The sequence below is a fragment of the Halichoerus grypus genome, chromosome 8, assembly GCF_964656455.1.
Source record: "Halichoerus grypus chromosome 8, mHalGry1.hap1.1, whole genome shotgun sequence".
NCBI lineage: Eukaryota > Metazoa > Chordata > Mammalia > Carnivora > Phocidae > Halichoerus > Halichoerus grypus.
In genome coordinates, this window is record NC_135719.1 from 60,211,353 (window position 1) to 60,283,441 (window position 72,089).

At 45.5% G+C, this 72,089-nt stretch overlaps 1 protein-coding gene across 1 annotated transcript; it reads left to right on the forward strand.

Moving 5' to 3' along the window:
* The first annotated feature begins 15,071 nt into the window (after positions 1-15,071).
* ONECUT1 (one cut homeobox 1) lies at positions 15,072-50,286 on the forward strand. Its single transcript, XM_036071628.2, has 2 exons — positions 15,072-16,318; positions 49,959-50,286. Exons 1-2 carry the CDS (start codon positions 15,214-15,216, stop codon positions 50,249-50,251), a joined length of 1,398 nt encoding a protein of 465 aa, XP_035927521.1. The 5' UTR covers positions 15,072-15,213; the 3' UTR covers positions 50,252-50,286.
* Positions 50,287-72,089: the final 21,803 nt, after the last annotated feature.

The window sequence follows — 72,089 nt, forward strand, 5'->3', positions numbered from 1 at the left end:
GGGGAAATATACACATAAGCAAAAAAAAAAAAAAAAAGCCTCCCCGGCAGGCGCGAGAGAGGGGGTGGTGAGGAGGCCGGCGAAGGCGGTAATGCAACCCTAATGCACAGATAGCTGACATCAACTTCCGTCAGGCAGCTCCTGAAGATCGAACCTTTCGATTGTAACTGGGACAATTTGCATAGTGATTCCCTTTCAGAGCTTTCCCGGGTCCATAACAAGCCCAGGCAGCTATTCAAATGCAAGTTGCAACCCCAAATGCGAGGCTGGCCTGACCAAAAAGGGCCATCCGGCTGCTGGGAGAAGCGAGACCCGTGCTCTGGTTCTGATCCTTCTCTGTTCTTCCTTTTTCTTTCTCTTCTCCGGTTCCTGATTTAGCTGGGAGCTGTTTATTTATGGCTGCAAATGTGTGTGTGCGAGGGAGAGGGAGAATTGATCTTTGCCTGGATTTAAAGATGGAGCCGAAGGCGCTGGAGGGAATTTGGGTTTGTGCGTCTGGCTCAGACCCTGCGCGCCAAAGGGGGCCGCTTGGCACCGAGCCCGAGGTCTTTCTTTCTTGCACCCCTCACCTCGCGACCCTGCAGGAATCCGCGGGCCCAGGAGCGGCCTGGCTGACCCACCTGCCCCGGGCCGGGCTGTCGAGAAAGGCTTCATGGAGGGGGCCAACCCGTCCCCGTCTTTAAAATGAGCACAATAAAAGGTATCACCTGCGACATGTGAGGATTATTTTTTTCTTAGTGTTCATTGACGCGGGAGCGGGGTGGGGCTGTTTATAAATTCTGGGGGAGGAGGGAATTAGGGGGCCTGAAATTAGGCTCCCAGTTTCCCGGTTTCTTTCACATTTGAAATTATGCAGATTGACTCTCGTTTCCCTCCCTCCTAGGGGGCAAATCCTCCAACGCGAACCTGATCGCTTGTCACAGAAGCAACTTGCCATGAAATCCGCTAATGCGCCGCGACTCGCCCACCGGGGTAAGCCAGTCTCACAGGCGCGTGCGGGGGGAGGGGGGCTGTGTAGGCCGGGGCAGGGGCTCCAGGGGCCCGGCCATGCCGGTCCACTGCTGAGCTTGTAGCCACACAAACAGGGTGAGAGCCGAGGGCGGAGGGCAGAAGCCGCGTCATGGCCCGGGAGCCAAGCGGGGGCGCCCCCCTCCTGCCTACCCTCCCAGCCACTGCCGCTAACGGGTCCTCCTGGCGAGTTTAAAGTAGCAAATGAGGGTTGGGAGGAGTCCTCCCAAGCAGGGTGTAAATATCCCGGCGTGCCCAGCAGGGTGGCCGGTACGCGAGCGCGTGTCTGCGGTTTGTGCGCGGTTCTCCTGCAAAGCAGCGAACGGCTGCAGAACCGCACCTGCATTGGTGTGCCTTATGGAACTGCAGCCAGCGGAATTCACATACCAGGGGCAAATCCCCCGAATGGTACTTGTCTACACTCCCCAAGACTGCTTCCCGCTTTCTGAATCTCTCAGGTTGCTCGGTTGTCTCTCCAAATCCAGTCCAAACCTGCTAAAGATGATCACAGGCCACTGTTCTTGCAGCACTGACCATTATCTCGGTGGCAGAACCGGCTCCTCTGGTCAGAGAGCAAAAAGCGGCAGCTAAATTTGTCTTTTCTTTCTTTCGCTTTCTTTCTCTCTCTCTTTCTTTCTCTCTTTTTTTTTTTAAGTGATGAGAAAATGTAGGCTTCTTAAACCCACAGAGGCAGCCAAACACACATTTGCCCATGTTCTTTGCTTATATTGGTTCTGCTGCTGGAAGCTGTCTGTCCATGAGCTTTTTCGTTGTAATTGTTTTATGCAGAGCACTCGGGATATTTTTCTCATTTTTTAAGTCTTTGTATCTTAAAAAATATATAGAATGCTTTCCTGATCGTTTCACAATAGGTTTCTTAAAGACCAGATATGTAGGGGGAGTGTTTGGGATTGAATGGTGAAAAAAGCAGACTGGAAGGTACAAATAAACCCAGTGCAAATTGAAAACAAATTGAACAGATGAAATGATTATGAAAGAAGATGAGGGAATTGACTAGTCTGGAAAGAGCAAGTTTAAGGTCTGAAGTGTCCAGATTTAATGACCATAGGTAACAAATCGAAAAGAATTAAATCTATGCCTTTGCTTGTGTATGCACAACTAAAGAACACAGGTCCTCCTGGGTATCTTGGTCAAGTGCACATTTATTTTGAGGCATTTCAAAGGACACTTCAGTTTTGAGATGCTTTCCTACTTTTTCAGCAAACTACAGCCAGTTAGGTGACCTTTAGTTCTGGTGGAAAACAATTTAAAATTTATTTCTGGCTGTAGGAAAAAAAGGGAAAATTTTAATGCCCTGATAGTTAATAAATTACAGGTTTCTAAGGGGTTAATTTGATATAAATAACCTACTCTTCTGTGAGCACAGAGGGAGTAAGGTAGAGGCCTTGACTACAAGAAACCTCTGTCTGGTGGTGATGGGGCTTTTTGTGTCTGAGGGGAGTGTGAGGAGGCTCTGAACCTAGCTTTGGGTTTGTTGCATCCCTCTCCCTCTCTTAAAACAGTAACTCAAGATGTAAGTAAAAGTGTTTTCATTTTTTATTGATCCTGCTAACATCTTTCATTATCCAGCATGTAGCCACAGCAAATTATTGCTCATTTGATACCGAGAATTCTATTGACCATCACTTTCATTGGAGAGAGAATTCTAACTACTCCGCTGCTTTATAGTCAGTCAAAGCTAAGGCTGAGGACGTTCCTCTGCTAAAACTGAAGTAAATTGAGCCCTCTGCCTCCAGGAATTGATGGAGATGTGTTCATTACATTGGGCCACGTGAACATGCATAGAAATCTGCTTTTTACTCTGCCGACCTTGCCCCCATTCATGCAAAAGGTCGGCCCCTTTGGAACAGATCTGCCGACTTGGAGAGCTAGGCATTCGTTTGCCTCTCCTGGATCCCTTCTGGCAACTTCTTTCCATCTCTGACCAGGGTTGGGGCTATGGAAATGATGCATTGGAAGCCTGCTCCTCTGGTCGATCCTGTGCTCAAAACCAGCCCAGTTTGGACACCTACAGAAATCATTAAACCTCCCCATCCCCACCACAAAAAAAAAAAAAAAAAAAAAAAAAAAGCCTCCTAAAATATCCGGATGAGCCGGATGAGTGAGTGACTTTATGGTCTGGATATGATTTCCTAAATTAAACTGACCCACACACACACCAAGACCCCACCTCATCGGAGAGGGCTAAGTAAGGGAGGTGGGAGCTCCGAGATCTCTTTTATGGTTGGCAATGGGCGTCCAGAAGAATGACAGGCCAGGAAAATCCTGTGCTCACACCAGCATTGGTGCAAGTGGAAGCTTGAGCCTAGCGAAGTTCTGACCTTTGACCCTCAAACCCGCAGCTCTGGGGCTCTCAAGGCTGGAGACGGAGGCCAGTCGGAAAAAGAGGTTGGAGAAGGACCGGGAAAGGAAAGGCGAGGCTGAGTTTGTTGGTGGCTGAATCTGCCTTGACACAGGAAGGAGCCGGAGCTACCACACAGCAGAGGCCACGCGACGCCCCAACCCCTCGGTTCGCCTTCCTCCTCCTTAAGGTGGCTCCTCAGACCCTGCCTGGTCAGGACCCACGCGCCCTCCCTCTTCCCTTTGGACGTCTCCGGGAAAGGTGCCGGACTCAAGGGTGCGCTGGCCGGGCGGGACAGGGGTAGAAAGCGACATCGAGCCCGACACCGGGAGAAGGCTGAGCTGGTGGGGCTCGACCACTGCTAGCCCGGGGTCCGCGCCCAGCCGGGCCTGTCAGATTTCCAAGTAACGCGCAATCCACGCCGGCTTCACCTTAAGCCCTCGACCCCAAGAAGAGGCCTGAAGACCTTGGAGAAGCCATGTCCCTGGGACTCCGTAGAAGAGATGGTTAGGTTGGATTTCATTTCCGCAACATCTAGGAGATAAGTCCTCTCGGTTCCAGAACAAAAGGAGAGGCAATTAACAACTTTAACAAACGCATCCGCGGCGTTTGTGCAACCCGTGAGACAGCGCCAGCTCCAAATCGGAAGGCGCATGGGACTCTAAGGGACCTTGCTTGGTAGTTATTTTCCTAATGGTGCTAAGTGCGCGTGAAGCTATTCACACTCTCTCGCAGGCCGCGCTCCATGAACCCTAGCGCGGTTGGGAGCCACTTTGTTCTAGAACAAGGCAGTGGACGAGTGGGAACGTGCTCTGGGCACGCTGGTCTCTGACCCAAGAGCAGCAGCTGAGAGATGAGGGTAGATTCTAACTCGGCTACGGGGAATGAGGGGCTGGGGGAGGGAAGTTTACGCCGAGACTCACATAGTGGATTTTTTTTTTTTTAACGTAAATAACCCCCGCGGCGTTGGTGTAACCAACGCGCGCCCAACAGAGTCGTGTTCCTCGAATGCGCGCACCGCACCGCCCGCCACACTTGGAGAATCCAGCCTACAGAGATTTCCGAAACCCCATTTTCCTGATTGCAGCCCAGACTCCGGAAACCCACGAGCCTTCGGGGGAAGGGAGCCTGATCCCGGCCAAGCAGAGGGTCGGGCACACACACGCAGAGACGCATACACGCACGCAGGACCGGAGGCTGTGCTTCCTGGGATGGAAGATCCAGGGTGGCTGGATGGGGATCTGGGAGGCTGTGACTGAGCGAAGGCTCTGGCGCTACCAGAATGGTGCAACCTCTAAAGCAGAGTGCATCTTTAGAGTTAATTAAGGGAACAAGACCTGGGACCTGGGTTTGAGTTAAACAAGTTAGGGGCAAGGGACACTTGGCGCAACATTTCTTTGGAATGAAGCGGAACTGAGAACTGAGGAAGCTGGATGGGCATTGCTGCAAACTGGAGATAGGAAATATATTATCCTTGTACACACAGCAGCACACATCTCCTCTGAAAGACCAGCTCATCCCTGAACAGGGGGTCTCTGGCACTGGCCCTGAGCCTCACAACTACCCTTTCAGCTTCCTCCAGGTTTTGCCAGGCAAATGAAACGAGCAGAACTCCCTAGTAAATTATTTTGTTCAGCCCTCTGTCTTTTTATGAAAATAAAAGGCAACACTTTGTCATTTTTAATCATATAAGCAGACAATAAACCTAATTTCGATATTGATTTTTTTTCCAGAATCAAGTGATTTTGTGCAGTGTCTGTTTTGTTTCCTTTCCAAGGAATGGCCGCTCGCTGGTAGATTGTGCAGGTATAACGCTGAATCTATGCGAAGCCCGGAGATTATCTGAAACATGCAGTTGATTGTGGACTTTGAAGCCGGATATCTGAGAAGCACCTCTCCTGGATGGCAGGAAGTTTGGTTTTTGTCTAATTATCTAGATAATTGTTTCAACTGGGCTACCCCTAGAGCCCTAGGATAGATTTAAGGCTCTCGGCTGGTGCTTTTAGGAGTTTTAGCCTCCGAGATTCACTTTAATTTTTTTCAAAATAAAGTCAAATAAATAAAAGTAAAAACAACAACCCAAGATTCTTGCTAATGTCAGGGGCCCAGATGGCACTGTGAGGAGCGGTAGCAAGGGGAACACACTCTCCCTGTTTGTGAAATTCCAAGCCTGGGAAAGAGGTACCACCAGAGCCAGCTGGACATGGGCCACGGCAAAGGCTCAGCCGAAAGTGTCAGGGGATACCAGTTACAGTAAAAGGGCCTAGAGAGTGCTCCCTCTGAATTCTGGAGCTCACTTGCCTTTTTCCTTTTTCAAAAACAAGATTATTTGATGTCAGTGCAGAATGGAGTTGGCACCTTTCGTTGGAAAGTCTTGAGGTGCAGAGAGGTGGGCCAGGCCTCCACCTAACTATAGAAGGAGGAGGAGGAAGGAAATGAGGGAAGAAAGCTGCAAAGAAGAAAACAGTAAGAAGTGGAGAGGGAAGAAAAAAGAAAAGGAAGGGAGGAGAAGATTAAAAAGGAGAGGTGGAGAGGAAAGAACAGAAGAAGGAAGAGGGGAAAGAAAGAAATAAACGAAAGGAAATGGAGAAGTGAAAAAGGACAGGAAGGAAGGAAAAACAAAATTTAGAAGATATAACAAAGAAAAAAATACAAAATTACCCCATCCTTCAGAGGGAAACTATAATTGATCTGGAACACATACTCAGCTCCAGGCGGCTCCTACTCCCTCCTGAAATGGAGAACAAATGACAGTCCCAAGCATAAATTAAAAGCCCCCCAACTTCCTACTCCAATCCAAAAGACTAACCTCAGGACCGCGATGTAAGGGGGGGACCCACCCACTACCCTAGCATTTTCCGCTATAAGGAGGCCCTTATAATCTGCGGGGAGGGATCGTCCTCTCCTCTCCACACCCCACCCCCGCCCCCTCCCCCGCCTCCGCTTCCAAAGGCCTCAGACCCAGCCAGTGGGAGGAAACCTGGCGGCCCTATGCCCCTCACAGGGGGATGGAACCTCGGGCCTGCGAATGACCCTCGGGCTTTGACCTTTCCCGCCGTCCTCCAGGGTCAGTATTTAACCTTTCGCTCCCGGGTCCCTGGCCCTCGGCTGGGGAGAAAGGGAAAGTGGGTCGATATTTGGGACCAGCGGGGTGGGGGGTGGGGCGGCGCCTAGGCCGAATTGCTCGTGGATGAGGCCCAAACCAGAGCGCTCGCTCCTCTCCCAACGCTTATGAAACCGAGCCTCCAGGATCGCGCGCTTGCCCGGCGCTGAATGCCAAGGCCCAGTTACAACCCGTGCCTGGTAAAGAACCTGCTGAGGCACGGAGGAGGAGAACGGGCGACATTCCCAGTTTTCCTGCCCTGTTTAGAGCAGTTTCTCTTCATCCAACCTACTCCCCTCTCAGACATGAGCCCCCGTTTGCATTTTGGGGATCCGGAGAGTCTTAGCCAGATGTACTGGAGGCAGTGCGGAATCAGACTTGTGAGCCTCCTCAAGCCCGAAGTGTTTGACTCCTCTGCGGGAGCGGGTGCCAAGAGGACCAGTGAAGAAATCGGGCCAAAGTCTTGGCTGCGGGGCCCCAACGACCGCTTCACTGTCCTCTGGAAAGCAGAGATCAGCCTCGCTCCGGCTCCATTCCACTAACTTCCAAAAGCGCCAGCAACCAGCGCCCCAGAGAGCTCTCCCCGCGGGGGTGGGGGAAGGTGGGCGGCAAACCGGAGGCTACAGAGGCCCGCGGAGCGCCCCCCACCCTCAGCTCCCCGCGGCTTGGGGTTTTCGCGGTCTCCCCAGCTGGAGCCGGGGCCGCCAGGAGCCAGAGCGTTAGGTTCAAATGCATCAAGACTCTGAAGTCATTTATCCGGTTTCATAAATAATTTTCTTATTACACTTAAGCCCGATTCCTGCCCCCTTCCCATTTTTATTGCGGGGTTTCAGCGGCTAAAAAGTTTCTAAGTCGTGTGGGCCGTTGTTTTCCTTTTTCCATCATTAACATCATTAATATACGCTATCAATAACCCTGTCGTTCAGAGCCGAGTTTCACGGTATTGATCCACGCAGCTATTCATCTCTGCCATGCAAGACACGGAATAATTTTCGCATTACAGTAGCTTGGATTTGCTTTTAATTCATATTTAAAGCTGCAACCGGCTCGGTGGAGCGCTCTGCGAAAGACTAGAGGCGCCTAATTAATAATAAGTTAGAAACGAAGGAAGGCACTGGCGAATAAATAATTAATACAGACATCTATGTCTCTTTGAATATTGCTCCTTTAAAAATTTAGACTTACCAGGACCATACTGTAAGTCTGCAATTTATATTGCAGGGATGATTTAAGAAAGCTATTTTTTTTCCTTGAAATACAATACTAAATTATTTACAGTGTTTTGCAACCTAAGTTCCTTCATTAGCTAGCCCCTCCAGTTTGTTCCTTCCAGGTGGAAAACACCGATTTTTTTTTTAAAATAATAATAAGAAGAATCATAAAAATCTCCCAACAAAAACCGGCCGGCTGCGATTAGCAGCGGGTGTCAGCGGTGGGGGCAGATTGGCCTGGAGAGTCATGTATGGACTCTAGTTCTCCAAGGAGTTGGGGGCTGCCATATAGGGGATTTTTGTTAGGGAGGGTAAACAACAAAATCCAAAGTATTGAGCAGCGACTTTGGGTATTTGCTGGTGCCGGTAGGGACAGAGTTTTAGGTAAACTCAGAGTCCTCAAAGAGCCTATGGAAGGGAGGAGGCTGGGATTTGGAGGGTTCCTTGTTCTTCCCCAATGTAAAATGATGATGATGATGATGATAATGATAATGATAATAATAATAATAATAAATCAGGATTTCTAGAGAAAAGCTATTGAAATCCAGGACTGGATTCCAGGTTAGCCAGGAACTACAGTAGGTAAGGAGAAACAACAAAATACAAGTGGGTAGAAATGACTGAAAATCGGACACAGTTTTTGTGTGAGAGAGACTAGGATTTGTTTGCAATATTGTTAGCAATATTGATTTTTTTTGTTACTTGGATTAATGTATGTTAAACAGGAAAATACAGGCATTAGTCAAGTACATTATAATCATCTATTGTTGAGAGCAAAATTTCTCAGGTGAGTGCCAGAGACTCGAGAGGCAGTTGCAGGTACCTCAAGACCACCGAGGCCTAGGTTGGGGCAGCTGGAGCCCCCAAGGGCTGGCAGTGTGGGGAGAAGGAAGCTGCTTTACCTCCAGCTCACTCTTCTCCCCCTTTTAGAATTACAGCCTTATATTTAACCAACCCACTACCCAGGTGCGTCAGGCTTGACCTATCTGCTGGGTGAAATGATGATTAGAGAAAATGAGAGGTGGAGGTATTCTTGGCCACCCGGTTCCCCCAAAATTCCTCACCTCCCCCTCCTATCTTCCCCACAGCCTCCTAGCCCCGCCTCCAGGTGTCTTGGCATGTAACCCTCGGTATAACACTCTCGGGTCTTGACCCAGGGCTAGGGGCTCCCACATCCCAGCGCTGGTATCCTGCGGTCGGGCGGGGCGCACAGCCCGAGTGCCTGCACAAATACATGCACACACACAGGTTAGGCCTGAAAAAAGACAGACGAGGTGGAGAGGGAGACATGGGAGCAGCTGTTGACAAGCACCTGCAGACCTTCCCAACCTGGACCCCTGGACCTTGAGCACCCACCCAGCTCAGAGAAGCACACCTCAGAGAGACGACACATCACACACACACACACACACACACACACACCACACCAATCCATACCGACGCCACCCCTCACAGGCGTCCTCAAGGACGCCTCCTCGCCCCGCTTTCGTGGGTTGGGGGCCAAGGCTGTGTTCTCAGCTCTTCTTCTCAACGCCCTTCCTGGGCCCTGGGTCGCCACATTTATGTGGCAAGACCCTGCGACGCACGCACGCCCCACCGCACAGGTGAAGGTCTTTGCCGAACTCCAGTGAAGCTAAAGGGCATGCACAGGAACCCTAGGGCCTTGGATGGTTCAAGGGGAGAGGAGAAAGTGAGCTTCAGTGTTAGAGGGCGAAGTCCCAAGGAAAAGATTTCTGGGCGCCTGAGACTTCATAATTCTGAGATGGTGAGCGGGCCAAAGGCTCGCCCAGAGCACAAGGGGTCCCATACTCTGAGGATGGGTTCCCGTGCTAGTCACTTGCCAAGACCAGCAAGGCGGACAGGGCCAGATGGGCAAGAAAAGAAAGAGGAGTGGAAAGTATGAAGGGGAAAGGACAGACGAAGGAAGGGAGGAAAAGAGGAGACTCAGCCTGGAGAAAACAAAGGACCCAGCGGGGGCAAAGCAGACCATGGAGAGAAATGCAGGCAAAGGGTGGGGAGCCCGGAACACCGGCATTTCATTTTTAAATCTTCTAGGTGTCTGCGGGTCAAATAAAGACAAGGACAGTAACGATTATTCTGTTAAATCTATGGTACTTGACTGCGCAAACACTAATTGATTAGACACCAAAATGATTTGTTTAAAGAGTTTTCCTTCCCAAGTGCAGCTGTTCTCGGGCCCGGGTGGACGTTATCCTATGAGGCTGCGGAGGAGCCCACCAAGTGGGCTGTGTGCCCGACCGCAGAACCCGCAATCTACACGGGGTAGGGGGTGGCTGGTCCAAGCCTCTCCCTCCTCAGGTTCGAGGCTGGGCCAAGACCCGCGACTTCCGCCCTTCTGTTCTTCAGGGCTGGAGGATGGTGCACCCGGAGACAGTCGTGAGCCGACTTTGCCCTCCACCTGCCCCCTTTGCTCTGAGTTTTACTCACTTCAGGTCGCTTTGACTTGCACCATAAGGGACCCTTCTCCCTTGCCCCTGTCCTCCCTAGCCCCCAGCCCTGGTACCTTCTACCCCCGCGTGGGTGGCCAATCCAGAACGGAGCCCCAGATGGGTTACACTGGAAGAGGAGCCTTAACCATCGCCCCAAAACTGAAGAAATTCGTCGCCCCCCCGCAGCCATTATAGGTCTCCTTTGTAATATACTTCAACCGTATAGAGATAAGACCAAGAAAGAAAATCTACTGAAGGGTTGGTGAGAGAGGGCCAACTCTCCCAGAATAGAGCTGACTGCGTCCAGCGCCGGGTCCTCTGGCCAGAGCATCACCCGGAAGCTTTGGACCCTTCCCGCGGCCCCCCGGCCTCAGGACAGACCATCTCCCTTCAGTGCTCTCCGCCTGAGGCCTTAAAAAGCCCTCGCCAAAGTGGAATGGATTTAAGCCCAAGAGAAGTCGCCTCTATTTTATAAAATGGCCCAGGAGAGGAAGTAATCAGAGATGCTCCAGGAGGGGACTGACGTCGTGAGACAGCTGCCTCTCGAATCTCCCAGAACGCAATCTTCGAATCTTCTAGAACCCAGAGTCAGGAGGGGTTGGCACCCTTTACCAGTACATCTTCTCTTTGGGATTTAGAGGGGGTGGGTAAGAAATGAAACAGAGTACAAAAGTAGAGAGTTATATATATTTTCATACACATACATACTTATGTCATGGGCAAAAACCATAATTTAGGTTGTTAAGCTTCCTTTTTTCCCTTAAAAAGGGGAAAAAAGCTAACCTAACAGGAATACAAACTATATGCTAAATAGAAGATCAAAGATTACCGAAGAGGGGTAGAATAATTGGTTACCCCTTCCTTGGCCCCAAGAGAGTAGGAGAAGCCAATAATTTTTTTAAAAAATTATTTTCAATAGTGAATCACCAGGTCACTTTGAATTTTTTTGGTGTTCTATTCTAAGCTAACAGCAATTTTCTGAATAAAATTTCTGCAGAGGTGTGAAGAAGGACAGGAGAGGCCTGGAGGAAGCACCCAGGATCAAATCCTTCATGGCACAGTTACCAAGTTCCGTACCGTTGCCAGACACCAAAGAAATGGTTCCTCACCACGAGTTTAATTCTAGACTTGCTACAGGCATCAGAAATTCTGGTAAGTTCCATTCTGAGACTCTGGCCAAGAAGTCAGCCTCCCCCTAGAGCCATGGATGGGGGAATCTGCCCCGACACCAGGTTTGCTGTTTGTGTGGTCAACAAATGGGAAGTAAACATTTGATGGCTCAGGGGGGCTAGAAACATTTCTTTGGAATGGTCCTGAAAATAGATATGTTACATCTCTATTACTCACAAAAAGAACTAAGGCAGGAACTCTGAAACTGATGGAAGGTTCTGAGAGAATCTTGTGTGGCCAGCATTTGGAAAAATGGCCTTATTTTCAGTCGCTTTTCTAAGTATGGTGGAGTTGCCTGGCAAGCTGGACCAACTCAGTACAGGAAGGATTGTACCTGCCCAGGCACCACCACCCAACACTTACAAAATAAGCAGTCTAAAATCCTTGTTTCCACACTGAAAATATCGCCAGTAACAAACATCCAGTCCATAGTCTTATTTCCTTTTTTCTTAAATATATACATGAGTGTAATTTTGTGGTGGTGATTGACCCTATTTTTCTTTCTTTAATTTTCCTGCAGCTACTCAAAATCTAACCAACTGATAGTAAGCCCTCCCCTAAAATTTCTTGGCTGGTATAAAAAATTGAACAGCATCCTGTGATTGCATACACTGACCAAACAAGCAGTTTTAAGGGACTCCTCCTTGGTCTCTAATTCTTTCATTCCCCATAATGCAGGCATTGTGCTGGCACTGGAAGGGGGAAAGGAAGAGAGGAAAAAAATGATGAAAAGCTATCCCAGCCCTCCAGCAGTTGGCAATCCATCTAGTGTCCCTCCCACACATATACACACATGTATATTCACCTTTAACTAGGCCATCCTTCCCACTCATCACACATCCTTAGTAATAGGAAAATTTTCCAAAAGGTCAAATAAGAATACAATGTTTCTTTAAAAATCACTGCAGTTCAGTCAACTACAGGTAAACAATGGTAATGAAAGGCATGAAAAGCCAAGAAAGATTAGGGAGATTTGCAAACCAAAGCAAGTCCTGCATACACATTAACTCAACATAGATCTTTCCTTTGGCTTCTCCTTTAGGGACCAGCACTGAACCAGACCCCTCTTCATGGGGCTTGTGGGGGCAGTGTTGAGCTCACCTGAACTCAGCCCTCTTCAGGTAGGCTCCAGGGGCCCAGCCGGGAACCATACATGAAGAAGGGTTTCCAGGATCAAGTCCCTAATAACTGACACAAAGAGAAAACCATGAACAATTTGTGCACTTAGTGGTATTTACTTCTTTCTTTTTAACAAACTGTCTTTTGCGAAGAGAGTTGTCATAAGGGCAAATCAATCCTTTCAGAGGTGATTAAACTGGGGGGTGGGGGGAGAGACACAACAGTTTAGCTCAAAGGTAGCCTGCTACTGAAACCCATTGTTCGGTCTTATATGAGAGCTACATGCTCTGTATTGTAGGAAAAGAGAACAGAAACAATAAGGAACCAAAGATGCAGCTTCCCGCCAAGATATTGTGATCCACTAGGCAGAAAATACATTCTATGCTTTTGTGGCTAGGTGTATGAATAGTTAGTTGTAGATATAAGTTTAAATAGAGTAAATCTGTTTTCTGAGCTCCTTTATGTCAGTGTGTTTCCCTCCCCCAATTTTTTCTTCTCTGGGGGCTTTAAATTCCTAAATATTCACTGTGCAGGTAGACACTAAGTCTACCAAGATGGATTCCCATTTCCTGGGCCTCCATGGGCATTATTTGGACAAGATAGGAGTGCCTCTGCTGATGAAGCCAGCCAGATTGGGCATTATTTGGACAAGATAGGAGTGCCTCTGCTGATGAAGCCAGCCAGATTAACCAAACCCAGGACGTGGCCACTTTCAAGGAAGTCAGGTTTGTTGGACTGTACCCACTGGCCTTGACCTAGTTGGATCATGATGTTGCCCTGGTTGTGCCAGGGAACTGGATAAAGAAATGAGCCTGCTCATGCCTTAGCTGGTAGGAAATTTCCCCCAAGGATTGGCTGGCCCAAGTGTTTGCCTAGGGGACTCAGCCACCAATACTCCCACCACCCCAGCCCTGGCCTCTCCTAGGGTCTAAGAACATTTTCAGCAGAGACACTGTTGGTGGGCTCTGATTCAGTGAGTGCCCCAGGAAAGGAACATACAGTCTAAGTTTGGCCCAGCGAAGGCCACACACACTTTGTTCCACATCTAGACCCAGATACCCAGGCTCTGAGAGGCTGTCCCCCATTGTGACCACTGTTCGCCCGGGGCTGAGGCTCGGCGCTGACCCGGTCGTAACTGCCAAGGGCTGGACAATGGGCACATCTGTCCTTTCTCTGAGGGATGAAAGCACCTAAGCAGACAGGGCTCTGCCTTTTGTTACGGATTTTTTTTTCTTTCTTTGTAAATGAAAGAAAGCCTCGGCATGTGGTGGCCGGGTGTACGTCCCACACTGGGGGCCTCCCCACGCGTCCCCACCAAGCCCAGGACCAGGTTCGATTCCAGATTGGAGCGTGATTGTGGGAAGCGGACAATTATGCCCGAAGCTGAATTGATTTTCAAATCTGGAGGCTTCTCGCGGGGACGCCGGGAAGAGGGCGTCCCTACGGGCCAAGCGGAGACCGGCGCGCCTGGTCCACTCTGCCGGCGTCAGTCCTTCCCGCAAGCAGCGGCCTCTGGGTGCTTTACCAGGAGGGTCATAGAGGAACCGCAGGAACAGCCCAAGCCTCGGCAGCCCTACCAGCACACAGAAGTTAACGTGGGAACCCACCAGGGCACTCCCCACCCCCAACACGCGCGCACACACACACACACACACACACAGTCATTCGCGGAGCAGCACGCCGCCTTATTATCAGCTGAGATGAAGAAGGACCCAGGCGGCGGGGGACAACGAGGTATGGCCGGGGCCAGAATTCTTGGCACGAGCGTTCCCCTCTCCGGCCCGTGGAAGAGGAAGGGTGGGCAGAGGGTCAACAGTCACCAAGCTGACCAAGGCATTTATTTGCTTCTCCTCCCTCCAAAACTGCCAAGCACCTGAGGATGGGGAGAGCGCGGGCTCCCAGAAGCCCTCTGGGGATAAAGCTCGGTAGGCCAGGGTGGAAGGAGTTACGACACAGGCTGAGGCTCCCCGGGCAAGCTACACCAAGAGGCAGCAACTGGAGAGAAAGGTGAGGACTTTCCATCTTGGCGCACCACCCGGGATGGGAGCCCGGCAAGTGCTGCTGGGTGAGCGCCCACCCCAGCCTGAGAGCCGAGGGGGGCGTAAGTCTCCTGGGGTTGCGTTGGCTGCCCCAGGTTGCGCTCCACGCCAGGCCTTCGCACGTGCGCGCCGCTCCAGGGCCACCCGGCGCCGCAGTTAAGGCGCGGGGGCCTCCCTTCATCATTTGTACCGGGACGTCACGGGCCGCGCGCGCTGGGGCTCAGGGGGCGGGGCCGAGCCGCGCGCTTGCGCGCTGAGCCCGGCGGGCGTGAGGGCGGGCCGCGGCGGCGGCGGCGGCGGCGGCAGCGGCGGCGGCTGCGGCGGAACCGCGGCCACAGAGTCTGCAACAGTAACCGAGCCATGGCTGGAGCTGGCCAGCGGCGCGGACAAACAGCAGCCGCGGAAGACGCACGGACTGCGTCAGGGGAGCTGGGGGCCTCAGAATTCTAAGAAGGAGAGGGGCGAGAGGGGGCCAGGGGCGGGCGGGCTGGGGGCGCCACGCTCGCCCAACGGCACGGATCCTTTTTGGAAATTAATATTTAAAAAAAAGCCGAGGACGCAGAGGGGAAGGTGGGGGCAAGAGGGAAGGCGAGACACACAGAGAGGGAGACAGAGCCCCACAGTGAGAGGAAGGAAGGAAGGAAGGCAACAGTCGCCGGCAGCCGATGTGAAGACCGGACTGCGTGCGCCCTTCGCCGCCTCTGCCCGGCCTCATCGATGTTGTGTCCGCCGCCCGCTCGCCCGGATCACGATGAACGCGCAGCTGACCATGGAGGCGATCGGCGAGCTGCACGGGGTGAGCCATGAGCCGGTGCCCGCTCCTGCCGATCTCCTGGGTGGCAGTCCCCACGCGCGAAGCTCCGTGGCGCACCGTGGCAGCCACCTGCCCCCCGCGCACCCGCGTTCCATGGGCATGGCGTCCTTGCTGGACGGCGGTGGAGGCGGCGGCGATTACCACCACCACCACCGGGCCCCCGAGCACAGCCTGGCCGGCCCCCTGCACCCCACCATGACCATGGCCTGCGAGACTCCCCCAGGTATGAGCATGCCCACCACCTACACCACCTTAACCCCTCTGCAGCCGCTGCCGCCCATCTCCACCGTCTCGGACAAGTTCCCTCACCATCACCACCACCACCATCACCACCACCACCCGCACCACCACCAGCGCCTGGCGGGCAATGTGAGCGGTAGCTTCACGCTCATGCGGGACGAGCGCGGGCTGGCCTCCATGAATAACCTCTATGCCCCTTACCACAAGGACGTGGCCGGCATGGGCCAGAGCCTCTCGCCCCTCTCCAGCTCCGGTCTCGGCGGCATCCACAACTCCCAGCAAGGGCTCCCTCACTATGCCCACCCGGGCGCCGCCATGCCCACTGACAAGATGCTCACCCCGAACGGCTTTGAAGCCCACCACCCGGCCATGCTCGGCCGTCACGGGGAGCAGCACCTCACGCCCACCTCGGCAGGCATGGTGCCCATCAACGGCCTTCCTCCGCACCACCCCCACGCCCACCTGAACGCCCAGGGCCACGGGCAGCTCCTGGGCACGGCCCGGGAGCCCAACCCTTCGGTGACCGGCGCACAGGTCAGCAATGGAAGTAATTCAGGGCAGATGGAAGAGATCAATACCAAAGAGGTGGCGCAGCGTATCACCACCGAGCTCAAGCGCTACAGCATCCCACAGGCCATCTTCGCGCAGAGGGTGCTCTGCCGCTCCCAAGGGACCCTCTCGGACCTGCTGCGCAACCCCAAACCCTGGAGCAAACTCAAGTCCGGCCGGGAGACCTTCCGGAGGATGTGGAAGTGGCTGCAGGAGCCGGAGTTCCAGCGGATGTCTGCGCTCCGCTTAGCAGGTGAGCGGGCCAAGGAGCTGGGCGCGTGGGGAGATAAGGGATTGGGGAAGCTAAAGAGACCGAAGGAGGGAAGGAAAAAGAGAGCTGGGCACGCATCATCCCATCCTCCTTTCCCCAAAGGGAGGTGGGTAGTTCCCTGGGCCTGGAAGAGCCAGCGACGGCTCCCGGGAGCAGACCGCCTCCTCCAGGACTCTGCATTGGTCTGTGGTAGGCTCCGGGAGCTGAGCGGTACGGCCTGGGCTAGTGCGGGGACGCATTTGTGCTCGGAGACTGCTGGGGGCGGTCACGGCAGGAGGCGAAGAGAAACCCCCGCACCTGGCCGGACACGGTCTGTGAGTCGCTTCTCAGTTGGGCACTCCGGGTTTGGGAAGAGGGAGACAACGCGTGTGTGGAACTGTGCGCAGATGCTGCCAGCTAGGACCCCTGGCATATACCCGGGCGTTGGGTTGGAGCCTGCCGGAGCCGCACGCCCACGTTTGGCTGAACTTGGTGCGGTGACCCTCCACCCCCCACCCCCACCCCCGCTCTCACTGTATTGGCGTGAGGCAGGGGTGGGAGGGATGGTGAGCACACTCTGAGAGTTCCGGTAAAAGGTTCCGAAGCCGCGGGAAGGTCTGTGTTTGGCGCCGAAGCTGTTTAAGAGTTAGCAAGCACTCTGCCCTGGTAACTGGCTGTGGAAAGGAGAGGAAGGCAGATGGTGCCGAGGTAAGGGTGAAGGCGGGGGGAGCAGCAAGGGCGCTTACAGCTGAGCCCAGGGACCGCCTTTGCTGCGGACTCATTTACGACTTCACATTTCGTTTTATTCCTCTGCATGGTTTCGAATGTATCCCCATGCATGGGGGTGGGAGTGTGGACATGACTCCCAAGTCTGCGAGCAGAGGTCTCCCGGCCCCAAACCCGGAGGCCCGGGTGTTTCCGAGTTGAGCTGGAAGGTCTCCATGGCGCTGCACAGACAGCGCCTAGCCTTCTCAGCCTCTCTAAGCCAAGGTGCAAGAAAGGCTCCAGGAAGCTGGCCGAGGGGACAGCTTAGCCCAGTCTGAATCACACCAGAGATTTCAAGCTGATTTGGCGACCCCCGAGGGCAGAGGACATACGGGGAGGTAGAGCCAAGGGCAGCCGAGGGCGGACCGGTTTGATGAGACCCTGCCGACTTGATTGACTCCTGGGTCCGTGCTACTCCCCCCACCCCAGTCTCAGGCTGGTGCCCTGGCCTGAGTCCTGGCCTAGGAGAAAGGTAAAAGCCGGAATGAGGGTTTGTTAATTAACTGATCGTTCTCCATTAATTCGTCCCTGGAGAATGAGAGACAGTCAATCCGCTCAGAGCCGGGGGCACTGAGCCGTTTCACAGTCTAAAATCAAAACGAGAGGCCAGAGCCCCCTCCCCCACCTCATGCAGGCCAATGAGAAGCTAGAGGGAGGCAGGTGCCGGCGTGCCAGTGAGCCTGCGGCCGGAGCCGGAAGCAACCCCAAAGCACTCTTTGGGTCTGGGCACTGTTGGCCTCCCTCCCGCGTGCCCCAGTTCATGAGCCTCTGCCCCGCCAGGTTTTCCAGCCCAGCCCTGTGCTCCCTGGTTCCAAGCAAAATCCCCACGCAGGCTACTGCCGCTTGTGCCTGGAAGTCAGGAGAGGTGGAGAGAGGGGGACACGAAGGGAAAGGGGGAAGTTGACAAGGTGCCCTCTGGGGCTCCCACGAATCCATTCCCTAGTCCTGTGTGCATCCACCATATCGCCTCCCACCCCCGTAAGCTGACTGAGACTGGAGGGCAGCTCAGGTTCTAGAAGGGGTGGGAGAAACAGATACCCTTCTCCCTGACTGCTCAGCCTCTGCGGCGCCCAAAGTAGTGTCTTTTCACAAGCCCACGTCAGCCTCACGTCCAGCTTCAGAACCTTGTACCCAGGCAGTGCTCATATAGGCCTGTCAGTGGGGTGGGGAGAAATGGAGGAAAGGGTTGGAAATGAAAAGGGACCCCCCCCAAGCTTGTTACCCCCCACCTAGTGAAGGTGCTTGCTCGAGACTTCAATGACCGCCTTTCCCCACTGCCCCCAGTCGCCCTCTGGAAAATCAGGCTGACAGGTTCTGTTCAGAGGTGACCCCCGGAAACCCGGCCTTGCGCTCGCATCAGCGCGAGCGCGCTCTGACCTACACACGTGAGCACCGCCGCAGGGCTGTTGAAGCGGGAGCACTAGTACTGAGACCCTCCGGTGGAGGCATGGGCCCCATGCCAGCCAGTGCTCACCGGACCCAGGACACTCTGGCACCCAGTAGCCTAAGATGAGCCCGGCTCGCCCGAGGCACGTGGCCTTTTTCTTTGGAAAAAATAAAAGGAAAATCGGAGACTCTGACAGGACAAAATTTGGCGCCCAGTCCCAAGTGGAATCGCGTACTAGGACCCGGATGGAGCGTCGAGTATTTAATTTTCCTTTCTTTAACTTAATTGAAGGGGTGGGAAAGGCTGGGATGGGGGCACTTGCGGAGCAATCCCATTACACTGCAGGAACCACGACCTATTTTAAAACCACCAAAAAACAATGAGCCTTCCCTTTAACATTTTCATTCGGGGGTGGGGAGTGAGGCCGTTTCCTGGACTCTCCAAATGATCTCTAGTAGGCCCGATTACAGATTTAAACAAACGCATTGCAGGGCACTTTGGCCAAGGCTGTGAGACATTGCCTGCGCCTCCCCACCACCAGCCTCCGCGCACAGGGGTGCCCCTTGCAGTTTGGCTCGCTGTTATACTAAAGACCCCTCAACCTTGTCCTTACCCCTCGGGCGGTTCCTTCGCTCATTGGTGAAGAGTGGCTTCTCCACGCCCGTCCCTGTACACGAGGTTCCACGAAGCCTGTTGCAGAGAGTCAAAACCTCCACACTTGGCAGCATGTTTGGGGACGCGCCTTCTCCTCACAAAATTACATTGGCTTGGTGGAAGATGGGAGACAGGAGGAAATTCTCACCAAATTAACTACCTTTAAAAAATCAATACGTGTTCCCTCAATATAATAGTTGCTGCTGCCCCATTAAAGTACAGTGCAACTAGGCTCCCGGCCACATCTCATCCGAGGTGGGGTGGGCGGGCTGGACTATACCGGTGGGTGGGCGCCTCCCCTCTGAGTGGGCACCTATTAAGACTTGAAGAGATTAGTTTCCAATTAAAGATTTCAGAAGGCTTTGGCCACAGTAGGGAGCGGTCAGCGTTTGAAGAGGCTGCAACGCGCACCCACCAGAGGGCACAGCACCGCGGACTGAGGAGGCAAGGCCCAGCGGGTTGGGCAGGGGTGGGTGCTGGGCCCCTCTGACCCTGGGGTACCTGAAGGAAGGGTACCTCCAAACAGCAGCTGGGAGACTGCCTGGTGTCTGGCATCTGGGACTGCGCCCCCTTCCTGTCCAGAATTTGCCCCGGGACGACCTGAAGGAGAGCGGGGGGGGGGGGGGGGGGGGGGGGGGGGGGGGAATGTTCGGCCCAGGAGGTGGCCATGAGAAAGTCTCGCAGGGACCAACCTGGGTTGTGTTTGCCGTAAGTGGCCTTGCGGTCTGGTTGATTGATAACTGGCCTCCACGCAAGTCCATTTGCTTTTTGTTAATATTTATCCTGGTGGGTGACATTTCAACTGTCCCTCGCTTCCCTGGGCCAAGTGAGACAAGAAGTAGGAGTGCAGTGTTGGGCTTTGGGAACCTCACTTCCCCAAATCTCAGACTCCTGGGCCAGGAGAAAAACCAGGACTGGGACTCGGGAGCTGGAAGGGTTCCTGGGCCCAAGAGAAGACACCAAGCGGACTGCTTCCCTCTCGCCCCACTTCTCACACAGTGCAGCTACTCCCAGCGGCTGCGGTTTGAACAAAGGGCCTGCGGGGCGCGGCCAACCCCTTCTGCCTCACAGTCCCAGAGCCAGGGGGACTGCCTGGGAGGGAGGTTTGGAGGGGAAGGGAAGGAGTGCCTCCTCCAAAGGCTTAGGGTGGCCTCCTCCCGACTTGCAATGGTGGGGGCAGCCAGTTGTCAGGAGGAGTCCCAAAGAACCCCCACCCTCTGAGGGTGAATGGTGGCCATGTGCCCAGGGAGTGGGCTGGGGACCCCCTCAACACATATACACCAGCACAGCAGGAAACGAAAAGTTCTCACCCCAGTCACCAAAATGCTCTTCATGGGCCTTTCTCTCAGCTCATGCCTGACCCCTTGAGAGTTTGGGGACAATAGTTCCTTCTTACAGTCCCCACTAGGGAGCACAAACCCCAGTGAAGGGAGGAAGGAATGCCTAGTGTTAAGAAGTGTGCATATGGTGAAGATTGGAGCCGACTATTTGACAATGGTAGGAAGACCTGCTTCTGAGGCTTGAGGAGGCCTGGTAGTTATTGCGTGGTGACCCTAGTGTCCGCACACACAGGATGGATGCCTGAGACAAATAACCCCATTCTGATGGCCCCATTCTGATGGTCCCACCAGTGGGTGCAGCCCCAAACGCCAGGCCCCTTAGAAATGCCCAAAGGGTGATTAGGGCAGCCAGAGCAACCCACTGGCCCCAGGGCTGTAGTGGTCACTAGAGACCCAGGCCCTGCCATAGCTATTTTGCAACTGGCACTTGGGACAGACTGTGCCAACAATACCAGTTGTAGCAGCAAAGTAACTCAAAGCCCAGGCTGCATCTTTCTTCATCTTCAAGCTTTGATCCTTAGTGCCCTGCAGGGAGCTGGCATCCTGCCCTCCCAGATGCCCTCCATGGGGCTCACCTTCCCCGGGGAACCTGATGGGCTGTGTGCTGAGATAGCTCCGCACGCCCCCTGCGGGCTGCTGCTGGCCACCAAACAAGCTCTCGGTTCAACACCCTGTGAAGAGGAAAGGGATGCTTGCTGTGGCTTTGTTTTTACAACATCGTTGTACTGGTGATTTGCAAAACAGCAACTATTTTTTGATAGGAAAGGGGTGTGGAGGAGGAATCTATCTTGGTCCCCAACAATGTCTGGGTATTACCCCACTGATGAGACAAAATTGCCATCCCCCCAAAGTACACCCCAACTCTGACCTCTCTCAACAAGATGTGCGTTTGGATTTTCTATCCAAATTATAGTTTTGCTGGCATGTTTTTATTTGAGGAAAGCAGGGTCAGAGTAAAGAAGGTGATCCTGGTGGGTCTTGCGTAGTAGGAGTAGGAGGTTGGGGCTGGAGGATGTAGTAGTGAGAGCGTGGATTAGTGGTTCCTTTGTTTTGTTGTTTCCCCTTCTAGCTAACTGATGGGAGTCAGGAGGCAGCCCTGAGGCTTTGAGCTTGGAGGGCTTTGTTTTCTTTCGTGTGGGGTGGGTGAAAGGGCCTCTGTAGGCTGACGGGCCTGGAGCCTTGGTGCGGTGTCAGGACCCTGGACAGGGCTCCACCAGCGCTAGCCTGATCCCGTTTCTCTTTGCTGCTGGAAAGTGGGTAGAATGCCTTTGAAGAGTTGTAGTAAGGAAGTGAAAACTAACAGCTAATATTCTGAAGTTTATGAGAAATCTTGAGGCCCCGCCAGGAATATATACCAGCACAGTCAAGTAATCAAAAAGATCAAACCTATCCGCGTCGATCAGATGATTGATCTTTTCTTCTCTCCCCGGCAGCTTTCTCTGTGTGTCTGAGTACACGTGCACACCTGCTTATAAAATCGGAATTCGAGTCCCTATGGGTGTGACAGGGGTTGGATCATTAAGCTAAAACGTTCAATTCAATCCCTTTGATCCGTGCTGGGGAAAATCTATAGTCATCTCTAATCTACGAGGTCTTTAAGAAGGTTGTTACATGAGCTGTTTTGATGTCATCATTTCCATGTTCATGGCAAATTCAGCTAATCAAAAAGACATTGCTACCCAAAGTTCTCAGAAGAAATAGTTCTTACAGAGTGTATCCGTAAAATTTATTCTTGATTTCCTTGTAAGAAGGAAAATCCTCAAGTCTGATGGAGTTGGGTAATTTAAAAAGAGGTTCTCTGTGTCTTGCTCCTCAAAATCCATAGTTAGAAGCCTTGCCCTTCAAGTAAGTGCTCAGTGCTCTTTGTAAACTCTGCATATTGGAATAGTTAAACACCAAGTTAATGCTTTAAATCAACCAAGGAGCCTTGATGGATTGGATGAGAAATGACTAGTTTCATTCCAATTAAAACAGCAGAATTTCCACACTCTTGGTAAAATGGAATGGTCCCCAGCCTAGGGTAGCAATAGAAGAAGAGTCTTACTGAAGTCATGGTAGTTAGGATAGATTTCTCATAATTCTGGATAAAAGCATTCAACAAGTATTCATTAAATACTATTTTCCTAATGTCTCTATTTAAATAAGATAAATAAGCACCTTTGGGAGAAGAAAAACACTATTTCTATATGAAAAGTGTCAGCCTCATAGAGTTCAGTAAAAAGAAAAAACTGATTTCTTATGCATGTGAATTTATTGCACAATCATAAATTCCTGTCTTCTATCAATAGATTTGCACACGTTTTTATTTTGTGACAAGTAAATACTAATGAGGTTTAATTTCCTCTTGAAGTGATAGGATTGGATTACATGATTAGACCAATCACAAGACAGTCTGATGATTTGATACAAACATAGGAATTTATGTTTTATCACTGAGTCTTGCTATAGATTCATCTCTTATGTTCCTCCCAAAAGATGTTACATTATCATAAAGTTGGAAAAAAAATTAGCTTCTAGAATTTTTCTTCTCCTTTAGATGAGACAGTTTGGTAAACCAACAGCTGAACAGAACCAGTCCCTGAAATACTACCCATCCAATTTGTCATGGCATTTGTTAAGGAAGGAGCTTATGTCTGTTGTGTATGTTCTGTTAGTCAGGTACTGTACTAGGACATAGATGTTCTAATTTAATATTCTATTTCAGTGGCTCCCACATCTTGCTGCATGTTGGAATCTCTTAGGGATCTTTACAAATATGATTCCTTGCTAAAACCCAGGCCATGACCTCGGCATTGGGATTTTTAAGAGCTCTGAGGTGATTTTAATGAGCAGCACAGTTGGGGAGCCACCAGTTTATGTGGTAGTTACTATTATTTTCCCTGTTTCTATGTTCACTGAGGTTACATAACTTATATCTGGGAAGCACTGATACACTGAACTCAGCTTTCCCTGCTCAAAGCCCGGAACCCTCTTACTCTCCACCCTGTGTGTGCTAGTACAGATCCACCAGGTCAGTGGACCTAGAATGTGGAAATGTCTGATTTTACTATCATAAACCCTCGATCTAGAAAGTGTCTGCATAATAAAGGTCTTGAAACTGGAGAGTGTGTTTCCTCCTCTGCAACTCTCAAGGAAGGTTACTTATGGAAATTATTTCTTTTTTACTCAAGATTTATAAGAGAGACTCTTTATTGCTGTCTTTTGAAGAAGCAGCCAGAGGGAATGAAAGGCAGTATGAGAGCTAGACATGGAACCCAAGCCTCCCTATCCATTCGTTCACTTAAACAATTATTGATGGGCAAGAACCAATCATTAGATGTGTTCTGTGGGTAGGACTGGTCCACTGGGACTCCTGCTTGGAGGAGGGCCCAAAGGCCCAAACCTCCCATACTTTCAGGCATTGATGTTCTGAAATCTACATTTGCACAGCAGTTACATTTCTTTGCTTCAGATCACTGCCTGTCTTGCTATTCCAAGGTTGCCTGTTACTCATGTTTTAGGACTCTGCACAAAAAAATAATAAATTAACTAAAACTCTGTATGTAAGTTGGCAATCATCCAGAGGATAACTTAAAATCTCCCTCAAATACTGGGTGTTTACAGTTATCCATGTGTCTCTCATTTTCCTTTGCATATGCCATAGGGTACACAGAATCGACAGTTTCTGAAATCACCACTTTCGTTTTTGCATCTGGTGATGATCTCATAGTCCCAAAGAGAGGTTATCAAAGGAACACAATAAACTATGAGCTTTTCGCTTTCTTTCCTGTTGTCTTCTAAAAACAGATCAATGGCGGGGGAAATTAAATAAATAAACGAGTGAAGCGCGCCACCTAGTGACCTCCGTGCTCACTGCAGGTGAAGTGCGTGAGAGGAGTGGCTAAACGCGATTCAAGTATTGATGGAGTCACAAAATCGTTCATTAAGGCAATTTAATCTTTGCTATTAAATGTCCTTTCAATTCATTTGGGATAATTAAGATGCAGTTAAAGTGATTAAATTCTAATTACTATGCTAGACAAAGACATATTTGTCACACTAATGCGGTTAACTAAGGACTCAGAAAGAAAGTTAACATTTACTTCAAATGATGCAACTGGAAAAATCAGTTCCTCTTTTCATCATTAATCCAGCGAGCCGGGTGATTATGTAATGGCACTACAAGCTCATTAAGTAGGGGAAGTGCTGATTAAAATGACTGCTAGGAGGAAAACCTGAACCAGGAGCACCTCGGTAGTTCGGTTAGCATTCCTAGCAAAATTTCTTGGTGTTCTTTCCTTCTAAGCCCCCCACCCCAAAGTAACAAGCAGCTCCTGAGTTTTATCCTGACATTTAAGAAGGGGCACCTCAGGGGCGCCTGGGTGGCTCAGTCGTTAAGCATCTGCCTTCGGCTCAGGTCATGATCCCAGGGTCCTGCTTCTCCCTCTCCCTCTGCCTCTCCCCCTACATGTGCTCTCTCTCTGTATCTCTGTGTCTCAAATGAATAAATAAAATCTTTAAAAAAAAAAAAAGAAGAAGGGGCACCTCACAGAAAGCCTTTATTGCCAGCCTACAGACATTGTTAAACCCAGAGATATTTTTATGTGGTAAGTGGATTCTCAGCATAGGGAGGAGTTGGGCAGATGGACTGGGGAGGGAATTCCTGAAGTCAACAGCTCCAGAATGAAAATGTCCACTGAAGGCTTCTGAGGCCACTTCCCTTCACATAAGCACCCTTCCCTAGGTCCACTTTTATGGCCTTTGATGTGAGGGGACAGATTCCTCTGCACGGGATCATGCCCCGTTTGATTGTTATGCACACTCTGAAGACTGCTAAGTCTACCTCAGATGCAAATCGGTCCTTTTCAGTATTTTTCTGCATTCTCATGTAAAGCCATCTGAGATTATATATGGAGTTACTGAGGCAGTTTTACCATAATGTCCACAAACTGTTCCCAGCCTCTTATGATAGCTTAATTATGAGGGCTCATAAGAGGGAGATGAATTGAAACAATTGAATTTGAAGTTTGCCTTCCTTGCAAAAATGGCTTCCTTATCCATGTTTCCTTCATGAGCAAAGAAGCTAAAGTTACTAAATTCATCAGTCACATAAGTCAAGCTACTACTTTTAAAAAATAAATTGGCAATTATTTGGATACTTACAGTTATTATTGATTTAATAGATCATGTTATGCCATCATACACTACTAAAACAAACAAATTAAAGTTAAAAACCCTGGGCTAAAATCAAAAGCCCCAGAGACAAGTTCTCATACTAGTTAACTCAGAGAACTTGTCATTTACCCTTTCTGAGGCCTCAGTCTCCTTAAATATAGGATGAAGGATTTGGTTTAGGGTCCTTCCATGTCCCACCTTCTATGATTGATTGTCTTCTGGGATGCCAGATTGTCCACGGCAAAGTCTCTTGTCTCTATTTAGTGCTCTGTCCCAAAGTCAGGGTTCAACCAGGTGTAAGGTCCAAGGGCTCATCTCCTGGGCAAAGTCTCAGATCAGGTTCTACTGTCACATGGTCAAGAGAAAGCAGCCCGTCCAGTCAGGAGTGCCGCCTTCTGGCACAAATATGCTACAGTTTGAGATTACAATTCCCGTGTCCTAATAATACAAGTTGTTGGTGAGGATTTAGATCAACAGGAATTTGTACACTGCTGGCTGGTTGGGAATGTAAATTTGGACCATTGCTTCCAAAGATAATTTGGCACTGTCTCATAACCCTGAACCTATACCTATCCAGTGGTTTTACTCTTTGGCATATACCCTAGGTAAACTCACAGACGTTCCTGGAGATGTGTACAAGATTGTAGCAGAATTGTTCATAAGAGCAAAGAAGCCAGAAACATTCCAAACATCCATTGACAAGGGACGCATAAATTGTGATATATTCATATAATGCAGTAGTATACTGCAATGAAAATGAATGGGCCACAGCTATATACAAGTCTTAGGAACAATGTTGAGTCTTAGGAACAACGTTGAATTAAAAAAAAAAAAAGCCATGGAAGATCACATCAGAACAATACCACTTTTCCAAAGCTCAAAAGCAAGCTGTGCTGAACAATTTATTGTTTGGAGATACATAAGTATGTGGTACAGCTATTTAAAAAAAACAAATGAATAATAAACTCAGATTCCAGAGTGTGGTTACCTCCGGTAGGGGAAGGTCAGAAGATAAGTAGCTTTACAAGCCAGTGATATTGTAGTTCTTTTGTTGGATCTGCCCTCACAAATGTTTATTTTGTTACTAGGCTTCCTATCTTAAATATCCATATTGTTCCTGGAGGTAAATATTTTTTAATTTTAACATTGGAGAGGAAAAAGATTGTTTTGTTTTTCTGGTTCCCCAACCCAAACAGCTTGGACCAAACAAACCCCACAGCATTTGTACGCAGTTCCTAGCCACGTACTAAACGTTAGCCCTCCTAGAAATTATGTTCTGCCAATTGTGGACAGGACATAAGATGTGAAAGAGGATGTTTATCTCAGCACTATCTACAAGAGCCAAATTATGGAAACAGCCCAAGTGTCCATCAACTGATGAACGGATAAAGATGTGGCATGGAGGCACCTGGGTGACTCAGTTAAGCATTTGACTCTTGATTTCAGCTCAGGTCATGATCTCAGGGTCATGAGATCAAGCCCTGCGTCAGTCTCCACACTGGGCATGGAACCTGCTTGAGATTCTCTCTCTCCCTCTCCCCACCCGCCACCCACTTGCACACTTTCTCTCTCTCTAAAAATAAATATTTTTTAAAAAAGAAGATGTGATATGTACATACAATGGAATATTACTCAGCCATCAAAAAGAATGAAATCTTGCCGTTTGCAATGACATGGATGGAGCCAGAGAATATTATGCTAAGTGAAATAAGTCAGAGAAAGACAAATACCGTATGATTTCACTCCTATGTGGAATTTAAGAAACAAAACAAATGAGCAAAGGGAAAAAGAGAGGCAAACCAAGAAAAAGACTCTTAACTATAGAGAACAAACTGATGGTTACCAGAGGGGAGAGGGTGGGGGTTGGATGAAACAGGTGATGGGGATGAAGGAGGGCACTTGCTGTGATGAGCACAGGGTGATGTATGCGAGTGTCAAATCGCTATATTGTACACCTGAAACATATTACACTGTGTGTTAACTAATTGGAATTTAAATAAAAACTTTAAAAAAAAGCGAGAGAGGAAATTTCATTAGATATGGAAAGAGGGGTTTGTTTTTCATTCATTTGAGCACCAGCTACAGCAGTGGTGTGCTCAATACTGGAGACGGCATATACGCAGATTTGTCCTAAGACTCAGTCTAGTGGGGAAAAGAGACAAAGAGCTATTCGTTTCCTTCTTGATTATTTTGTGTGTGTGTATGTGTGTGTGTGCCAATGAAGAGAAGTTTGGGGTGTGATGAAAGGACAGTTTTGAACATCTGGAAAATGAATAGGACTTGAGGCAGAAATGGAAGAAGGGGTCCCCAGGCAGAGGGAACAGCAGTATGTGTGGAGGCCCTGGTTGAAATACGTTTTGCAGAAGATTTCTAGAATCTGAATTACTATATAGCTGAAAGCTTGTTTCTTCCCTAGCACAGCTAAGTGACATAATACCTTTCCATCAATAACAAAAGTGTTCTCAGGCACCTGGGTGGCTCAGTTGGTTAAGCATCTGCCTTCATCTCAGGTCATGATCCCAGGGTCCTGGGAAGGAGTCCTGCATCAGGCTCCCTGCTCAGCAGGGAGTCTGCTTCTCCCTTTGCCCCTTCCCCCAGCTTGTGCGTGCGTGCTCTCTCTCTCTCTCTCTCTCTCTCTCAAAAATAAATAAATAAAATCGTAAAGACAACAACAACAATAACAAAAGTGTTCTCCAAGGCTTTCAGTGCTGGGGAGGAGTGGGCAGAGGGTTTTATATTCCTCTAAGGGTGCAAATCAGATTGGTGAAGGAGAGGTGGGGAGAAAATATGTTTTGGTTAAAAAGCTTCCCAGATGAGGGGTGCCTGGGTGGCTCAGTCAATTGAGCATCCAACTCTTGGTTTCAACTCAAGTCATGCTCTCATGGAGCATGAGATTGACGAGCCACAAGTCAAGCCCAGCACGGAGACCCCCCCCATCGAGCCCACCATCGAACCCCACCAGCACCCCCATCTAGCCCCCCACGTGGAGCCCCACCTCCAGCTCCTGGCTTCTTGCTCCTCAGGGAGTCTGCTTGAGGATTCTCTCCCTCGGCCCCTCCCCCACCCCACCCCCCACAGGCATACCCACCAGCATGCTCTTTCTCTTTCTTTCTCATGAATAAATCTTTTTTAAAAAGCTTCCCAGGTGATTCTAATATAACTCCAAGTTGAGAATTAGAACATTGATACTGTGAATTTAAGGGCAAATGACCTTTATTGAATGAAATGAAAGAGAAACAGACTTCTAGGGTTCTGATTTGGAATGCTGGGTGCTTGGACATACCTTTAGCCATAGGGTGGCTGTGTTGATGTGAATATAAAGATAGAACATTTCAGAATAGCCTACACTCTCAAGCATATTCTTAAGAGAGGTGGGCTCTCTGGCCTCCACACAAATTTGAGATGTAAAATCAGGTAGATTGCCTCTGCCTCACAGGAACATGTTACTTAATGGGGGAGACATGATGTTAGCATCGTGCTAATGAGGTGAAGATTGTGGGTTCAGTCCATTGGGTCTGGTTTTTATTTCCCAGTGTTGGTGGGCAGTGATGCGTGCTTTCATTCCAACCAGCTGCCAGCCGTTGAGCCCACAAGAGCCTTGAAGAACCAGTGTCAAAGGTTAGCCCAAATCTGTTTCTGCTGGTAGAGAAATAAAAGCAGTCCCCTGTAACAGTAGGTCGGGAGCCCTCTGTCTGTGCGCAAAGCCAACGGGGAGGGGATAGAAGCGCAGACATGTTGGAGGGGAGATAAGTGTTGGCAAGTCTTGGTTTTCGTCACATTCACATCAGTTTTGGGTAGGAATTAACCCTTCCAAAGTCAAATTTTGTTTTTCTCTAATCTGGTTTACACAGTCGTTGCCCCATGAAGCCCCAAAATTTTTTAAAGAATTATTTTTAGTTAATTGATGTTTATTTTTGAGTATGTATTATGTGCACATCGTGTTTTAAAAGTTAACACAGAAAGGTATACAAAGAAAACCAAGTTCTCCTCCTAATCTATTCCTTCAGTACCCAGTTCCCCTTCCCTAGAGGCAACCCTTGTTACCAGTTTCTTGGGTATCTTTTAGAGATAGTCTATGACTTTTCAAGTGTGTGAGCATGCATGTGCATGCCTGTGCGTGTGTGTGTGTGTGTGTGTGTGTGTGTGTATTCCTCTTTTAAAATAACCAAGAGCCTCTTCCAAATAATAACTTCTAGGGAGAAGATTGAATGCTTCTTGCTTCCTTTATTCTGCTCTTTGACTGACAGTTGCCTTCCTAGAAATGTATTTACATACCCAGCGGCGTGCTGCCCAGTGCAATTATCTGAGCGATACAATTAAGGAGTAGCACAGGACGACCACCTTTCTGGGTATGTTGAAAGTGGTCTCAAGTGCTTCAGTGGAGGTCCCTTTAATCCAGCTCTTTTATGAAAGACAACTTAATGTAGGAAAGTTGTTCAAAATTTAACCTTATATAAATATATGCTATCTACCACCCAGCCTCCCTACTTTAAAATAATACAATACCCAAATACAACTACTGTATCATTTTAGAACACTACCTTCAACACAAAGGTAGAATTTCTTTTTCGGTGAGTTAATTATTGTATTCTGTATATATATATAATTTTAGATCCTGTGTTTGTCATGACATAGCTTTAGTAAATATGTTTTTTACTATTTGTTGCCTACCTACCATGTCCAAGCACCTTGTGTCTTATTTTTATAATATACTTTTTAATTCCAGTTTTCTCAAAAAAAAATTTTCTCAAAAAAAAAAAAAAACTCCTTTATAAAGTATTAATGTTTGGGCACCTGGGTGGCTCAGTCGGTTAAGCATCTGCCTTCAACTCAGGTTGTGATCCCAGAGTCCTGGGATCTAGCCCTGAGTTGGGCTCCCTGCTCAGCGGGAAGCCTGCTTCTGCCTGCCACTCCCCCTGCTTGTGCTCTCTCTCTCTCTGTCAAATAAATAAAATCTTTTAAAAAAATAAAGTATTAATGTTAATCAAGGAAAAGGATAACAAGAATCACCCATAACACCCCCACTCTGAGATAACCCCCCCTTTTGGTGAATATCCTTCTAATCTTTCCTCAATGGGGTAATACACACTATTTTATAACTTTTAAAATTAAAAATCCCGGGGCGCCTGGGTGGGTCAGTCGTTAAGCGTCTGCCTTTGGCTCAGGTCATGATCCCAGGGTCCTGGGATCGAGCCCCGCATTGGGCTCCCTGCTCTGCGGGAAGCCTGCTTCTCCCTCTCCCACTCCCCCTGCTTGTGTTCCCTCTCTCACTGTCTCTCTCTCTGTCAAATAAATAAATAAAATCTTTTAAAAATATATTTTTTTTCTAGTTATTAAAGTAATACGTGCTAGATGTAGAAGCTTTGGAAAATATGAAACATTATAAACAATACAACAAAATCAAATTATCCATTCCGTAATCCAGAGATGATACCTGTGATTTGTTGGCTTGTTTCCTTCTAGCTTTTTAAAAGTACAAAGATGGGGCACCTGGGTGGTACAGTTGGTTAAGCGCCTGACTCTTGGTTTCAGCTCAGGTCCTGATCTCAGGATCTTGAGATCAAGCCCTCAAATGGGGTTCCGCACTCAGGGTGGAGCCTGCTTGAGTTTCTCTCACCCTCTTCCTCTGCCACACCCCACCCCAGGCTGCTCACACACACACTCTATATATAAAATAAATAAGTCTTTAAAAACAAAACAAAAAACAGGGGGGCGCCTGGGTCGCTCAGTCAGTTAAGCGTCTGCCTTCCACTCAGGTCGTGATCTCAGGGTCCTGGGAAAGAGCCCAGCGTTGGGCTCCCTGCTCAGGGGGGAGTCTGCTTCTCCCTCTCCCTCCGCCCCTCCCCCTGCTTGTGCATTCGTGCGTGTGCGCTCTCTCTCTCTCAAATAAATAAAATCTTTTGAATAAATAGAAGTATAAAGATAAAGATACATTTAAATTTTTTATTTTTCACAAAATTGAGCTCATAGAGAATTTACAGTTGACAGTGTCATTAACTATTATCCAAAAGCTTGATTTTTTAAATTTTTATTTGGAAATTATTTCAAGTTTTTAAAAAAATAGTACAAAGTACATCCATATACCCTTTTCCCAATTGTTAACAGGACCAGCCAACCAACTGTTAGCTTTTACCCCATTTGCTTTATCATATGTGCACACATGGTCAAGTGCTCATGCTCGCTCTCTGTCCCTGTCTCTCTCTTTCTCTCTCACATACATACACACACACACACACAGAGAAATTTTTTTCATGGACCATTTGAGGGTAAGTTACATCCATTTGGTCCCTTTCCCCTAAATCCTTAAGAGTGTATTTCCACAAGAGAGCCTTCCCTTATGCAACTACAGTTCACTTTTGTCAGTTTACCCGGTAATGTCCTACATAGCATTATTCTCCTCCAAGACAGGATCCAATCTTGAGGTGAGTTGTCATATCTCTTTTTTCTTTAATCTGAAACAATTCCACAGCCTTTCTTTACCTTTTATAACACTGACATGTTTGACGCATACGATCCCCACTTTTATTTTATTTTATTTTATTTATTTGCGGCAGGCAGAGGGAGAAGCAGACTCCCCACTGCACAGGGAGCCCAATGCGGGACTCGATCCCAGGACCCTGAGATCATGACCTGAGCCGAAGGCAGATGCTTAACGACTGAGCCACCCAGGCATCTCTGATCCCCACTTTTTAAAAACGATATTTCTCATTTTGTGTTTGACTGATGTTTCCTTGTGAAGGGATTGAGGTGATGCTTTCTTACCCAGAAAGCTGCATGGGTGAGGTGTGTCCTTCTCAGAGGATCACATTAGAGGCCCACAAAGTCTGTCTGTCCCTCACTTAACTGGTGAGTTCATTTCGATCACCCAGTCAAGCTGTTGCCGAGTTTCTCCACTGTATAATCACTGTTGTGGGTTGTTTTTTTTTCTTTCTTACAACTAATAAGCAATCTATGGGTAGATACTTTAAGGTGATGCAAATATCCTACTTCTTTTAAAAATTCCCCATAGATTTAGCATCTACTGATTCTTGCCTGATCTAGTCTTTTATCACAATGGTTTCAGAATGAGTCTCCATCTCCAGCAGTCCTGCCAGGTTTAGCAGACAGCTCTCAGCTTTCTTCATTGGTAAGAGCTCCCTTCCCTTTCATTGATACATCCATTTATTATTGGTGTAAACTCAGACATTCCTTTTTTTCCCTGATGCTTTATAATTCATTACTGTACTCACCTATTTCAGTGCTCAAATTATCCCACATTTGACCAGTGGGAGCCCCTTTAATCTGGCTCCTGCGTTCTTGTGACATTCGTCCTTTTTTTTTTTTTTTAAACTTTCTGGTGTTATAATAAGATGTACCAAGCTCATCTGTTACCTACCCTGTCCCAACCCTAGAATCTGCCACTTCCTAATGTATTATGCTGGGGAATGATATTAGAGACCAAGAAGTCCTGGGCGCTAGGGGTAGCTGCTAGGGTGACTTTGTTTTGGGATCCCTCAGAAAAATCCAGGAAATATATGTATGCTTATTTATACACACACATGCAAATATACACATATATTCATACATACATAATATACATATACACATAAACACGCTTATGTACATATTTTTTAAATCATGAGTTCACACCAATACCTTCACATCCAATTGCAATATATACCCACAGGATTTTTTCTTGCCTTCTCCTATTCCATATTTGTTCAGGCATATCTTGGAGATATTGTGGGTTCAGTTTCAGACCACTGCAATAAGACACATATTGCAATAAAGTGAGTCAAATGAATTATTTGGTTTCCCAGTGCATATAAAAGTTATGTTTATACTATACTATTAAGTGTAGAATATCATTATGTCTATAAAAGGTGCATACCTTAATTAAAAATACTTTATTGCTGGGCACCCGGGTGGCTCAGTAGGTTAAATGTCTGCCTTCAGCTCAGGTCATGGTCCCACATCAGGCTCCCTGCTCAGTGGGGAGCCTGCTTCTCCCTCTGCCCCTCCCCCCCATTCATGCGTGCTTTCTCTCTCTCAAAAATAAATAAAATCTTGAAAAAATACTTAATTGCTAAAAAATGTGAACCATCATCTGAGCTTTAGCAAGTCATAATCACTGATCACAGATCACCATAACAAATGTAATAATGAAAAAGTTTGAAATATTTTAAGAATTACCAAAGTATGACACAGAAACACAGAGTGAGTAAATGCTGTTGGAAAAATGGCATTAATAAACTTGCTCCATGAGGATTGCCATAAACCTTCAACTTGTAAAAAAAAAAAATAATAATAATGCAATATCCACAAAGCACAATGAAACAAAGTAGGTCTGTCTGCCCCTTCCTCTAAAGTAAGAACCCTGGCATCTATAACATCTCTCTCTCTTTCTTTCTCTCTCCGCCACCCATGCTTACTCATTTACTCAATTCTATAATACACCTAAAATAATTTCAAAATTGCTTCACCCATACCCATAAAATAAACAAACCTGTTATAAAAATGTTTAAGTAGTGTTCATTTGCAATTCTTACCCCATACCTATGCCCCAGCATCACTGGGGAACTTGTTAGAAGTCCTACTGATTCAGAAACTCTGAGGTAGAGCCCAGGAATCTGTGTTTTTTTTTAAAGATTTTATTTATTTATTTGGCAGAGAGACACAGTGAGAGAGGGAACACAAGCAGGGGGAGTGGGAGAGGGAGAAGCAGGCTTCCCGCTGAGCAGGGAGCCCGATGTGGGGCTCGATCCCAGGACACTGGGATCATGACCTGAGCCGAAGGCAGACACTTAACCTACTGAGTCACCCAGGCACCCAGGAATCTGTGTTTTTACAAGCTCTGGGAATGAGAAGCATAGCTCGAAATATGTAGCATGGGTTTATGATAGGTGTATGTGTGTGTACACAGAACCAGGTGTTACTATGTAAAGTAGTGCTTTAAATGTATTCTAAATGTAGGGGCGCCTGGGTGGCTCAATTGGTTGGGCGACTCCCTTTGGCTCAGGTCATGATCCTGGACTCCCAGGGTTGAGTCCCACATCGGGCTCCCTGCTCAGCGGGGAGTCTGCTTCTCCCTCTGACCCTCCTCCCTCTCATGCTCTCTATCATTCTTTCTCTCTCTCAATTAAAAAAAAAAAATCTTTAAATGTAACAGCCATAAAACAGGTCCAGTGTAGACTAATAGGGATTTTTCTGTCACAGCGTGGGTGCGGAGGTGTAACGTAAGAGAAAATAAACACCCCAGTTCTATTTCTCTTCCTGGTGCCAGGAGGATAATCAGAAGGCAGAGGGCGAATGTGAAGTACCGTCACTTGCCAGAGGGGGCCCCCTCCATGTTAGACATTTGAGAGTACACTCAAGATGGAGGAGGTCTCCTCAGTGCTGAAAAGCTCACAGCTGGTAATCTGTTCCTTTCTGTTCTCACCTAACCTTGATTTGTGCCCCTTGATTTGACTGCATCCCTGTAGTTGACTGAGGTGTGCATGGACCAGTCACCACCCAGACTTAGCAAGGACAAACACAGTATCTTTCTGCCCTCCGATACCCAGTGCCCCCACGTAGGTACTTCATCTGGGTGAGGCTGACTGCCCTGTTCCCAGCTTATTTCATTGCCCCAGCCCAAATTCAGCCCCTCTGCATCTTCTGCTCTTCCACTCTGTTACTTCACCCTCCGCCCCACCTGGCCCTGAACTACCTTACGACTCAGTCATCGGAGAGGTGACAGCACCAGTTTCCTTCACCAGGGGCTCAGCCCCCCTTTCACTGACTTCTCAATGACAATTTAGAAATATCCCCCACAACACCATTAAACTGCTTCAAAAAAGTTATCCAGTGAAAGGATTAAAAAGATCTCATGGCATTTCATTCTCTGTACACATTTTCAAAATTTAAGGACTTGTGTCTTGGTTGTCTCCATTTTCTGTGGGGCCACATCCAAATTATTTTTTCCAACAAGGATGCTGAATATGCCAAAGAAATAATCCATGGTCTACTGTTATGGAACTCATGGTCTAGTGAGAGAGATGAGTAGGTAAATAACTATCTGGGGAAATGGTGGGGAGGTGGTCTGAGCATAGGAGACAAGAGTTCTCTTTGGATGGGAGAGGGGATGGAGGAGGCTTAGCAGAAAATGAGATACTTGAGCTGGGCTTTGAGTACATAGGGAAACTTTCGTATAGAAAAGAAAGACAAGGGAGGACATTCTGGGTGAGGGAACAACTTGAGCAAAAGAAATAGAGATAAGAAAATTTATGGTGGATCTAGGACTGACTTCTGAGCAGTGTGGCTCAGTAGGGGTGGTGGGCAGGCAGTCGTAGGTAGTGAGATGGGAAAGGTGGTTGCAGTCAGTGTCAAGGTCCTGGAATAGCCACCAACAGCTTTCCTTTCAGGCTCTTGGGAGCCCCTTGTGAGACTAATTATACATGCCATTGGGAAAATAGCATTTACAATTTGATTCTCTGGACAACTTTCCAGAAATACAAACAAGGAAAACCACTAATTTGAAATTTGAAATTAATTATGGAAAATTTCTGATAACTTAGTGAAAAGTCAAAATTGTAGGTTATTTTTGAAGGAATTCCACTTTATAATTTTCAATTGCCATGAATATTATAAAGTCTTATACATGGATAGTAATTAAAGAAATAGGATCAATAAACTAAGACTTGCAATGCACAGTAGGCCTATATGAGATAATAACACATCATAAGCATGTAATTCATCAGGTCTACCATTTGTTTTGATTTTTTGAGGAATCAACATCAAAAGTAGGGCATTAGTATCACGTTTCCAATTACTGGGATCCAAAATATTGAGGGGCTCTTTAAGATGAGGGATACTGATATGATAAAACTCCAATGGATCAGGCATTAAGAGAAGTGTAGGATAATATTCCATTGTATATATGGACCACATCTTCTTTATCCATTCATCTGTTGAAAGGCATCTCGGCTCCTTCCATGGTTTGGCTATTGCAGACATTGCTGCTATGAACATTGGGGTGCATATGGCCCTTCTTTTCACTACATCTGTATCTTTAGGGTAAATAACTAGTAGTGCAGTTGCTGGGTCGTAGGGTAGCTAAGTGAAATAAGTCAAGCAGAGAAAGACAATTATCATATGGTGTCACTCATGTGGAACATAAGCAATAGCACGGAGGACCATAGGGGAAGGGAGGGAAATCTGAAGGGGGAGAAATCAGAGAAGGAGACAAACCATGAGAGACTATGGACCCCAGGAAACAGACTGGGGGTTTCAGAGGGGAGGGGGGTGGGGGGAATGGGGTAACAGGGTAATGGGTATTAAGGAAGGCACATGTTATGATGAGCACTGGGTGTTATATATAACTAATGAATCATTGAACTCAACATCAAAAACTAATGATGTACTGTACAGTGGCTAACTGAACATAATAAAAAATATAAATAAATAAATATATGTGTGTGTGTGTGTGTGTGTGTGTGTATAAAATAAAAAAAAAAGAGAAGTGTAGGAATTTGAAAATCAGAATTTCTGAGCCAGGATCCCAGAAAAGAGCCACATTACCTTTTGTTACTAACTGAACAAGCCAGTGCGAGGCAGTGATTCCTTTGAAGCTACAATGCAGGGAAAGAGCTTCATGGAAGGGAGGGTCAGATAGTGGGTGTTTCTTCCTGTGAGTGTGGAAAGGCTTGAGCTTGTGCTCAAGAAAATGTGTGCGCATGGGTGTGAATGGCCAGCAGGAGGACAATGCAAGTATCACAGGGATATGAAAATGTAGTCATTCACTGAGGATTCCCAGCTCACCGTTCTAGCTCAGGTTCGGCCTGTATGAGAAGGAACACAGAGCAAATGGGAGAAGACAAAGTTTGTGGGGAGAAGAACTAAGAGAGTCTAGGGTCCCAGAGAGTGAAAGCTAGTATGGTTCTCTGGTGTCCTCTTGGTTTGTGCCCGAGGAGTACCTAGGCCACCCTCCTCATCTCCTGCAGTAGCATCAGCAGGCCCTGCCCAGGCTATCATCCCAGCTCCACCATTTACTGGCAGCGTGACCTTAGGCCAGTCCCTGGGCCCCGGAACCTCAGGCTGCCCACCTGTAAACTAGAGATAATGGTAGTACCTACCTCCCACACTTGTTGAGAGGCTCTGTAAGGTGACACACGTGTGGAGCATAGCACAGGGGAAGCAGCCACACGTTTTGACTAATCCTGTTCCACCCCCCCAAGTGCAGGCAGCCTCTGCCCTCTGGATCATAAAGTCCAATAGCCTAACCTCCTGGACTACAGACTATTGAGCTTTAGCTAGAGAAGAGAGGTTGAGGGAAATATTTTATATGCTGACTCCAGAAGGAGTCCAGGCAGCAGATGCATGGGAAGGCAGATCTCTGTTCTGGATGGCTCTGTCAAAGGAGCCAACAGGACAGGGTGGTGAGGGGTTTGGGTGACTTTTCCAACCAGAATAGGATGGAGGACACTCCCAGCTTTAGCTGCTCCCCATCTTTCTTTTTCCATTTGATCAGCTCAGTTTCATGTAGCTTCCTCTCCAAGCACACATCCCCGTGGAGATAGCTGTCCCCTGCTCCTCGGCATCCCTACTGGAACTAGATTCCCTCCCCCAGGCCAGTGGGAGTGTGCTCTCCCCACCCTGCCCAATCTCCCTCCAGTTCAATTTCCATGCACCCACTCTCCTGGGTGGGCTCACTGTAATCCTTTCAGGCACGGCAAGACGGGGCTGGCTGACAACGGGCCTGCTACTCGCTGCCCAACTGCTCCTGCCCTGCTCATCGTGGCTGTGGGTTCCCTGGGCTCCCTTTCACCCGCTGCTCCTGCCCATTTAACCGTTTCAGAGGCTGACATCTGCCTGCAGGGCGCACTGGGCTGGAGGTCCCCCACCCCATCAGCTGTGTGCCCATAGGCAAGTCACCCAACCACTCTGACATTGTTTCTTCATCTACAGAAAAAGAAGGAATACCCATTTCTACCTCACTTGAGTTTTGTGGGGATCACATAGGAAGGTTCAATGGTGATGTTTTAAGCACTGTAAAGCAAGATACAGGGGTGAATTATAGGGGTCATTTCTGGCTGGGAATGTCTGGTGGCAGGTTTCTAGTAGGCCTTCCACGTACATGCCCAGAAGAGTTTCCACTGGTGCCCTGGCTACCCACAAACTCACAGACATGAGCGAAGCTAGCTTGTGGCCAGCAGGTTGCATTGGCTCCACCTCCCCCTGCCGGGCACCACAGTTTCCAGACAATTTGTGTGTGTCCCCGTGCAAAGGCTGCCTTTGACCATATCAGTTAGAACTCACTGGAGTTGCTGTTTAAATGGTACATTGTGCATTCTGCTGTGCCCTCTAAAGCTGACATTCAAGAGCTGCCTCATTCCAAAAACAACTGGGGGCCTGGCTTATAAAAAATATGTGTGGTATAGCAAAATAATGCAAGGCAAAGCATGCCAGCACTGAGACTCCTGGAGTCTCAGCTATAATCCTGAAACTGTTGCAGCCCATTCACTAGCTGTCTGATCTCCACAGTGCAGGTGTTGGCCTGTAAAATGGGCTCAGGAACTTGCAACGTTCACGTCCAGAGTTCTGCTTTTTACATCTCTTACAACCACTATCTTGTTTTACTGAAATCTGTTTTATTTGTATTCTTGTTCCTCCACGTAGAGTTTGCTTTGAAAAGCAGCTTCAAAGCACCTGGGTGGCTCAGTCAGTTAAGCATCTGCCTTTGGCTCAGGTCATGATCTCACCCCACATCGGGCTCTCAGCTCAGCAGGGAGCCTGCTTCTCCCTCTCCCCCTGCCCCTCCTCCCTGCTTGCTCACTCTCTCTCTCTCAAATAAATGAATAAATAAAATCTTAAAAAAAAAAGAAAAGCAGCTTCAGCTGTCAAGAGAGAGTCTTTGGAGGCTCAGTAGACATGAAGAGCCGACCCCTGCTTTCCCTTGCCACAGTTTGGAAGAGGGTCCTTCTCAGGGGCAGACGGAGTGATAACAGAGGACTCATCCTGTGTGCACGCCCAGCTACTTCTTCCATAACAATTTTATTAAGCTATAATTTACATACTATACAATTCACCCATTTAAAGGGTATCATTCAGTGGTTTTAGTAGACTCACAGAGCTGTGCAACTATCACCATAACCAATTTTAGAACCTTTTCATCACCTCCCCGCAAAAGAAACCCTACACCCATGAGGAGTCACTGGCATTTCCTCCCACTACCCACTCAGCTATAGGTAACCACCAGCCTATTTTCTGTCCCTGTGGATTTGCCTATTCTGACCCAGCTGCCTTTTTATCCGTTCTTCCCTACCCCTGAAGCCCCAAGCTCCCCTGAGCAGAGCATGCAGGGATATCTCCGGCAAGCCAATCAGGAATCTGGGTAGAATTTTAGGGTGCACCTTTATGTTACCAGTGTGCCCCACCTAACCTTGGAGGTACTGGAGCAGCAGAGGAACTGAGAGCCTTAGCAGCTGCCTGGACTTTCCTCTCCAAATCCAGGCTGGGCCTCCCCTGAATGATGTGGGACATCACCAGCTTACCTACTCAAGAAGTTTTCAGCACCAGAATTGGCTTGCCTTTTTTTTTTTTTTAGGATTTTATTTATTTATTTGACAGAGAGAGAGAGAGAACGAGCTGGGGGAGGGCAGCAGAGGGAGAGGGAGAAGCAGGCTTCCCGCCGAGCAGGGAGCCCAACGCGGGGCTCGATCCCACAACCCTGGGATCATGACCCAAGCCGAAGCAGACATTAACTGACTGAGCCACCCAGGCGTCCCACCAAGATTGGCCTTTAGGGCAAAGACATGGGGTCTCTAGTAAGCCCCTATTAAAATGCCACAGTTTCATGGTGCCCTGGAAATCTCAGCTTTCCCCTTTACTTCTTTCTGAACCACGTCCCGTGGAATCATGCTGAGACAACAGACACTCGGGCAGTTGTTTGGAGGGAGAAAATACTTGGCCATAGCACAGGGACTCACAGGGCACAAGCCACGTATGAAGGGGGAAGCTGTAGGCATACAGTCCTCCCTCAATCCATTACATTCAGACCACCAAATGAATCTGATTTGAATCACCCCGGTCTGGTTCTTCCCTGGGTCCCTCAGTCATTTTACCCTGCCTCTCTGGGGTTCTCCATCCAGACATCAAGGCCAAAACTGCCCTCCTCACAGCATATGTCCCTAAATTTCTCTCAGCCCTATTAAAATTGGTCCTCACAGAGCGGTTGCCGGATTCAGTAATGCCTTTAAAGTGACAGACACAAGCTTTGCCCTTCATTTGGCCCCATTCTCATCTTATTCTGTCAGCATGATTGCCTAGAAGTGAGCCCCCATCCCTGATTTTTCACTTGTCTACCTATGCATCCACCCCTCCCCCCAAAAAAAACACATATTCTCCATAGTCCTTCTTAGTATAACTAAGGTAAGCTAGAATTTTCTAATGGACCTTTACAAATTATGTCTAAGAATAACACAATTTATGGAGTCTAATTTTCCTATCCTACCTGATAATTTTGTTTACTGTACACACAGGTGTTTTTTTCCGTTCCTATCTCATTGGAAGGTGCTCTGCCCCAAAGATCTTCTCTCTCTAATTCCCCCCTGACCATCTCTGCCTGCCAGGAGTGAGGTGGAGGTAGTAGTGGTATATGGACAGTCTGACAAAAGAGGGGGCGTGTCCTGGAAGGATTGCCCAGCTGTCCCCTAGAGTAAACAGTTCAACCCTCACACTTGTTCAGGTGCCCATGAATGATGTAGAAACCAATAGTCCTGAACAGGGTCTACACTGCCCGCTGCTTTCCCCTGGAGTGACGTGGAAAGCTGTTTACACACATCAAGTCAAAGAGCTGCACCTTGAAGGGACTATAAGTTATTTATCCAATCCCTTCATTATAATACATGTACAGTTAAGGAACCTGGGCCCGGCTTGGTTAAGGGATTTAACCCAGTCATTCAACTCATTAATGACAGAGTCAGAGCCACAGCCCAAAACTTCTGATGACCAGTGCGATGCTTTTTACAAAGTCTTCCTCACTCATAGACTGGGAATACAGAGTACACTGTTGTGACTACCTGGACCCACGGTGTACGCTCGGTAAGTACAGTGAAACACACACAGCTCTACCACCCGCAAGAAGACAGTCTTACCCTCATCCACATTTCCATCTCATGTGAAGCAGCCAACTCTAGGACAAATGATCCAGAAAGTCAGGAAGCAAGTTGCATAAATTGCCCTACAGTTGTCGTGAAAAAGTAGCAACTCAGTAAAAATATAAACTACAATCGTTTAATGGCTCAGAATCCTAGGTGGGCAAATGCTTAACTCTTCTCAGTGTCTGCAGTACTGGTTGTTCTAACTGCTTTAATCTCCAGAGCTCATAAACTTTAGAAGCCGAAACAGCTAGGAGGAATGTGAGTTTATGTGTCTCACCTTCATTCGGATGAACATGGATCAGGATTATTTGCAGCACTGGCTGATATTCCTGCAGAGCCGTTACTTGCTCCTTCTGAGAAGCCATGAGGTGGGAGAAAAGGAAAGTCAACATCGTGGCTATATATTCTCAACAACAGAGTAAGGTTATTTTGGGAATTTTTTGAGAAGATAATAGACTTTGGAAACCAGGAGAGACACTGCAGCCATGTGTTTATCAACTCACAGGGCTTTTGCATCCATAGGGGCCTTGAAACATAGTCTGCTCATTTAAAGAAGGCAGAAAGAAAGATCAAATGATGTGTCCAAGTTCATGCCACAGGCTAGAATCAGAGCAAAGATTCCAGCCTACTGTGCAAATTCAGTATTTATACTTGTATCATGACTAAAGAAGAAGGGAAGGAGTAAAAAATTAATTTGCAAACATCTAGAATACTCCCTTAAGGGTTATAGTTTTAATAATCACTTCAACATATATTATCTTTTCTTTTTACTTTTATTTGTTTTAAGATTTTATTTATTTATTTGAGAGAGAGAGAGACAGAGATACAAGAGAGAGAGCACAAGCAGGGAGGAGTGGGAGAAGCAGGCTCCCCACTGAGCAGGGAGCCCGATGCGGGGCTTGATTCCAGGACCCTGAGATCATGACCTGAGCCGAAGGCAGACACTTAACGACTGAGCCACCCAGGCGCCCCAAGAAACACCATTCTAAGGAACACCATTCCTGAGAGAAATTCCCTGAATAGAGTTCCTTAATCAAAGAAGTTTGGGAGACCCCGTAAGTATCAGTGCACGTTAGTATATTAAATTTTGGGAGACCCTATTAGTATCAGTGCACCTTAACATATTAAAGGCTCTGAGAAGTCCTACATTAAAGAAGCTTGTTTAATCATTAATTAACTCAGCATTTCCCAAACTGAACTCAAAACTCATTGTTCATGGAATACCTTTCAATATCCTACAGAATTCATATTTCTTGAAATACAATTGGCTCAGTCTTGCCAGCTGTGGGCAAAGCATGGGTCCCAGGCATGCCTAAAATGAAAGCCTCTGTCTTTTATCCATATCCTCATGTGCTGCCTTTTAAAAATAAATAATAATTCTTTACAATCTTTATTCTTACGGTACACAAAGTCATATCTGCCTTTTGCCATCTCCCATGCCTACTTCTGCCTCCCACTTAGGGGAGTGACCTTGCTCATAGAGAAGATCAAAGTCTCCTGTCAGATGGGCTCACTATGCTCTGCTCTGCATACTGCAAATATATCTGTGGCCCACTTTCATAAAGGTGACTCCTGACAGGTCATCTTCCTCCCAGCCTTACCTTTCAAAACAATAAGAATCCTCTTTCCTATAATCCAGTTCTATGATAAATACTTCTCTATTTGTAATGGAAACTGTACACCTAAACAAAATGTGTAACTTTCACATAAAACACAGACAGTGTTGTTCCCTGAGCAGCAGTACCTCGTGTGATGCCTCCCTCCACTCCCCTATTCCTGCTCTCCACCTTGCACACTGCGTGGACTCTCATGACCTCCAGTGGGTGGTTTCCTACCTTATAATGGGTAATCTCTACCTTGAAATGTATTCCATGGAAATTCCAAAGCACTGCTCTCGTTCATATTCTCTTGACAGTTCTAACCACTGTAGTTCTTGTACAAGCTTCTAGAAGCACGATTTTATTTCTGTGGGTTGTTCCTCCTAGCCTCTTTGCTAAGGTCACCCAGTGACCCTCAACAAGCTTTAGTACACTCTTCATCCTACTGATATCTCTGTGTTCTTATTCAGCAGCTCCAACATCTGCACAGAGCTCTCTCCAGATATACCACATACACGGAGTCACAGCCCCCCTCTGTAGTACCCACGCAGGTAGTGAGCGCCCCTTTATAGCCAGGCACTAGGCCAGGATGCCCTGGAGGTATGGAATGAGTCAGCCAGGCTCCCTGCGCCTGGAGAATCTCACTTCCCAGGCTCTGACATCGTGACATCTGTAATGCTTGAGAGCTCAGGGCAAAGACTTCCAAACTGCATTTCCCCAACATTAGTATTGCATGAGACATTAATAGACAGTCCCTACTAAACAGAGTTCTAGGGCTAAATAAATTTGGGAAACATAATTACATGTGCTAACACATATTGTGAATTTCGAGGAAGAAGCTATATATGGTAGGTTTTTCCCAAATGTACTTGACCCGCAAACCATCTTTTCCTGGAACCCATTGGAGACAGTATCATTCCTCTGACACCATTTGGGAAATGCTGGTTTGGAAGTAGCTTCAGCCCACTCAATCCTGCCAAATGCCAAGGACCAGATTGAAGTCATTCAAATATACAAACTGGTTAGGTGGAAAATGGATATTTCTTTGTGATTTCCCTTAGCTCTGCCTTTTGAATGATAAATAAGTTGAGTCTGTACCTGATGCTCAATTGCTTTCATTTCCATAGGTATGTTCTGTGTAATTTACCATCTAGAGCCCTAATGACTTCCCAGTCTACAGTCCTAGCCCACACCCCGCCCCTGCCACTCCAGAGCTCCAGGCCCCATATGTCCTGCTGTCTGCTGGACAACAACCTGTTGGAGATCTTTAACAGAATGTCCAACAAGCACTTCAAATGCAATCTGTCCCACATAGAAGTGATTACTGCTCTCATAAAATTCATTTCTCCATCTGCATTCCCTAATGGCCTCATTACCACCTTCCAATCAGAAACCTGGGACTTGTTCAGAATTCTACCCTCCCAGCCATGTTGTCATTAAGTGCTCCTGGTTCTGTCTTCCGAGAAGCTTGAATTTGGTCTCCATATTCCTCCCCCCACTCTCATTGTCTAATTTGGGGTCCTCACTACAGTGGTTTTCTTAGGTCAGGTTTTCTGGAAAGCAGACTCTAGGTTTCTGAGACTTGCATGTAGGCAGGTTATCAGAGAGAGCTATGGAGAATAATCCCTGTTGGGAGAGTGGAGGAAGAAAAACCAGGATGAAGAAGTTGAACTTTGATAGTTGCAAGAATAGCCTCAAGCAATTCTGTGGGGTGCTATAGAACAGGGTGACCCTTCAAAATTGTCCCAACTTGATGCAAGGGTTTGGGGAGGGGATACATTCCCACTCTCTTCAGCCTCCATCCTCCATAACCCCATCCCCTACTCCCCTCAGCTTCCACCCCACCCCACCTCAAGGCAATTCCCAGAATGGCCCTCAGCTGAGGGCCACCAGCCACCAACTCTTGCAGCAGGTGGAGGAATGAGTGCCTTACTCCTGAGGGGATCAGGATGGTAACAGCATCCTTGTCCCTAATCTTGCTGCTTTCCAATTTATCCCCCACAACCCCACCAGAGGGGTTTTTCTAGACCCAAATTTAATAACACTATACCCTTTCTCAAAATCTTTCAGTAATTCCCCCTTACCAACAAGATAATTCAAATCTGATCTTTGTCTACTAACATTTATGAATCCGTCATGAGCACTGCTCCCCATGCTGGGCATGAGTTTGTCCCACGTCTCTCATTAACAAATTCCTACTCATCCTTTCAGGCCCAGTGTAAGCACCGCCTCCTCTTTGATGCCTTCATTAATATCCTCAAGCCAAAGTAATAATCCTGTATACTCTTTTTGTACATACAGTCATTTGCTTCAGTGATCATTAGACTGACCTCCTTAAGAGCAAAGCCTGTGTCATATTCATTTGTGAAAGTGAAGGAATGACTCCATCAGCCATGTGCATCAGTATTGTATAAAGCTGGTCTACATGGGCTAATTCAAACTAACTAGAGGTGCTTTCAGTCTAGTCAGCTGTTCTTTCAGAGACTTAATCTAGTTGCCCAGTGAGGGCTGTTGGTCCCCAGGGGCAGAGATTCTGTTTGGGGAAATTCAGCTGGTTTGGTGTATGTGCTCAATGCTCTGAGGGACTGGACATTTAGTACATACTTCTCATTATGCTAATGCTACCTCTCATGTTGAAAAGGGGCATAGCCAGTGACCTATGGGCTATGTTATAAAAGGTACCATATGGCCTGACTGGCCTCAAAATCTCTCTTTTTTGACTGAGCTTTCCCTTCATGTCCATTCTGAAATTCTCCCTATGATTGGAGTTGGACCAGTGGTCCCTTGGTTGGGGTGAATGCATGCTAGGGCCTAGGCAAGCTAATTCATCTGTAGAAGAGAATTCCTGTGTCTATTTCTATTTTACTCCTTTCAAAAATTTTATATTTTGTGTATGCTTTATAATGTACATCATGTAGTAATAGAGTAACACATATATAATTAATAAATAAATAATATTAGGGAGTGTACACTCAAAACATTTTTTACTAAGTAGCGCATGGTTAAAGAAATTTGGAGATCCCTAGATTGCACCCCAAAGACTGGAGTCCCCTTCAGCCTTCACTTATTGGCTTTTCAGCTGATCTGAGTGCTGAGCTAATTTGTGCTAAAATCCAGAAGCAATTAAAAATGAAAGATAGGGGCCGGCAGGGGAGCAGGGCTAGGTGAGGAGAGCACAGAGACTATACCTGTCCAGAGCTGATGAACCATCTAGATATTGAGAACCTGGAATACAAAGAGGTAGGAGGTGAGGGGCACCGGGGTGGCTCAGTCGGTTAAGTGTCTGTCGTTGGCTCAGGTCATGATCCCGGGGTCCTGGGATCGAGCCCCGAATTGGGCTCCCTGCTCAGCGGGAAGCCTGCTTCTCCCTCTCCCACTCCCTCTGCTTGTGTTCCTGCTCTCGCTGTGTCTCTCTGTCAAATAAATATTAAAAAGCAGAAAGAGGCAGGAGGTGGAGCAGAGACAGCAATAGGCAGGGCAGCCAACTGGAGGGATGAGGACATATGAAAGAATGACGGGACTTCCGGCAGAGACAGGGACAGGGATATGGTCAACCTGAAGGGTTGGGAGGATGGACCTGTGGAGGCTCTGGGCTTGGAGGGGAGCCTGGGTATGACTGGAATGATCCAGGAGCAGGTACACCCTCATGCTGCACAGCCTCCTAAGTGCGCTGATGGGGACAGTGGCCCTCGGCTGAGACTCAAGTGGCCACCCCGCCGCCCGCCTGGCCACAGTGCTTGCCGTCAGCCTCCTCATCCTCTGGGCCATGGGCAGCACCTTCCTGCTCAGTGTTTCTGGGCCCCTGCTTCTGATTCTGGTGCACACCTCACTGCACCTGCAAAACCTCAAGAACAAGACTGAGAACAAGATTGAGAGTATTGGCCTCAAGTGGACGCCAATGGGGCTGCAACTGGAGGTACTGGGACAAGAGCAAGAGGCTGGATCCTAGGGGTCTGGGATCTGTACCCAAGACCTGGAGAATGCCACCCCCACTCTGGGTCTGACCCAGGGACCCAGAGCCCTTTCCCAGCCCTTAAAATAGAGTGCTCTCTCCAGTTCAAAAAGCAGGACATCTGCAACCCTCCCCCGAGTTCCAAAATTGGGATATCCCCCCTACCCAGCCCCTGTTACATAAGGGACCAGACTCTACCCCAGCCCTGAACTTGGGACTTGGAGACCAGAGCATCCAGGGTCAACCTCAAACTCTGGACCCAGAGATATTCCCCCATCGCCAATCTGGAACAACCCATTTCCCATGCTCATTCCCAAAGCTAAGATCTGGAACCAAGGCATTTTCTTGAACCCTGGTCTAAGGCTTTTCCACACCCCATCCCAGCTTTGAACCCAGGTCAGGGCATTGCCAGATCTTGAACCCAGGATGCAAGTATTCCCAGCCCCCATCAGGCAAAGGATTCAAGCATCCTGACCCTGTTGAACCCTTGGTTCCAGGTGACCCCCATATTTACCAGTCCCACTTGCCTCTCTCCAGCTCTGCTTAGGGATTCTGCCCCTCCTCCCCAAAGTTCCACATTGATGAGGACCAAGGGGTAGGGTGGGGTGGGGTGGGGGTAGCCCTGACCCAGAATGGAACGTCTGTATCAGTGTTACTGCAACAATAAAGGCTGTTGCATTGCTCAAGCCAAGAAAGGAAAGGAAGGAAGGGAGGGAGAAAGTGAGGCAGGGGGAGAGAGAGGAAGAAAGAAAGAGAGAGAGAAAGAGAAGGAAGGAAGGAAGGAAGGGAGGGAGGAAGGGAGGAAGGAAGGAGGGAGGGAAGGAAGAGAAAGGAAGGAAGGAAGGAAGGAAGGAAGGAAGGAAGGAAGGAAGAAAAAGAAAAAGAGAAAGGGAAAGGGAAAGAAAAGAGTAACAGCCTCTACCCCCACCAGGAAGATGCCCCATCTGCCCCTCACTGTGACTGGAGCTCACGTCAGAGTATAGCCGGCCAGAAATGAAGATAGTACTGGCTGGTCCACAGTGCCTATGTGCGGTGCTGAGAGGCAGCAATCTGATTGGAGTCAGGGCATAGAAGCCTTATCTTAAGTTGCATTAGCATAACCAGAGCATCATTTTTTAAAAGATTTCATTTACTTATTTGACAGAGAGAGAGACAGCGAGAGAGGGAACACAAGCAGGGGGCATGGGGGAGGGAGAAGCAGGTTTCCCACTGAGCAGGGAGCCCGATGCGGGGCTTGATCCCAGGACCCTGGGACCATGACCTGAGACGAAGGCAGACGCTTAACCAACTGAACCACCCAGTTGCCCCGAGCATCATTTTTATATAGATTGTATGGTTATCTGGGGATGGCTGTAGGGATTGATTGGTGGTGGAAATTAGGAGTGGGTGAAGGGTGCTGTTAGCAATGCAGCCCTTAGTGCCTCCTTGGCAGGTGGAAGCTGGTGAGCCATATTAGTCTACAAAGAGGAAGTATGGCACCCGAGATGAGGAGAAACACTTATCCAACACCAAACCCTGGGGGCCCAAGGGCCATCCCCAGATACACCAGAATAGTTCTAGCAGCCAAGAAGCATGATACATGATACAGGACCAAAAGACATGAGCAGGGAATGGGCCTTCTGTGTGGGAGCTAAGGTAGGGGAAGAGGGGCACTCCGAAGGGAAAACTTTCATGAAGAGCAAACAGGAGGCACAGAGAGACCCCCAAGGGGAATGTGCCTCACGCAACAGGTTTAGCCCCAATGGCAAGGAAGTAGGCTTCACACCTCCAAGAGTCCTGGTTCCACTGAATAATCAGTGGAAGACTGTTTGATGGGTATGGTAGCATGCTAACTACAGTTTTCTTACATACGAAGTTGTCTGGGAAACAAAAGAGATCAGAAGGATAACAAATGCAATTCCTTTTTATATTGTTTTCAGACTCTCTTAGGCTCTTAGTATTCTACCAGGAGCAGACTGTAAAACCTTTGAGGGGTACAGCCCCTTCTGGGTGATAAGACTTTGCATTCATAAAGCATTTCAGTTAACATAAACTGTTGCATATACTATTTCATAAATCCTTACCACAATCCAGCAAGGTAGGTATTCTTTTTTTTTCTTTTTTCTTTTTTTGTCAGAAAAAGAGAGGGAGCACAAGCAGGGGGAGCAGCAGGCCGAGGGAGAAACGCAGTCTCCCTGCTGAGCAAGGAGCCTATGTGGGACTCAGTCCCAGGACCCTGGGATCATGACCTGAGCCGAAGGCAGATGCTTAACCAACTGAACCACCCAGGTGGACTGTTATTCTTATATCCATTTTGCAGATGGTGATATAAAAATTCAAGCAACAAGTTTGTTTTGCCAGAACCCTATGTTCTGCCGATGAGGTATCTGAGGCCAAGGTGGAGTTCATTGGTTTACCACTCGCCACGGACAAAGAGCAGATGCTTACAAAGCCAGGACCCACACCCAGGACTCACAGAACCCCACCTCCTCCAAATTCTCCATCCTTGTATCACACTTCCCTCCCAGCCCACCATGGTCCTAAAAGTAGAGCTCAGCAGCCACAAAGTGGCCTGTGAGGAATGGCAAACAAATGTTATTGGCTCTGCCTTCCTACTGTCAAATCTCCTGGGCAGTTTGTTCTAACATCCGCTGTGGTTTTTTGTTTGTTTGTTTTTTGTTTTTTGTTTTTTGCAGCATGCAAAAGGAAAGAACAAGAACATGGGAAGGATAGAGGCAACACACCCAAAAAGCCCAGGTTGGTCTTCACAGATGTCCAGCGTCGAACTCTACATGCAATATTCAAGGAAAACAAGCGCCCGTCCAAAGAATTGCAAATCACTATTTCCCAGCAGCTGGGGTTGGAGTTGAGCACCGTCAGCAATTTCTTCATGAACGCGAGGAGGAGGAGTCTGGACAAGTGGCAGGACGAGGGCAGCTCCAATTCAGGCAACTCATCTTCTTCATCAAGCACTTGTACCAAAGCATGAAGGAATAACCACGAACTAAACCTCGGTGGAAAAGCTTTAAATAAAAAAAAATTTTTAAGAGACCAGGACCTCAAGATAGCAGGTTTATACTTAGAAATATTTGAAGAAAAAAAAGCATTATTTATAGTCCAAAGAAACCAAAGACTTCGCTCACCTGCATTCTGACTTTGTTAGGAGACACACACTTCAGCGGGGTAACGACTTGGCAAGAAAAATTATGAGCGGGAAAGCACCACTGGATCTCACACCTTCCATCCATGATCATTCTCGCTGTGCTTGGTTGTTTCGTGGTTTGGAGCATAGTGATTTTGAGCCATTGAGTGGACCTCTCTTAAGATCAGACTTTCTCATCTGTTCCACCATGCCGCGAAGGTATATGGTGTCTCAGTACTGTGTGTGGGTACGTGAGTGCATACACACACACACACACACACACACACATATGCACACACCACCAGTGGTTAGGGACTTAGGCAGGGCTGGTCTTCAGGAAGGGTTGTGCTATAGGGGTACAACCAACATAGTGTGGGGTTGTCTGATTTCATTGGATAGGAGTGTGATTTCGCTCGTCTAGCCTAGCGTTTGAACCTGCCAGGCCCGCAACCTAAATGCAGATTCAAACCCAGCAAAGAAAATTTGAATGACACCTAAACCAGTGCATTCTCTTTGTTTGTTAAGGAATGTTCAGATATTTTTTAAGAAATGAAACAAGAGTTCATCCATTTAAAAAAAAATCACCTAGGTACCAAAGAACACACTTAATATTATAGTGCAGGTATTTTATTGCAATGATTTTAATAACCAAAGCTATTTTTACACAAGATACTATGTAAAGTTATACGTATGAACTGATCTAGCTGTAATACACATGCCACATAGAATCATGACTATTATTTATGACTCTTGACGCATTTGAAATATTAGTTTTTAGAACTGGCAAGAAAGAATGTAGCTTCAGGGAAGCAATTAATATCATAACAGAGAGATCAGTGTAGTGGACACGTACATCCAGATGGCACACTCCCTTTCGGGATCCATAAATGATACTTAAGTAGACATATGGACATGATCTGTTCATAGCTGAGAAAACCTGGGGATTCTTCCAAAGTAGGACCCCATTTGTAAATTAGAAAACTAAGTTTAACAGAGCAAGTAATTAAATTAGAAAATTTGTTCTAAGTAATGCTTTTTTAGTGAAAGACCACTGAATAAAGGATATCATACTTAGGTTAATTTGACTTAAAGTTGCTTTATGCATTTGACACCAAATACCTTTTTAAAAATACTTTGCAAACACACAAAGTGAGCAGACCAACATTATTTTTAAAATGAACTATCCAGTATTTGTAGTCAAATTGACTTTATTGCCAATCTCAGATATTGTATGACTTGAATATCAATAGAAATAGCAGATGCAACTGAGAAATGGTGGAATAGTATAGAAAACACCAGAGTTCTAGTCGAGGACAAGACTTTGGGTTCTATAGGCGTGAAGCTATTTATTTCACTAAGCATAGCCTCCAAAGTGTACTACATTCTTTCTTGCTACCGCATTAAGCTGGAAATTTTATGACATAGAGTCCACTCTCTGAAAGGGACAGATAAAACCCTAGACCTGAGCTTCCAAAGACAAAATTTTCAATTTCTGTTTTTCCAAATCACTTAACCACAGCTGGAGATATCAAGGGGGAAGAAAAAAGCTAACACAGTTGTGCAGTAGTACCCAAGTGAGTCACTTGCTTCCCAGAAAAATTCTCTCTGAATTCCATTGAATTGTAACTCATAAAAGTGAATACCTTTTGTACTATTAGGTAAAGAATTGGGTGCTCTTGGTTAATTACCACACCTAATTAGAAATATAAAATGAAATGTTATACCTACAATAAGTTGTTGATTGAGATTCATTAAAATGCTAAAGAAAAAAAATTTTGAACTATCTTGACACAAAAACCTAACTCCCTAAGGTCTGAGCGTCTTGTCTAGGTCTAGAAGAGACAGACACCTGGAGAGATGAAGCTAAACCAACAAGCCATCTGGGTCTCCTTCATATCTGCTGTAGAATGAGAAAAGCAAGCCAACACATGCTTCTCCTTTAATGAAATAGCGCATTTGCCTTGACACATTTTGTCTTAGTATTTTTTTTTTAATCTCACACCAAATTCCAGCTTAAAATTTTCCCTTCCAAACATGGCACAATTACAATTCAACTATTAAAAGAGACCATTTCAATGGCCACCCCTAGAGATTTGCTTAACATATAATCTTGTCGATGACATAAACCAAAAGGAAAAAAACGGATTAACTTTTTCTCTCTCTCCAGAATGGAGGGGGCCAGGAGTACAGCTATATATTTACAATTTAGGAGGGAGGAAAGCCTTATTTATTTAAAACATGAGAATTTTAAATGCAGGGAAACTCAAGCTGTGTCTACACACAGTCTTACCAAATTCAGCACCCCAGGGAAAACAAAAGTTGAATTCAAACACCATGGTTTTTTGCTTTGTTTTTGCTATATTACTCCTTCAGATTAATCCAATTGCATTTTACATTTTTGGCCAATTATTTTGGTACTGCGTAGACACAGTCTCAAAGAAAATTACTACATTTCTAATATTCCCATCATAATGGTTTTTTGAAAAATAATCCAGTGATCCTGTTTGCTAACACCAAAGATAATTTTCATACCAGCATTGAATTTGCACCCATTACACAATTTCAGGGCCTAGAGATATATTTTCTCATAAACAGATGCACAAATCAGAGCCTGAAAAGCAATTTTTTTACTAGACTGTTCAAGCATACTCACAACCTTTGCTTTTTAGAAGTCATAATGGACAAACTCAGCTTCTCACGAGCAATACACTCATTACATCATATATGACTGATTATTGCTTCTAATGTGGCATGTAGCATTAATTTATGGCTCAGGTTTCTTAACCTACCACATTCAGTGGAGCAGATCACGTGCCAGTTGCTCACCCATTATTTCTCAATCCTTTTGCAAAATTCACCTAAAAAGATATCTCACTCTTTCATTTGTACGTTTGTTTATTCCAACACTGCACTTCACATAACATGTTTTGGGGGGGGGGGGTTAGTAGAATGGAAGTTAGACTGTTTTTGACCATAAATCATTCAGGTCCTCTCGTGACTATAAGCTTCCCTGAAAGGGGGCAAAGAGAGAGAGTGGGAGATGTGAAGTTTGGACACTCCAAAAGCCCAGATTTCAGTGAGTGTTCAGGTACATGAATTCTGGATGTCAGGAACTAAGTATCCAGTTCCTGGATGCAGCTGGCCTAGATCCCCAAACCCAAAGAGAATGTGGAGAAATTCAGACATTCCAACTGAACATGTCACTCACTCTGCCCCCAAAAAAGCATAATTACTTTTCCAGGACAAAAAAGTAAAAGTACTACGCTACTTTTGGACTCATGCCACTTGCATTGCTACCCCAGGTGAATGATCCGTCTTTGCAGGTTAAATGCAAACTTTGCTATACCAAAGAGTCCTAGGACATTTTCACATGAGCTATAAAGGCATTTTCCCTAAGAAAGGTCCTCCCTTCTTTGTACATAAAGGATGAAAACTATGCATTTAGCAAACAAAGAGAAAGCACTTCTCCCTTTCCTATCTAGTTGTTTAGGGTGCATTCAAACACCAGAGGCCATTTTGAGATGCGATTGGCCTTCTGGATTATTCTTGTGGTGTGGTTAGCTTTACAGTACATTTGGTAACTATTTCCTAAATAGTAAGGACAAAGAAGCAGAAGGTAAGAAATAGCTACTTCCATGTGTAAAAAAAAAAAAAAAAAGAAAAAAAGGAAAAAAAAAGAAAAAAAAAAAAAAGTGTAAAAATCTACTATTTATAGTGTGAACCAAAGACGCTACCTCACTCGATTTCCATTGGTGATTTTAATCACATTGATGATACCAAAGAATACCAAAGATATTTTCATGCACGGCCTTGGTCTGCAGAGGGAACTCCACCCTTTTCCCTCCCCCACCTCCCCCCCTCACTCTTCACTCAGTGTGTAAACTTGTCTTCATTCTTAATAATAATGATACGAAATGATAACAACATTAGGAAATACTACTCTTACTACTGCTAGTTCTACTTGTAAATCTCTAGGCAAACATGTTGCAAACTTTGTAAACTCCTAGGACGAGTGCCTTGCTTGAACCAAAGTGTTAAACCACTGTTGACCTCTCACCTTATACTCTTTGAATACCTCAGCCTCTTAGAAAGGCCACTAATGAAAAAAAAAAAAAGGAATAATTATTCACCGTGGTGCTTTTTCCGTGCAACCATGCAATGAAACTTTCTTTGATACCAAAGGATGACTTCTTCCCCCCAATTTCTTGCTGATAAACCAAAGCTCCTCCTCCTCGTTCCCTCTCGAGGTTCTCCCACTTCACCGAGTCCCTTCACCAGGCAGGCCGTGCATCACTTTTACCAATTCCTCCAAATACCTCATAGTAATAAAGTTTTAGGGTTATGTTGTATAGAGAGTCTATGTGATAAGGCAGAACTTACTAGTTTGATAATTGTTAAGGTTACTTTTAAAAAAAACTTTATAATTCTTATTTATTTTGTAGTTTGTATGTTTGGGATGTCCCCCGCCCCCCCCTTCGGTTTGGGGTTTATTTTCTTGTCAGAACTGCTCTGTTGCTCAAGGAAGACTTAATTTCTGGAAATGTTCCCCAGGTGGGTTAAGGGTTGTGTAAAAATGCAAGAATGGAATAAGAAATGATTCTCATTTTGATGGTTACTTATGAAGTTTTTGTGTTTCGTAGTAAATTTGTTTCCACAGGGTAAAAAATATATATATATATAATCTCTTTTTTGTGAAACTGGTTCCTATTTTTCTCTATAATGTGCTGTGATTTTTTTAATTTAATTACATTTTATATGAGCTTATTTAATCACCGCTTTAATTTATGACTGTGTAGTTTTTACATGTATATAGTAGAATTGAAATGGCCAAAGCTTTACGTTACAATCTTTTTGTTCTTGATGCTAAGATAAGCTGAAGGCAAGAGCTTCTCTTAACTGCAGGGTGTATCTTTAGCTTTTTCTTAGCAGGCACTTCAGTGTGTGTTGTGAACACTGCCAGGTTCCCCCCTCAAAAAACTTGTACATGCCAAAATGAGTGTTTCGAGGTAGTCCTTTTTGTCACTTAGAAAGGAGAAAGGCATTTATTTGTGTTCTTCCTTTAATTTATTATTATTATTATTATTATTTTAGAAAAGATTATTTTGCAGGTTAGACCTGAAATTCCAAAGAATTTAAGAGTTGTTTCATGTTTCAAAGCACCGGCATTTGTGAGATACTTTGCTACTTTTTTTTAAACCATTCACACGGGTATGAGAAGTGAAGAGTGTAAAAAAAAAAAAAACTCAAAGAGGCAAGCTAACTTGAATTTGGAAATCCTCTTCAGTTTCACCAAGTTTCTGAACTGCTTCAAGGCAAGGGGCAGGGCAAAGGGGCAGTTCCTCTTGCAGAGCTGAGGGAAGTATAATGGCTTCATGCCCTAACAGAAAGTCAAGGCTGAGAGGCAGCTGAGCCAGCTCCTGCCTGGCTGGCCAACCCATAGAAGAAGCAACACTTGATTGCTCGGCCCCAGTTATCAAGGAAAATGCTTCACAGGTACACTTTCCTCTCCACATCTGTTTCTTGTAATCTGCCACCTACAATTCCTCCCCACTCCCCCTACCCCCACTCCCCCCACCCACCAAAATGGCAAGAGCTCTCCTCAAATGTCAGAGTCTCGAGTGAATGTCCCCAGCCCTATTAGAGTTGGTCTCTTATCACTCTTCGTCTTCCCACTACTTTTCTTGTCCACACCAGAGATGGGCCCTGCCCCAGGCCCCCATAATCGAGGCTGTTCAGATACTTGACCTGCTTTAGGTCAACACACACACACAATTCTCAGCCGACTAGTGGCATCCTCAGAAGCGCCGGTGCCCACTGCTTTGTTTTATGTTGCTGAAATAAGTTGCTTCAACTCCATGGCATAAATCCATAGATGTAAATATTTTTCCTCTCAATACAAGAATTTTATCTTATTTTCTTCTGCAGGGTCTTAGGGGTGGGGAAAGAAAGGGAGGGCTTAGACTTTGGGTCAAATGTTCCATTTTCTTAGAAACATTTTTATACTCCTTATGTATGTTAATAGGGCAATAAATCTCCTCTGAGTTGCAGGATCATTGGTAAGCAGTGACTAATTATTTGTTTTTAATACAAATGCTGAGCAGTGAGTTGCAGAAAGCCCAGGAAAATGGTTGAGGAAGTAGACTTTTACCATCAGCAATGAAACGCTGAACAGAGTTGTATTCACAAGGTCATATTTTCTGTTTCTGTGTTAGTTTTGATTTTTTTTTTTCTTTTTTGTGGTATGTTCTGCATTTATTACATAATCATTGTGGGCTCATTTTAGATTTGCCATCTGAACCAAGTGACAAGTATTTTTTAACAAAATAAAATTTAAAACATTGTCTTCCACTTGCTTCGGTAGTTGTCTTCATATCTCCCTGTGTTTCTTGTCCCTTCAGAAGGCGGCCCATCTGTCACTCACTTAGACCTGTCCCTTCCCCCCTTCTATTTTCAGTATACCTTTGACCTTAGCTATTGTTTGAGTGTGACTCAGTTTCCCTGTTCAAGTTAGCTTGATGGTTTATTATGTAAGGAGGGTGCCTAAGACAATCATCAGGTAAAAAAAAAAAATTAAAAATTAAATTTTAAAAAGATCAGTAGAGTAGAAAATCTTCCAAGAGCAGAGGGAGTTCTTCCTTAGCAATGAAAAAAAAAAAGTAAATACATAATTAAATAATTAATTAATTTAAAAACCTAACCATGAGGGGCTTAGAAGATTTTTGATAAAAGACAAATGTTGCTGTCATTTTCTTTGTCAATTAGAAAGCAGTGGTAGTTTCTACGTTGCATCTACATTTCAGACTAAATGATTATTGTACCCAGTTATGGTTGTTCGCTAATATTTTGTCTCTCTCTCTTTCTCTCTGTCCAATGCTTCTTCTGTATTTTTGTGTGTAGCAACAAAAAGTGTAATGCATTAGGCATTATTCTGGTTTGTTTATGAGTATCTCCTGTACGCATTAAGGTTTCTTTCATTTTTTTTTAAGCTTCGCTACTGTTCTCACTTTATGCCGTGCAATATCATCTGCTGTGTTTGCTAAGCAAAAAAGAAAAAAAGAAAAAAAAGCAAGTGATGATGCCATCATGCTTTTCAGTGTTAAAATGTTTCAGCATTTATGTAGTCACCAAAATGTAGTAAAATAAAATGTTGGATTTTCCAGCACTTTAAATTTAGACAATTCTTGCCTTCTTTTGTTTTTATTCTCTGCAATTCTCAGCAAATAGCTCATGGATTTTCTTTGGAGGAAGGATGAAGCTGAGAGGGTGACATGTTTGAGAACTCAAGCCAGTGTCATGGTTTAAAAAAGGATTCATTACAAGAGAAAAAAAGAAAATGGTATTCTCCATTGGAATAGGAGGCTATTTTTTTTTTAAAGATTTTATTTTTAAGTAATCTCTACACCCAATGTGGGGCCTAAACTTACAACCCCAAGATCAAGAGTCACATGCTCCACTGACTAAGCCAGCCAGGTGCCCCAAGAGGCTGTTTTTAAATGAAAGTGGGACATTCTATTTGTAGATATTAGCCATTTATATTAACCTGATTGACTTTCAGAAGAAATAAAAATTGTTATTAGACAGAATGGCCTTTAAAAGTCCTCACCAGTAAAATACTGTGTGTGTGTGTGTGTGTGTGTGTGTGTGTGTGTGTGTCACTCAGGAGCTAGGGGAGGACTTAGAAATTAGGATCTTCTTTTCTTTAATAGAGTGTAGTAATTGATCAAGAGGCCTGGTTCAGGGAAAAGGGAAACTAGTTTTGGAATTTCTGCTGTGCTGATTACTAGACTTATGACCTTGGGCACATTCTTAAACTTTAATGATTTAACTTTCCTAAATCTCAGTTTCATCATCTGTAAAATGGGGATAAGTATCTACATTACAGGGTTGCTGTGAGGATTAGAAATTAGAAGTAAGTAAAGTTTAGTATAGTGTCTGGCATATGTCAAATCCTTAATAAATCTTAGTTATTCTTATTATTGGTGAACATCTTAAAATGCAGATTTTTCTAGTTAAAAAAAAACAATTTCTAAGTTAGGTTTTCCATTTTCTCAATAATAAGAGCAGGACTGTAGTTTCTTGGCATATTCTCACAATTACTTTATGTTCTCTAAAGGTAGGAGCTATGCAACAAAGATGTAGAATAAAATGTGAATAGGGCTTTGCCAAGTGGTCCAGTGGATTGACCCTGAAGAGATATCCACTTTAATGTCTAAGTACCAGGACACCAGAAAGGAAAAAAAAAAACAAAAAACTACCTGTCTAGAAGAAGTTTTTGAATGGCAAGTGGGCTTTGACCCTGACAAAAAGGAAGAGACTCCTTAGAGGCATCCCAAATACTGTCTCCTGAAGGCTTCAACTATTAAGAGTCTTTGGCAGAGTGGAGCTAGTTTGGGTAGATTTGGAAAGCTCCACAGGGAGAACCTAGAGGGACTAAAAGTACCTGCAGAAGACCTTGTAAATGAAGCCCAGGGGAAGGGAAGCCAGAAGGAAACTGGAAGCCTTCCAGATGGGGTCAGTATTTCTCTTTTATTTCATTAAAGTATTGAAAATAGCATACATACTGAGTGCAGGTGGCAAATAAATATCTAAAAAATGTAATTGGTTTCAATTCCTTCCAAAGTTTTTTGTATTTCCACAACGAGGTCACTGATGTCCCTCTGCTTGAATTTTAGTTAAGTTGCCATGGTCAGGACCACACAGTGTTTATTACATCAGCCAATTCCTTAGAAAACATTAAGCCAGAGTATTTTTGTCTTTGGCTTCTTCTTTAAGATTTTTCATTTTGAGGGGAAGATGGTTAGGTCTCAAAAGCCAACTCTCCAAAACAACAAGAATTTCAGTCATAGGATATGGCATCTTTTCTTAGCCAGTAGTCTAAGAAAACAGCTGTTGAAAACTGACACCCAGGGAATGACATCAGTAAATTGGCCAAACAAGATGTTCCTTGCTCATATCCCCCCATCAACAATTTGATATCCATCCAAGATCACAAATGCCTTCCTGGGAGCCATGTCTGAGATCCAGCACCATATGCCAAGGGACTCAGGAGAAGTCTTGCCAACCCATACAGGATACTAAGCATACAGACCTCAGTTCCAGCTGTGGACCCTGCAATGGACCAGGAACTGACCTCAGCACCTCTTGCCCAGGGTCCAGGAGCCCCTGGAGAACACTATCTTAGACAATTACCCATGAACAAGAAATCTCCCATGTAAGTCCAGGAGTCTAGCAGAGGTTCCAGAACACCACTGGAGCAAAAAAAAAAAAAAAAAAAAAAAAAAAAAAAAAATATATATATATATATATATATATATATATATATATATATGAATTTGGGTAAGAGGAACAGTTTGACTTTACCTACATTACCCTTCCCCCACGAGAGACCTTCTTAGCCCATGATTTCTCCCACAGTGGAAAGTGAAAGCATGTGAGTGAGCACCCAGCTTCTGTAGTGGCAAAGAAGCCCATTTCTTTCTTACCCCATCTAGAGTAGTGAATTGTGTGCTCACAACTGGGGGACAGGAAGTGGCTGGGATAGTGACAAATAGGACTCTCAGAGGGCACTAAAGAGACACAGATCCTAATAACCATGTCATGGACTCCATCAAGAAGCTCACCCATGATCTACTGGGGAATGCGTCACCCACAGACCCCCCAAAACTGGCCACAGGCACCCCCAGCACCTCTCGAGTCTCACCAACCCCCATTCGCACACACACCCTATGGCCAGTTTCCTATGTGTGCCCCTAGTAGAGGTGAGAGAGAGCTTTGGCAGATGGCTAGTGAGCCCTCACAGAAGGCCTGCACCAGCCCAAATCTCTGGTTCAGGGAGAGATCACAAACTTGAGCTTTAGCACCACCCTTGGGAAAGCAAAAGGGAGGCTGTCAGCACTCAGCCTGGTATGCTGATGGATCAAGAGAGGGCATAGACCCTAAGGATTCTGCCATATGAGGAAGCAAGAAGCATGGAGCAGGTATATCCATAGAAGGTCTGAGAAAACCTCAGAATCCCTAGCAGGGCTTAGGGAAGGTTTTTCTCTCCCACAGTTATTCAGTAAAGACTGGAGGGGGTACTGCAACTTCAAATCTGAAGACAGCAATACAAGACTTGAAGGGAGAAGAAAATTCAAGGAAACATGACATCATCAAAGGATCACAATAATCCTCCAGTAACCTACTCCAAAGACATGGAGATCTGCAATTTACCCAAGAAAGAATTTTAAATAGCTGTTTTTAGGAAGCTATAAGAAAACATTACAATTCAGTGTAATCAGGAAAATAATACATGAACAAAATGAGAAGTTTAACAAAGAAATGGAGACCCTAAAAAAAGAACCACACAGAAATTCTGAAGCTGTATATAATGAATGAAATGAAAAATGCAATAGAGACCATCAACAGCAGAATGGATCAGACAGAAGAAAAAATCTGTGTGTTAGAAGACAGGAACTTTTGAAATTATCCAGTGAAAACAAAGAAAAAAGAATGAGGAAAGATTATGTGATCTGTAGGATACCATCAAAAGAAACAATCTGGAAATTATTGGAGTTCCAGAAGGAGAAGAGGGGAAGAAGGGGCAGAAAGCTTATTTAAAGAAAAAAATGGCTGAGAATTTCCCAAATCTGGAAAGAGATTTAGACATCCAAGTTGTTGAAGCTCATAGATCCCCATATGAACTCAGCTTAAAGAGATCTCCAAGACACAATAAAATAAAAACTGCCAAAAATCAAAGACAAAGAGAGAAACTTAAAAGCAGCAAGAGAAAAGAAGTAACATACAAGGGAAACCCCATAAGTCTATCAGCAGATTTCTCAGCAAAGACCTTACAGGTCAGGATAGAAGGAGGTGTTATATTCAAAGTGCTGAAGGACAAAAATCTGCCAGGGCGCCTGGGTGGCTCAGTCGTTAAGCGTCTGCTTTTGGCTCTGGTCATGATCCCAGGGTCCTGAGATCGAGCCCTGCGTCGGGCTCTCTGCTTGGTGGGGAGCCTGCTTCTCCCTCTCCCACTCCCCCTGCTTGTGTTCCCTCTCTCGCTGTGTCTCTCTCTGTCAAATAAATAAACAAAATCTTAAAAAGAAAAAAAAAAGAAAAGAAAAAATCTGCCAACCAATAATACTCTGTCCAGCAAAGTTGTCCTTCAGAAATGAGAGATAAAAACCTTCCCAGACAAACAAAAGCTAAGGGACATCATCACTAGACCTGCCTTATAAGAAATGCTGAAAGGAGTTCTTCAAGCTGGAATGAAAGGGCACTAATTAGTGACATGAAAACATGAAAATATACAGCACATTGGTGAAGGTAAGTATATATTCAAATTCAGAATGTGTTAATACTGCCATACAGTGGTGTGTTAATCACTTAACTCTAGTATAAAGGTTAAAGGGCAAATGTATTAAAAATAAGTATAGCTACAATAATTTATTAATGAATACACAATATAAAAAGAAGTAAATTGTGACATCAAAAACATAAATACACAGTAGGTAAAAGTCAGGTCCCACTTTTGGCTTTGCTATCTCTATGACTCTCAATAAGTCTCTCAACCCAGTGCTTCTCAGACTACTTTATACACAGATCACTTAGAGTTCTTGTTAAAATGCATATTTAGATTCAGTAAGTCTAAGGTGAGACCTGAGATTCCAGGCAATGCTGTGATGCTGGTCCACAGACCATACGTTATACAGCAAGGATTTAACTTCTCTGAGCTTTAGCTTCCTCTTTTGTAAAATCAGGGATTAAGACTCAGAGGCTCTTCCCACTAGAACACATTCTGATAAACCCACAGATAGGGCTGGATCTTTAGAGGCACTAAGCACTGAAAAGATTATGATGTACCTCCTTTCACCCACCTCCTCCCCACAATACCCCTGATGTAGGATTCAAACTCAAGACAATATTAAACCTAAAGTACATGGAAGGAAGTTAGACAAATTCTCTATTTTTCCCATGATAACTACTTTAATGTTTTTCTTAATAGATCAAACATCATAATCTTTCCAAAATTTATTCTCACATTTTGGGTGCCCCTGCACTGCTGGTACCTTAAATGTGTCCTTGGTCCACCTAGTACCAAGCCAGCCTAGCTGGCTCGGAGGATATCCTGCCATATGCCCAGAACATTCAAGGCACCCAGAAAACTTGGTTATCAGTACATTATCATCCTCTGAGAAGAGCTAAGACCAACCTGGGAGCCATCCAATCATAAGAAAGGATTTTTTGTTTCCTTAACTGCAATTCTACCTTATATGCCAGGTGCCTTCTATACAAACATTTGATTGCCTCCTCAGTTTATGCCCGACTCAAGGATTGCCCCATCTGTTCTCAGTTCCATAGCATCTAGGGCTGCCATATACAGCTATGCCCACCAGAAGGAGGTGGCTGGGGAGGCTATTTCTTTACATAAAGTCTCCTTCAATCAGACCAAGGCATGGGCTATGTGAAAAGATGCTCAACATCATTAGTCATTAAGGAAATGAGAATCAAAAGCACAAGGAACTATTCCTTTATACCCACTAGGATGGCTATGATAAAGACAATAACAAGTATTGGTGAGGTTATAGAGAAATTGGACCCCTCACATGTCACTAGTGGGAATGTAAACAGGTGCAGCCACTTTAGAAAACAATTTGGTAGTTCCTCAAAAAGTTAGTCATAGAGTTACCATTTGATGTAACAGTTCCACCTGTAGGTACATAACCAAAAGAACTGAAAACATGTTCACACAAAAACCTATACACAAATGTTCATAGCAGCCTTAGTCATAATAGCCAACAAATGGAAACAAACTAAGTGTTCATTGGATAAACAAAATAAGGTATGTCTATAGAATGCACTGTTATTCAACTATAAAAAGGAATGAGGAACTGATACCTGCTACAAGTTGGAGGAACCTCAAAAACATGACGCTAAGTGAAAGAAGCCAAACACAAAAGGCCACATACTGTATGATTCTGTAGGGGCAGAAAATGTATCCCTTCTCCTCTTCTAAGTTCTTTGACTGGTCTAATGATTAAATTGGACATAGAACAGGGGCGCCTGGGTGGCTCAGTCGTTAAGCGTCTGCCTTTGGCTCGGGGCATGATCCCAGGATCCTGGGATTGAGACCTGCATCGGGCTCCCTGCTCGGCAGGAAGCCTGCTTCTCCCTCTCCCCCACTTGTGTTCCCTCTCTCGCTGTGTCTCTCTCTGTCAAATAAATAAAGGGGATCTTTAAAAAAATAATAAACAAATAAATTGACATAAAACAGATTAACAGGAGAAAAGCAAATTTAATTTCGTATGTAAGGGGGAGCCCCAAAGGTAGGAGACTCAAGGGCAAGTGGGGTAGTGGAGGCTTGTATTCCAGTATGAGCAAAGGAAAGGGATATGGATCTGGGGCTTCCAAGGGGAGGAGGGTAATTCACAGAGCAGATGTTCGGTAATCGGATGTTTACCTGACATAAGGATAAGTCTTTCAGATAAAAAATCTGTGGTAATAGCTCCCTTTCTGGGTCAGGCCCCTGATCTAAATTCTCTTCGGTAGTTAAGGGAGGTAAAAGTTTTCTTGAGTCTGCAGTGTCTTGATTGACTTCAGCTCAAAATAATCAAATAATCCACATGCCAAAGTGATACATTTTCGGGTGTCTGCTCTGCTTCAATTCCATCTATATAAAATGTCCAGAATAGGCAAGTCCATAGAAAAAAGAAAAGTAGGTATTAGTGTTGCCAGGGGCTGAGGGAAAGAGAAATGGGGAGTGACTGCTAATAGGTCTGACATTTCTTTTGGGAGTGATGGAAATGTTCTAGGATTAGATAGTGGTGATGGTTGCACAATCTTATGAATAAACTAAAAACCATGGGATTGTACACTTTAAAAACACAAATTTTATGGCAGGTGAATTGTCTCAATAATGTTGTTATTTAAAAACTGATGGTTCATGGGCGCCTGGGTGGCTCAGTTGATTAGGCTACTGCCTTCGGCTCAGGTCATGATCCTGGAGTCCCAGGATCGAGTCCCACATCGGGCTCCCTGCTCAGCAGGGAGTCTGCTTCTCCCTCTGACCCTCCTCCCTCTCATGCTCTCTGTCTCTCATTGTCTCTCTCACAAATAAATAAAATCTTAAAAAAAAAAAAAAAAATTTAAAAAACTGATGGGTCATGTCGAAGAGCACCAGAGCAGACTTAAAAATGCTCCCAAAGGCCTAAGCTTGGATCATATGAACAAGAAAATAAAAAATGAGAGCATTGGATTCTAACCCATAGAATAAAATAAATATCCGTGAGTACATACCAATAGGCAGAAAGAAAGAGAGAGAGGGAGGAAAGAAGGGAGGGAGGGACAGCCCTTCCTTACAGTAGAATTCCAATTTCAAAATGTAGGAATGATGGAAATAGTCCCCACTAGGCAAACATTACAGTAATAATCGCTACAAGTGACAACCATTGATGAAAGCTAGTATCAGGGGGCGGAGCAAGATGGCGGAGGAGTAGGAGACCTGGATTTCGTCTCCTCTCAGGAATTCAGCTGGATAGGGATCAAACCATTCTGAACACCTACAAACTCAACAGGAGATCGAAGAAAAGAATAGCAACAACTCTCTGAACAGAAAAGCGACCACTGTCTGGAAGGTAGGACGTGCGGAGAAGTCAATCTGAGGCGATATTTGGGAGGATAGACGGCGGGGGAGGGGCCTCCGTCGGCCGCTTCTGGCAAGTGATAGAGCCGCGGAGCACAAAATCGGAACTTTTAAAAGTCGGCTCCGCTGAGGGACGTCGCTCTGGTGGCGAAGTGGGGGTGGAACCCTCGCGGGACAGTGTGGTCTCAGGACCCTCGGGGTCACAGAAAGACCGGGGGTGCCTGAGTGCGGCAGAGCTCCCAGGTATCGGAGCAGGGAAGCCGGCTGCAGAGACGGAGCCCAGGCGCGGGCTCTCAGCTCGGGGTTGCTATAAACCGTGATCCGCGGCACAGTCGGGCCACTGCTCCTCCAGCAGGGACCCAACAAGCAGCAGATCCGGGGAGACTCACCTTCTTCCCCCGGGAGGAGAGGTGCGGGAGCGCACCGCGGGGATCTGCTGGGTTTGGAGACTCCACACGGGGTCGGGTGCCAGAGATAGAAACGCTCGGTCACAGGCCGGGTGAGCGCGGAGTGTGGCCGGAGACCGGGTAGACGGGAGTGACTGACTGCTTTTCTCTGGGGGCTCGCTGAGGAGCGGGACCCCGAGTTCTCGGCTCCTCCGGGGTGGAGACTGGGAGGCCGCCATTTTCACTCTCCGCCTCCAAAGCTGTACAGAAAGCTTGCAGGGAACAAAAGCTCTGGAGAGCAAACCCGAGCAGATTACTTGGCCCGGACCGGCAAGGGCGGGGCAATTTTGCCTCCGGCAAAGACATTTGGGAACCACGGCAACAGGCCCCTCCCCCAGAAGATCAGCGAGAACAGCCAGCCAAGACCAAGTTTACCGATCAATGAGAACGGCAGAACTCCAGCGCTAGGGGAATACTGCACATAGAATTCATGGCTTTTTTACCATGATTCTTTAGTCTTTCAAAGTTAATTATTTTTTTAACTGTCTTTTTTTTTTTTGAATTTTTCTTTTTCCCTTTTTCAACCAACATCTTATCAATCCCTTTTTAAAAAAAAAAAATTTTTATTTTTCATATTTAAAGTCATATTCTATCCCTTCATAGTAGTTACCCGTATTTTTGGCATATATATATAAGTTGTTCTCTTTTTAAAATCTTGAGATAGTTTCTTCTAACAGATCAAAATATACTCTAAATCTCTAGTGTATGGTTTTTTTCTACTCCCCTGCCTGATCACATTCTCTCCCTTTTTTCTTTCTTTTTTTTTTTATCCTCTTCTTTCTTTTTTCAAACAACTTATCAAATCCTTTTTTAAAATTTTTTATAATTTCCATCTTTACAGTCATATTCCATCCCTTCATCATATCAACCCTTATTTTTGTACATATATAAGTTTTTCTTTCTTTAAAATTTTGGGAGGGACTTTCTTTTAACAGACCAAAATACACCCAAAATCTAGTGTGTGGCACTGATCTATAAACCAGCCTGATCATATTTGATCACATTCTGTTTTTGTTTTGTTTTGTTCTGCTTTTGTTTGTTTTTATCTTTATCTTTTTCTTTTTTCTTTTTTTCTTTCTTTTTCTTTTTTCTCTCTTTCCCTTTCTTTTCCCACTGCTTCAGGTCTTTTCTGATTTGTTTAGAGTATATTTTCGGGGGACGTTGTTACCCTGCTAGCATTTTGTTCTCTCATTAATCTATTCTCCTCTGCACAAAATGACAAGACGGAAAAAAATCACCTCAACAAAAAGAACAAGAGGTAGTACCGACTGCCAGGGACCTACTCAATACGGACATTAGTACGATGTCAGATCTAGAGTTCAGAATCATCACTTTAAAGATACTAGCTGGGCTTGAAAAAAGCATGGAAGTTATTAGAGAAACCCTTTCTGGAGAAGTAAAAGAACTAAAATCTAACCAAGTAGAAATCAAAAAGGCTATTAATGAGGTGCAATCAAATATGGGGGCGCTAACTGCTAGGATAAATGAGGCAGAAGAGAGAATCAGTGAGATAGAAGACCAAATGATGGAAAATAAAGAAGCTGAGAAAAAGAGAGATAAACAACACTGGATCACGAGGGCAGAATTCGAGAGATAAACGATACCATAAGACGAAACATTAGAATAATTGGGATCCCAGAAGAAGAAGAAAGAGAGAGAGGGGCAGAAGGTATAATGGAGCAAATTATAGCAGAGAACTTCCCTAATTTGGGGAAGGAAACAGGCATCAAAATCCAGGAACCACAGAGAACCCCTCTCAAAATCAATAAAAATAGGTCAACACCCCGACATCTAATAGTAAAACTTACGAGTCTCAGAGACAAAGAGAAAATCCTGAAAGCAGCTCGGGAGAAGAGCTATGTAACCTACAATGGTAGAAACATTAGATTGGCAACAGACTTATACACAGAGACCTGGCAGGCCAGAAAGGACTGGCAGGACATATTCAGAGCACTAAATGAGAAAAATATGCAGCCAAGAATACTATATCCAGCTAGGCTGTCATTGAAAATTGAAGGAGAGATAAAAAGCTTCCAGGACAAACAAAAACTAAAGGAATTTGCAAACACAAAACCAGCCCTACAAGAAATATTGAAAGGGGTCCTCTAAGCAAAGAGAGAGCCTAAAAGCAACATAGACCAGAAAGGAACACAAACAATATACAGTAACAGTCACTTTACAGGCAATACAATGGCACTAAATTCCTATCTTTCAATAGTTACCCTGAATGTAAATGGGCTAAATGCCCCAATCAAAAGACACAGGCTATCAGATTGGATTAAAAAACAAGACCCATCGATATGCTGTCTGCAAGAGACTCATTTTAGACCCAAAGACACCCCCAGATTGAAAGTGAGGGGGTGGAAAACCATTTACCATGCTAATGGACACCAAAAGAAAGCTGGGGTGGCAATCCTTATATCAGACAAATTAGATTTTAAACCAAAGACTGTAATAAGAGATGAGGAAGGACACTATATCATACTTAAAGGGTCTATCCAACAAGAAGATCTAACAATTGTAAATATCTATGCCCCTAACATGGGAGCAGCCAATTATATAAGGCAATTAATAACAAAAGCAAAGAAACACATTGACAACAATACAATAATAGTGGGGGACTTTAACACCCCCCTCACTGAAATGGACAGATCATCTAAGCAAAAGATCAACAAGGAAATAAAGACTTTAAATGACACACTGGACAAAATGGACTTCACAGACATATTCAGAACATTCCATCCCAAAGCAACGGAATACACATTCTTCTCTAGTGCCCATGGAACATTCTCCAGAATAGATCACATCCTAGGTCATAAATCAGGTCTCAACCGGTACCAGAAGATTGGGATCATCCCCTGCCTATTTTCAGACCACAATGCTTTGAAACTAGAACTCAATCACAAGAGGAAAGTCGGAAAGAACTCAAATACATGGAGGCTAAAGAGCATCCTACTGAAGAATGAATGGGTCAACCAGGAAATTAAAGAAGAATTAAAAAGATTCATGGAAACCAATGAAAATGAAAACACAACTATTCAAAATCTTTGGGATACAGCAAAGGCAGTCCTAAGAGGAAAGTATATAGCAATACAAGCCTTTCTCCAGAAACAAGAAAGGTCTCAAGTACACAACCTAACCCTACACCTAAAGGAGCTGGAGAAAGAACAGCAAATAAAGCCTAAACCCAGCAGGAGAAGAGAAATAATAAAGATCAGAGCAGAAATCAATGAAATAGAAACCAAAAGAACAGTAGAACAGATCAACGAAACTAGGAGCTGGTTCTTTGAAAGAATTAACAAGATTGATAAGCCCCTGGCCAGACTTATCAAAAAGAAAAGAGAAATGATCCAAATCAACAAAATCATGAATGAAAGAGGAGAAATCACAACCAACACCAAAGAAATACAAACAATTATAAGAACATATTATGAGCAACTCTATGCCAGCAAATTAGATAATCTGGAAGTAATGGATGCATTCCTAGAGATGTATCAACTACCAAAACTGAACCAGGAAGAAATAGAAAACCTGAACAGACCTATAACCACTAAGGAAATAGAAGCAGTCATCAAAAATCTCCCAAAACATAAAAGCCCAGGGCCAGATGGCTTCCCAGGGGAATTCTACCAAACATTTCAAGAAGAATTAATACCTATCCTTCTGAAACTGTTCCAAAAAATAGAAATGGAAGGAAAACTTCCAAACTCATTTTATGAGGCCACCATTACCTTGATCCCAAAACCAAAGACCCCATCAAAAAGGAGAATTACAGACCAATATCCCTGATGAACATGGATGCAAAAATTCTCACCAAAATACTAGCCAATAGGATCCAACAGTACATTAAAAGGATTATTCACCACGACCAAGTCGGATTTATCCCTGGGCTGCAAGGTTGGTTCAACATCTGCAAATCAATCAACGCGATACAATACATTAACAAAAGAAAGAACAAGAATCATATGATCCTCTCAATAGATGCAGAAAAAGCATTTGACAAAGTACAGCATCCTTCCTTGATCAAAACTCTTCAGAGTATAGGGATAGAGGGTACATACCTCAATATCATAAAAGCCATCTATGAAAAACCTACAGCGAATATCATTCTCAATGGGGAAAAACTGAGAGCTTTCCCCCTAAGGTCAGGAACGCGGCAGGGATGTCCACTATCACCACTGCTATTCAACATAGTATTGGAAGTCCTAGCCACAGCAATCAGACAACAAAAAGAAATCAAAGGCATCCAAATTGGCAAAGAAGAAGTCAAACTCTTACTCTTTGCAGATGATATGATACTTTATGTGGAAAATCCCAAAGACTCCACCCCAAAACTGCTAGAACTCATACAGGAATTCAGTCAAGTGGCAGGATATAAAATCAATGCACAGAAGTCAGTGGCATTCCTATACACCAACAACAAGTCAGAAGAAAGAGAAATTAAGGAGTCGATCCCATTTACAATTGCACCCAAAACCATAAGATACCTAGGAATAAATCTAACCAAAGAGGCAAAGGATCTGTACTCAGAAAACTATAAAATACTCATGAAAGAAATTGAGGAAGACACAAAGAAATGGAAAAAGGTTCCATGCTCATGGATTGGAAGAACAAATATTGTGAAGATGTCAATCCTACCTAGAGCAATCTACACATTCAATGCAATCCCCATCAAAATACCATCCACTTTCTTCAAAGAAATGGAACAAATAATCCTAAAATTTGTATGGAACGAGAAAAGACCCCGCATAGCCAGAGGAATGTTGAAAAAGAAAAGCAAAGCTGGCGGCATCACAATTCCGGACTTCCAGCTCTACTACAAAGCTGTCATCATCAAGACAGTATGGTACTGGCACAAAAACAGACACATAGATCAATGGAACAGAATAGAGAGCCCAGAAATGGACCCTCAACTATGGTCAACTAATCTTTGACAAAGCAGGAAAGAATGTCCAATGGAAAAAAGACAGTCTCTTCAACAAATGGTGTTGGGAAAATTGGACAGCCACATGCAGAAGAATGAAACTGGACCATTTCCTTACACCACACACAAAAATAGACTCCAAATGGTTGAAAGACCTCAATGTGAGACAGGAGTCCATCAAAATCCTAAAGGAGAACACAGGCAGCAACCTCTTTGACCTCAGCCGCAGCAACTTCTTCCTAGAAACATCGCCAAAGGCAAGGGAAGCAAGGGCAAAAATGAACTATTGGGACTTCATCAAGATAAAAAGCTTTTGCAAAGCAAAGGAAACAGTCAACAAAACCAAAAGACAACTGACAGAATGGGAGAAGATATTTGCAAATGACATATCAGATAAAGGGCTAGTATCCAAAATCTATAAAGAACTCATCAAACTCAACACCCAAAGAACAAAGAATCCAATCAAGAAATGGGCAGAAGACATGAACAGACATTTTTCCAAAGAAGACATCCAAATGGCCAACAGACACATGAAAAAGTGTTCAATATCGCTCGGCATCAGGGAAATCCAAATCAAAACCTCAATGAGATACCACCTCACACCAGTCAGAATGGCTAAAATTAACAAGTCAGGAAATGACAGATGTTGGCGGGGATGCGGAGAAAGGGGAACCCTCCTACACTGTTGGTGGGAATGCAAGCTGGTGCAGCCACTCTGGAAAACAGTATGGAGGTTCCTCAAAAAGTTGAAAATAGAGCTACCATATGATCCAGCAATTGCACTCCTGGGTATTTACCCCAAAGATACAAAAGTAGGGACCTGAAAGGGTACGTGCACCCCGATGTTTATAGCAGCAATGTCCACAATAGCCAAACTGTGGAAAGAGCCAAGATGTCCATCAACGGATGAATGGATAAAGAAGATGTGGTATATATATACAATGGAATATTATGCAGCCATCAAAAGGAATGAGATCTTGCCATTTGCAACGACGTGGATGGAACTGGAGGGTATTATGCTGAGCAAAATAAGTCAAACAGAGAAAGACATGTATCATATGACCTCACTGATATGAGGAATTCTTAATCTCAGGAAACAAACTGAGGGTTGCTGGAGTGGGGGGTGGGGTGGGAGGGATGGGGTGACTGGGTGATGGACACTGGGGAGGGTATGTGTTCTGGTAAGCGCTGTGAATTGTGCAAGACTGTTGAATCTCAGATCTGTACCTCTGAAACAAATAATGCAATATATGTTAAGAAAGAAAAAAAGAAGAAGAAGAATGTAGCAGGAGGGGAAGAATGAAGGGGGGGAAATCGGAGGGGGAGAAGAACCATGAGAGACGATGGACTCTGAAAAACAAACTGAGGGTTCTAGAGGGGAGGGGGGTGGGAGGATGGGTTAGCCTGGTGATGGGTATTGAGGAGGGCACGTTCTGCATGGAGCACTGGGTGTTATGCACAAACAATGAATCATGGAACACTATATCTAAAACTAATGATGTAATGTATGGGGGTTAACATAACAATAAAAAATTAAAAAAAAAAAAAGAAAGCTAGTATCAGTAGGTGACAGTATGGTAAAGAGGACATGTGCAAAATCTCAAAGTATTTTGCCACAAGATACCCATCAACTTAAAAAAGGAAAGTAGTAACTCTACATCAGAGAAACCTGACAGACCCTTCCTATAGTAAGAAGTC

What these genes read in the sequence shown, in the direction of transcription:
- ONECUT1 (XM_036071628.2), top strand. Translation starts at nt 15,214, where the DNA reads ATGAACGCGCAGCTGACCATGGAGGCGATCGGCGAGCTGCACGGGGTG. An exon ending in GTCTGCGCTCCGCTTAGCAG is followed by an intron (nt 16,319 to 49,958) that starts GTGAGCGGGCCA and finishes TGTTTTTTGCAG; the next exon opens with CATGCAAAAGGAAAGAACAA.